This window comes from Salvia splendens, chromosome 7 (genome assembly GCF_004379255.2).
Source record: "Salvia splendens isolate huo1 chromosome 7, SspV2, whole genome shotgun sequence".
Taxonomy (NCBI): Eukaryota; Viridiplantae; Streptophyta; class Magnoliopsida; order Lamiales; family Lamiaceae; genus Salvia; species Salvia splendens.
The window spans coordinates 8298553-8369797 of NC_056038.1; the positions used below are offsets into that span (position 1 = coordinate 8298553).

At 40.9% G+C, this 71245-nt stretch overlaps 6 protein-coding genes across 8 annotated transcripts; 2 read left to right on the forward strand and 4 right to left on the reverse strand.

Moving 5' to 3' along the window:
* Positions 1-3923: 3923 nt before the first annotated feature.
* LOC121811462 (dof zinc finger protein DOF2.1-like) lies at positions 3924-5659 on the reverse strand. The gene is made up of 2 exons (XM_042212322.1): positions 5427-5659; positions 3924-5066 (listed from the first exon to the last, which is right to left on the reverse strand). Exons 1-2 carry the CDS (start codon positions 5457-5459, stop codon positions 4242-4244), a joined length of 858 nt encoding a protein of 285 aa, XP_042068256.1. The 5' UTR covers positions 5460-5659; the 3' UTR covers positions 3924-4241.
* A 6532-nt stretch (positions 5660-12191) lies between these two features.
* Positions 12192-20541, forward strand: LOC121810286 (arogenate dehydratase 2-like). 3 transcript variants are annotated; one of them, XM_042211075.1, is made up of 12 exons: positions 12192-12510; positions 12599-12666; positions 12771-12863; positions 13111-13311; positions 13388-13468; positions 13572-13667; positions 13757-13834; positions 13925-14014; positions 14099-14166; positions 19635-19716; positions 19834-19918; positions 20206-20541. In XM_042211075.1, exons 1-11 carry the CDS (start codon positions 12261-12263, stop codon positions 19891-19893), a joined length of 1167 nt encoding a protein of 388 aa, XP_042067009.1. In that variant the 5' UTR covers positions 12192-12260; the 3' UTR covers positions 19894-19918; positions 20206-20541. The 3 variants fall into 3 exon arrangements, 2 of the variants coding, with proteins under 2 accessions (XP_042067009.1, XP_042067008.1); XM_042211074.1 differs by having other exon boundaries at positions 19834-19908; XR_006052434.1 differs by lacking the exon at positions 20206-20541 and having other exon boundaries at positions 14099-14214; positions 19834-19864.
* Positions 20542-43805: 23264 nt separating this feature from the next.
* On the reverse strand, positions 43806-44454 carry LOC121810345 (protein NRT1/ PTR FAMILY 2.7-like). The gene is made up of 2 exons (XM_042211136.1): positions 43964-44454; positions 43806-43887 (listed from the first exon to the last, which is right to left on the reverse strand). The coding sequence occupies exons 1-2, from the start codon at positions 44452-44454 to the stop codon at positions 43806-43808; spliced, it is 573 nt and encodes a 190-aa protein (XP_042067070.1).
* A 40-nt stretch (positions 44455-44494) lies between these two features.
* Positions 44495-46098, forward strand: LOC121810346 (arogenate dehydratase 2-like). The gene is made up of 6 exons (XM_042211137.1): positions 44495-44578; positions 45305-45505; positions 45582-45662; positions 45766-45861; positions 45951-46028; positions 46090-46098. Exons 1-6 carry the CDS (start codon positions 44495-44497, stop codon positions 46096-46098), a joined length of 549 nt encoding a protein of 182 aa, XP_042067071.1.
* Positions 46099-55745: 9647 nt separating this feature from the next.
* Positions 55746-56879, reverse strand: LOC121810347. The gene has a single exon (XM_042211138.1). The coding sequence runs from the start codon at positions 56877-56879 to the stop codon at positions 55746-55748; it is 1134 nt and encodes a 377-aa protein (XP_042067072.1).
* A 6921-nt stretch (positions 56880-63800) lies between these two features.
* On the reverse strand, positions 63801-66098 carry LOC121810348 (interactor of constitutive active ROPs 3-like). The gene is made up of 2 exons (XM_042211140.1): positions 66084-66098; positions 63801-64814 (listed from the first exon to the last, which is right to left on the reverse strand). Exons 1-2 carry the CDS (start codon positions 66096-66098, stop codon positions 63801-63803), a joined length of 1029 nt encoding a protein of 342 aa, XP_042067074.1.
* Positions 66099-71245: the final 5147 nt, after the last annotated feature.

The window sequence follows — 71245 nt, forward strand, 5'->3', positions numbered from 1 at the left end:
AAATCCATATATATTCTTTTTTTTTTGAAGAAAAAATCCATATATATTCTAAAAATAAATTATTGGTACGCATTTTTTAAGCTTTTCGCTAATAATCTTATTTTAGTTTTCCATATATTTTAACTGATTTTTTTCAACGGCCCTTCTTAATGTATAGTTCTTTAATTTGCAGTATTTTTTTAAATCAATTTATTTAAATTTTTTATTGAATAACCTACACGATGTATTTAGGGCTGGCAAAATATACCGTAATACCGAAATACCGCACTTATCGTACCGAAAAATACCGAAAATACCGAATTTGCGGTATGCCGCAAGTTGCGGTACGGTATGATACCGTACCGATAGATTTCGGTACGGTAAAGGTATAGATTTTCCTATACCGCGGTATACCGCAATATACCGCATTTACACTATTTGCCAAAAATTTGATATATATGTTGTATTTAAAATTTATATAAAAAATAGTTGATATGCTAAAATTCCTAACCCTACTTTCATATTTTAGTTCAGCCGCCCCCAACCCCAAACACACATATGCAAAGATGCAAATGAAGTCCAATGTATAGATTTGATTATGGTGTAGTTTTAATCTTTTGGATATTATTTAAATAAGTGAAATTTTATTTTAAATATTTGGCTATAATAGAATTTTTTGGGTACAAAACACAAGTATTACGGTATGCCATACCTTATTTTGGTATATCGTACTCGGTATGCCATACCTTATTTCGGTATAATGTAAAAGTACGGTATACCGCAATACGATATGGTATACCGCATAGACGGTATGGTAACGGTATCGGAAATAATCATACCGAATTTTGCGGTATACCGCAATGAGGTATACCGAAAAATTCGGTAAGGTATAGGTATGACATTTTCTCATACCGCAATTTACGGTACGGTATGCGGTATGACATTTTGAGTGCGGTATACCGTACCGTGCCACCCCTAGATGTATTAGCGCTCTTTAAGCCCCTACGCTATTTTTGGCAAAACATATCTTTAAGCCCCTACTATGCTATATTTTTCATCAAATTCTCATACACTTTTTTTTAGTAGGTCCTCGTAATTTTTATTTTGTCGTATGGGTAACGATAGTGAACTTTTCCATTTCCATCAGTTACTATAAGTTTTATTTGAATCAAATTCCATCTCATATAATATAACCAAATAAAATCTTCTCTGCAATTATTCACCTATTTTCGTATTTTTCTCCAAAACAAAACAACCCAGTTTTTTAAATGCAATTGTTCATCGATTGTCAACACTTTATAGAATTAAATCCTAATGAATTTGGTTCATTTATTTTTTTTTTCTTCTTTTAATTTTGCTTCAGATTCTTTTCTTGGTTAATCTCCATATTGATTTGTCATAAAAAAAAAGTTTACGCCAAAAAATTTCAAATTGATAATGATATTAGGAATTCGTATATATTTCCAGCAAATATTATTTGGAATTTATTTGAACAATTAATGATTGACAATGTTATTATGAAATAGTAAACGAAAACTGTTAAATAAATAAATAAATAAGTGAACTATAAACCTACTACCCATAAAATAGGGTTTGTATCTTTTTAGTACTCAACATTTACAAAATCACATTTTCAGTCAAACAGTTTTATAAATCCCAAATTCAATCCCGATTTTCAATATTTTACCCTTCAGCCCTTAAGGGGTGTATTTATCCATTTAGCTTGATTTTAAGTGAGTTAGAGCACCAAACTTGTGATTTTTGAATGTTTCTATATTTCTGTTATGATTTTTTAAGGACTAAAAATCTTTGTGGTAATTATAAAATCTTTGTATACTATCTCAACACAAATTACTATTTAAATCTTTGTAGGGGTATCTAAAAACAAATTATTTAAATCTTTGTAGTATTATTTAAATTATTGCATTACAATCGGAAAATTAATATTGTATTTGTAATATTATTTAGAAAATATTGAATGGTTTACTTTTAAAGCATTTATTTTTAGTTTAATGCATGATTGCAATAATAATTTAATTTAGAGTAAAGGACATTTTTGATTCTAAACGTATGGCCGAAATACCAATTTGGTCCAAAACATTCACTTTTTGAAAAACGGGTCCATAACATATGAAATTCGTGTCATTTACGTCCATTTTTTACGGTCAACCGTCGATTAACACAATTTTGACCCGATTAAGCTAATTTTGACCCGATTAAGCTTATTAATTATTTTTTTAAAAAAAAATTGAAAATGCAAAATTGAATATGAAAACGTAAAATAAAAATCGAAGTATCGTGATTTCTCCCTTTCTTTCTTCTCTTTCTTTCTCAAGAACCCTAATTCAGCTCTTTCTCAGCAACACCACCATACGTCGTCCGACCCATCGGATATGGCCGAGTCAAGGTGCAGTAGGGGTTCCGGTGATGGCGGCGGCTCGCGAGATCTTCGATTTAGTTAGGTTTTTTGCAATTGCAAGAAGGTGGCGTCGCTTCGTATAGTCACCAACCAAGCAAAACCGACATGGGGGAAGCTTTACTTTATATGTGAGAGCAAGGAATGTTGTTTCTTCAAGTGGTGTGAGCCAATTCATGAAGTCGAAGGTTGTTCTTCGTCAACCTCAGTGGGTGGTTCCGATTTTGAGGGTTTAGCACTGAATTTATCCGAAATAAAGGATAAAATTGAGAAATTGGTGAATGTCGTGTCTTATTGTCTATGGTTTGTTGTTGTTGTAACAATTGTTTGTGTATTCAAGTGTTGATGGATTTGAATGCAAAATCCTTATTTTGAATGATGAATTTTGGATTTTTGATGTATTTTGAATCTGAATTGAATTTTGAATTGAATTTTGAATTGAATTTTGAATGATGAATTTTGGATTTTGAATCTGAATTGATTTTGAATGCAAGAAAACATACAACTTCATAAACGTCAAAGTAATCCATGATATTCATAATCAAGATCAAATCGATCCTGAAAAAATAATAATAAGCTTAATCGGGTCAAAATTAGCTTAATCGGGTCAAAATTGTGTTAATCGACGGTTGACATCAAAAATTGACGGCACCGTAAAAAATGGACGTAAATGACACGAATTTCATATGTTATTGACCCGATTTTCAAAAAGTGAATATTTTGGACCAAATTGGTATTTTGGTCATATGTTTAGGATAAAAAATGACCTTTACTTTTTATTTTAAGAAGAAAAAAATATTTATTTTAATAAAATATGACAGTTTGGATATCATTTAAGATGACATTATGTATATAGATGAGACAATAAAAAAAATAAAAATTTAAGATTTAATATTTGAATTTTAAACTTTATAGAATAAATTAAAATTTAATCAAATTTTATGATTTAAATGACTATCGATCCGTATTTTAATGATGCAAAGTATGTGCTAGCGTTCTCATTCGACGAAGAGCTGTATTATAGAGTATGAAATTAGCAGTAGAATGCAAATAAATAATTAATGGTTTATTCCCATAAGATAATCTATCCTGATATTTATAGAGACATGTTTTTCCCTAAGTCATTACATTACTGACAACATTATTCCATAGACTTTTGTTTCACGCCCAAATCTTCTGTTGGATTTGGTTTGTCCGAATCGCGCAAGACTCTAGCCTTAATTTGCTGAATTTCTATGTCATTGGGACTAGTGAACCACAATTATCATTTAATTAATCTCTAATCAACATTCCATTTTCCGGTTCCCATTTAATAATTCACTAAGATCTACCTCTAAACAATAAACCATCATTACATTATCTCTTGAAAGCAACATTGTTTACCATTATCTTCCAATCAAAAACACTTCCAATTTCAAGATCTTGTTTCACATTGTCAAATTCCATTTCCTCAAAAGAGGCAAACAGATCAGCCTGCGTTACTTCAACTGTTTCTATTGTATTTAGGGGATTAAATAACGACAATAAATAAAGAACAAGAAATGAAATTCCATTAGCTTGTCGTCAAACAAATAAATGTAGACAGTCAACAAAAAAAAGAAGACGATTCAAGTGAATCAATTCCCTCTTAGTACAATACAGATCACAAATCCACATCATTAAAATTAATTAAACTTTCCCCTTAAGTTAAACACTTGAGAAGTAAAACTCTATCCTTTTTTTCTTCTTTCCCCAAACCCTCGCTAGCAAAAACTATAACCCACTCAAATTCCCAATCTAAACAATTACAATTATTCTTGATGCAACAAGAATAATTGTAATTATTTAAGGGGCTTCCCCCGCCCTCTTATGTAAGAGGGCTATTGAGAAGCCCCTGCCAATTGGATGACCCGATCCCGTTCCAATTAAGTCTGGTCGCGGAATCGAGATCCGACCCATTGCCATCCCCGACACCCATATTTTGCCACGGGAAACCCCACAATATCCTCCCGTCCCCGTCCCTCCCTCCGCGCATCTCCTGCTTCACCGTCGCCACGGCCACGGCCGCAGACGCCGTCGTGGAGACCGCATACTCCCCATACGTAGGCATCCCCATGTTGTGGGCCCCACTACTCATCATCCCATTCTGATCATCATAGTACAAATTCTGAAGCCCATTCCCACCGCTCGGATTCTCAAGAAACCCACTACTTCTGATGGCATCAAACAGCCCAGAAGAGCTGCCGAGGGCTTGGGAGTGGCCCCAGGTGGAGAAATCATGATCCTCTAACCCTAAATGGGCGGAATTCTGCTGCTTCTGGAGAGTGGCGATGGCGAGATTGAGATCGTTGGAATCGTAGGGGAGAGGAGGCATGGATGGGATTGGGGTGGGGAGGGGGTGGTCCTGGGTTCGCTTGGAGGAGGAGGAGGAAGAGGAAGTGGAGGAGGATCTCTTGTTCTTGCGGCAGCCTCCGCCGACGGGGACGTTGCGGAGGGTGCCGCCTTTGGTCCAGTATCTTCGGCAGGATTTGCAGAAGTATCTGGGCTGCGAGAGGCTGTAGTTGTTGTAGTAGCAGAATTTGGTGTTGGCGGAGTCGCATCGAGGGCATTTTAGAGCCTGCATATCAGCTGGCCTTGCCTTCTTGTTTCCATCTTGCTGCTTGCACGCCACCATGCTTTCTAAACCCATTTCCTGATTACATTTTCCATCTAATTGAGTCAATATTAATCTCACCCAACTTCCGACATTCATAAATACTGTATCTCAATCAAGAAAACATATGTATTGCATTCTAATTCTAAAATTAGGGTTCCAATTTCAAGGAATTAAAAGAAGAAAATGAAGTCAGGTGACATTAGAATTATACAATCAGAAATTTCGAAAATTTTAAAGGCTTTTCGTTTAAAATCAAAGAAGGTGCTTTTTTTCCATCAAGTATGGAAGTTCATTTGCCATGAAGAGAAATCAGATACATTGAATTGATTGACTGATCAACATATACACATTACAAATCAGAAAGCATATTCATATTTGAAAGAAAATTAATTGCACCTGGAGATGGAGCTGTGTGCTTGAAGAATCCATCCCACCATGCAACACTTGTGTTTCTTCTTCTTCTTCTTCAAACCAAAGGCAAGCAAAAATAGGAAGAAATTGATGGAAGAGAAAGATGAGAGGGAATGTGTATAAATAGAAGAAGGTTGGGGGGGAAAAAAAGAGAGAAAGAAAAACGCAGACTAGTAGTACAAACTGCAGCAAGCCACACACATATATATATTCGGATTGAGAGAGCGAGGACAAAGTGGGCTGTCGTTAATAGTTTAGGGGAGAGAAGGAGAGTGAGAGTAATGATTACGAGATTGTGGTGGGGATGTGTGTCAGTAATATGTGGGTGTTGGCACGCAAGAGAGAAACGATAAAAAGCAGTCTACATTTCAATTCCGAATTGTGGGTCCCCAGCGGCGTGGGAAGGCAAACTACTTGGTGGACCCCACCCCCGTGGGCCCGGCCCGATGCTCTTCGGGCTCTCAATTTCCAATTCCAATTCCTCGCCGCGGCATGTCGGATTCAGACAACCGCTATACTACTCTATAACTAGTGCTACTACTCTAAGTACTTGTCTTGTACTCCCTCCGTCCCGTGCTACTCGCACGTTTGCTTTTCGGCTCGTCACAAAGTCCTTACACTTTTTATAATTTAAGTTAGAATTAATGCATTTAATTAATATGTTAGTTTAAGTTAAGAGCTCTTTTATTAAGTGATGTCTCATTACACCTAAAATTCTTTTTTAATTACACAAAAAATCAATCCCAAATTTACGGCCTAAAATGAAAAGTGCGAGTAGCATGGGACGGAGGGAGTATTAATCACCTCGAATTTCATTGTCTCTATTCAATTCCAATGTGCCCTATTTCTCTCTACCATATATTGAAAATTGATGCCATATTTATATAATTACGACATTGCAATTAAAATAATATTAACAATATTACACATGAGACCTAAACAAAAAAAAAACCAACAACAACATAGGATACTTTGTAAGTATGGCGGTGACTGATATCAGTAGGTTTGTACAGGTGTTGTGGAGGATATGGTATATGGATGCTTCGAGAAAAGAAAACATAGAATACCCCATCATTATATACATGATTGTATTTGTATTTGTATTTATATTATAGTCGTCATCATTAATATTAGGTCTAAACTGTGACAGTGCTAATAGACGTAATTAGTGATTTCAATCATTTTCCCTTATGTTCGATCGAATATGAATTGTTTCCAAACAAAGGTTGCTCCATATATCCGACACGTGCAACCTAGCTATGTTTTGAATGGACAAATCTGTACCTATTTTTGTACACCTCACATAGTTTATGTTATTTTATTTGTTTTCTATTTTCGGATAGACGTGAATCCTAATATATACACAACCAATATTACATGTGATGTGACCATCTATGTATATAGCACATGAGTATAAATTAATATATATGGTGTTGAATTAGGTTTTCCTAGTTGTTATAATTAATATGAAGCATATGTATTATGAGACTTTATACTAGTATATATACTAATTAATGAAAGTATTGTTACTTTTGAATTTTGTAATGCAAAGCTAGCTGATCAAGATTCTATACAGCTATGTACATAAATATTGATATTTGATTTGTCAAATCTTGTCACATGCATCTAAAAAGTAGATATAAATTGAATCTCCACACAGAAATCAACATGCTATTCGATCCATCACAAATCTTAATTTTACTTCACAAAAACATAGAAGGCCATTTTTCACCATTTGTGGGATGCCCTCTTTTACTATATATTTCCCCTTTTATTTACATTCTCCATTTCAAATGAAAAGTTTGTCTTAGTGAATGAGAGGAAAAGGGGTTTTGAAGCTAAGTAATTAACAACATCCACATAGATCAAATCCATTTCAAAATATTTATGCTGCATTAATAGAAGACCATACAAACTCTTTTTCCATTGAGTTTGTGTTTGATTCTTAATTCAACGACGAACCTACTCACTCTCACATGCGGGTAAATGAAGAATCATTCAACAACATTGATAATTAAGATTTAACTTTAGATTTAAAAAATCACATTTCTTGTCTTGATTTTTATGTCTATTCTTAATTTATCCACGTGCTCCCACGCGAGTAACTGATGAGTCATTTTACGAACATGTGTTATTCTTACATTCATTAAGAGCAGATGACTATTCTTTACTATGTTCAACTTCAATGAGATAAATTAACGGAAAGATAAAGATAAATAACTACAATATTTATCTTTTCTTCGCACAAACTCATTATCCATCATAAAATGTATATGCTATTCTTACAACTAACTTAACATGATCACTCAATTTTAATGAACTTAACTCATGACATCACATCCTTGTAACACATATGAGTAGTAATGTTCAAGTAACGAATGATTGGTTATTTTTCCTTATCCATTAAGATAACAAATAAGCAACACATGCATTCCACTTATATTACATAATCAACCAATCCAAATAAAAAGAAGAGTAGCAGGTGATCTAGCTACCACTTAGCCAGTCAGCAAAACACACACATATATATATTAATAGTACTCACTCCGTCTCTGAAAATTTGTCACCTATTTCCTTTTTCGTCCGTCCCTAAAAATTTGTCACCTTTCACTTTTACCATTTTTGGTAGTGGACCCCATATTCCACTAACTCATTCCCACTCACATTTTATTATAAAACTAATATATAAAAGTAGGACTCATATGCCACTAACTTTTTCAACCCACTTTCTATTACATTTCTTAAAACCCGTGCCGGGTCAAATGGTGATAAATTATGGAGGACGGAGGAAGTACTATACTATATTAATAGTATATAGTGGAGTACTATTATTAATATGTTTGTGTTTCCCAATGTACAGATAAATCTGAAGGGACCAAGATTCTTGGAATGTAGGAAAATCAATGCCAACCAACAAATATTCTAATATTGTCATCACCTGTCACTGCATTCTCTCTTGGGATCCCATGAAAACGGATTGTAGTTTGCTTCCCTCTCCATATTTTCAAAGGGCCAAATAATTGCTCCATTGAATAATTACTTATTATACTAAGTAAATGTCGATTTCTTTTTTCTAATGAATATGAACTCTACTTTTCCAAGTGGTTTGAAGTTCGAACTAACCCGACACATTCATATATGATATTTGTACTAAATTAGTATTAACATTCATTATTGGTCAAGAAAGCTATTATCATCGAAGAAAAAAGAAGATGTCTACATTTAGGAGGATAAGAAAGAAAACAGAGGAATTGAAAATATGAAAAGATGATAGGGTTTGGAATTAGATTGGTGAGATTAATCAAGAAACCCTACTTTTGGTGAAGAAATAATTTGTAGGGGGCTCACATGTACCACATGTAAGATAACGTGGGACCAGATGCAATCAGTATCAGTCAAATCAGTTGACCGGTCAAAATTTTGGTTTTTTCGGCCAAATAAAATAAAATAAAAAATAGTGGAGAGGCAAAGTGAAAGCTGAGATGGGAAACTGTGCCTTTGATAATACTATATGGCATGCTATATCACCGAAGAAAAGAATATGCTTTGGAAACTCTATAAAATCTTGAAGCTTCTGTATAATAGTACTAGAATTTTAATTGGATTGTTACACATGGATGGACCATGTATACCCCACTTTTTTGAAAACAAATTTCTACCAAACGTATAGTTATCTTCTTGTAGGGTGACCTTGTTAGGATTAAATTTATATTTCATGCCTAAGTTGTGACTACTTTTATACTCCATATACTCCTAGTAAAATACATATGAGCTTCCTCATAAGTGTTTTGATAATTGGTAGATTTAACAGTCTCGATACAATTACGTTAACAACTTTTATAGAAAAACATATGGACTACTATTACTTTTGAAGGGGAGTAATTAAATTATATATACTCGAGCTCAACCTAACCCGAAATTATCAGGTTCTTATATAAATCGTTGATTTGATAAGGACACAAATCTAATAAGGCTTGATCCTCTTATATTTCACTAATTTTGTCTGTTTCGTGCTAGGTTTTCGTGTTGTGTTGAAAATGGCTAGCCCTGCACAAAATTGAGAAGTGAAGTAAGAGCTTAGTCACCATAATTTTTTCTTGGAAATTGAAACGTTACATATTTTTTTTCAATAACCATAAAGTTGATAGTTTTTTCACTATAAAACTAAAATGATGAGATAGAATCTTGTTAAGTACATGCCAGCATTGGATTTCTTGTAGTAATATTAAGATATTTGTCATTGAGGTTGTTGAAATTTGAAATGGTGAGACAGTGATATTTTGTTTAAATGATGGTGTGTAATTAAAAATAAATTGAAGTGTGGCCAACCAACAAATTGAAAGTGAGAATTTCAACAACATACTGCATAAACATACACAAACAAATGCTACATGTTTTTTGTCTCCATGTGAAGTTAAGTTAACCCATATACACGCGCGGAGAAAGAAGTATTGCATTTCTAAATCAAATATGCATTTAAAATTGGGCTCGAATCAAGTTCATATATTCCTTTTCAAAATTACTCAAGATATGATGATGCTTATGCCCCAGCCCAAGCCCAAACACCAATATTATGGACAAAAAAAAACATCATATTTCTTTGTTTTAAACTAAACACCCTCCGATTCAAAAGAAAAAAGAAAAACTGTGTCTAGTAAAAATATTGAAGGGCTTTACACTTGAAACAGAAGCATATCAGAATTAACATTCCAAAATGAACGACTTCTTTTTTAATGAGTATTTTGCATCAGAACTAAGACATGTTATGTTTCGCGTCATAGGTTAACATGCATGAATCTCTTTACCATCACACACACACACACACACACACATGAGATGTGAATGAGTGAATCCATTCATATCTATTTTAATCTTATCATATATCATTTAACTCATAACCTGACACTCTCATTCAGTATAATGTATCCGTTTGCACGATATGGATCATAGGTGAAACTCATGCCCTACGAAAATAATTACTAGTAGAATTTAAGTAAGATGAAGTAACTAGAAGAAAATTTGTAAGTACTTTTTATACAGGTATGAAAGAAATGAGCAGGTTCCCAGTAGAGAATATTTAAGATATACTCCTATGATTTCTAATTATATATATCAAAATTTATTTATAAAAATAGTTTTTGAACTAAACTACTACTAATATTCCACATTGACCTATCTTGTTTATTTTTGTATTTGATGTGTGACGAAATAGAGCGATGATAGAGCCTTTTATAGGTAGTTTTCCCATGGGATGTTTTTGTATTTGATGGAACACTTCTTTTATGCTTTGTAGGGTTACTATATACTACTATATATATTGAGCTTCAAAACCGAAAACGAAATTAATGTCTAGCATGGTGAAAGACATGCTTTCCTAAAATCTAAAGCTCGTGGTATAAAACTCAACTTCCTCATTTTTTTCGTTTTTCACCTTTTCACTAATTTTTGGTTTATTTTTGTTTTTCAGTTTTTTTTACTACGCTACAAAAAAATTCATTAAAGATATTTTTTAATGCAATTAAAGATGCTAATTTATGTTATTAAATATATCACCAACGCTTTAAAAAGTGTCTTTATTTTTAGTAACCTAACTAAAATTAGAGGACACAAATGAAATCGTTCTTAAAAAGCAAAAAAATAAGCTAATTTATCCTTAACTTAGGAACGCTTTCTTTTGTGTCCTTAATTGTTGTTATTTTTTAAAAATTTTCGACGCAAGTAATTACGTTTCAATTTTTATATCCTTAAAAAACAAGTGTTTTGTAGTACTTCACTAGTTCGTGTGGGACTGAATAATTAATGAAATGGAAGAAACTAGAATTATTGAATACCTACCAAAACAATAACACTCCACAGAGCTATTTATTAATCGAAAATATACAAACATTAATGTGAGAGAGAACTTTTTTCAAAAATAAAAATGTGACATCTTATGTGGGACAAACTAATAAAGAAAATGTGACATCTATTATGGGACGGAGGGAGTACTATAATCAAATTTCAGTTCTAAAGTTAAACAATAACAGTAACTTGGACGATCTCCAATGATACACTAAAGCCTAAAATATAATAGACAATAAGTTTCAATGGTACTTCAAAATCAATCTCAAAATTTTGGTTTTTGAATAAAAAATACACCCTCCATCTCATTCCATTTTCGTCCGTCTCACAAAAATATGTGCATTCCATTTTTGGAAAGTTATTCCAATTTATTACCCTTATACATCAACTTATTTACAATTTATATCACCATTAAACACTAGTACTCATAATGTGGGTCCCACTATCCATTAACAATACTTTAACTATCATCTACATCCTCTCACTTACTTTATCAATTTTGTTTTAATTCCCGTGTCATATCAATTGCCCATATTTTTAAGGGACAAAAAGATTATATATTTTTAGGTTTATAATGAAAACAAAACCAAAATTTTATTTTGTGAGTAAAAGAGACATAAATAAAAAATATTCTTTTAAATTTAAGTTTACTTTAAGTAGAATTATTTAATGTGCATTACACTTAAATGAGTTTAAATTTAATGTAAATGCTTGGAGATAATACTATTATTATAATCAATCAAATTTACGTTTACTATTACTCTCTATTTTACTAACATTATCACTCTCTTAAACTTTATAATATATTTTTTTCTATTTTATCTAATTTTTTAAATTAATTTCGGGCCGATGGAAGGATAAATATAAATGAATAATTGTATTCTTGGACTTTTAAAATTTCGGAATTGACCGAAGCAAAACATATCGACGATTCTTCTGACACTATTTCTGATTTGTAAATTCTCCGCCGCGACGACAATGGCGGCCAACACATCCCGATCCCCAATCACCCCCCTTAATTCCGGAATTCATAACCCTACCTCTAACCGTAATCGATTCTTCTCCCTCAGACCTATTAAATCCCGTCGCAACTTCCATTTTCACGCCTCTAGCTCCAGTAGTGGCAGAAGTAGCAATGACAACAAAGCCCAAGCAATCGACCTGCAGAAGCTCGTCCAGGATTCCCCTTACGAGTTCAATTCCAGAGACTCTCTCCCATCACTTCCTCGTACATCTCATTATGTTCATCTTATTTGAACCCCGATGTTGTAGGATATAATTTCGATTGATTACTTTTGAATTGCTAATTGTTTCAGGGCCTTTGACCTCTGCTCAGCTGTCGCACTTGGCGGCGGAAGGGCCTCGTCTCCGCGTCGCTTATCAGGTTCTCCTCCTCCTCCTCCTTCTGAAATTATCTGCATGAAATTCCAATGAGAATTGACCATCGAGAGAGAATATGGTTCTGATTTCGGTTATGTATTTTCAAAGGGCGTTCGAGGTGCGTACAGCGAGTCTGCAGCCGAGAAGGCTTATCCGAATTGCGAGGCAGTACCATGTGAACAATTTGACACAGCTTTTCAAGTCAGTATCTTGGTGAATTTTAATTACTAGCATCAATTTTATGATGTGCCTTATTTGGTGAATTGTAATTTCTGTCAATTTCATGATGTGTCTTATTTTGTTGAATTGTAGTTGAATTATGACATTTCCATTCATCATATTATATATGCTTTTGATATTTACAAGTTTTTGAAGATATGGTGATGATAAACTGTCTTTGAATTTCTGTTGAATGCTGAAATCTTGTGTTTAACTACTGCTACTACAGGCAGTAGAGAGGTGGCTTGTTGATAGAGCGGTTTTGCCTATAGAAAATTCGTTGGGAGGCAGTATACACAGAAACTACGATCTTCTACTCCGACATAGGTTGCATATTGTTGGAGAAGTTAAAATTGCAGTCCGTCACTGCTTACTAGCTAATCCCGGGATCAAGATTGAAAATCTAACAAGGGTTCTAAGCCATCCGCAGGTATCTCAAGCCCAATGAAACCAGGTTATTGTTGCTGGAACACAAAGCTTACAATCTGTAACTCCTGATACTGCAGGCTCTTGCACAATGCGAGGACACCTTAACTAAGCTTGGCCTGGTTAGGGAAGCTGTGGATGATACTGCTGGTGCAGCAAAGGTAGTATGATTTCCCTTTTCTTGTTAACGTCTGATTGTAATTTAATTTTACGAGTAATTGCATTCTACTTTATTATGTGCCTAACTCCCCCCCCTCTCCCCAGCATGTTGCTTTCCATGAACTAAAAGATGCCGGGGCAGTTGCTAGCTTAACTGCTGCTAAGATCTATGGTCTTGATGTACTTGCTCAGGACATTCAGGTTTGTTTCTAGATATTATATTTACAAATGTGTTGCATAACTATTTTCTTACAGATTTGAGACTGTCATTTGTCTACCTTGTCTTTCAGGATGATACTGATAATGTGACTCGATTCCTTATGCTGGCTAGGGAGCCTATCATACCAGGCACCGATAAACCTTTCAAGGTTAGAATTCCTTTATTCAAAACAAATTTTCCATCACACATATTTTCCTCTAACCTACCAGCCTAATCATTCATTATTTACTTTTCGCAGACAAGTATAGTCTTCTCATTAGAGGAAGGTCCTGGGATGCTTTTCAAGGCACTAGCCGTATTTGCTATGAGGAATATCAATCTCACCAAGGTTAGTTTGTCTTTGGCCTTTTCGAATATCTTCAATACTTTGTTGTGTATGCCTCTACTGCAACTTATCTTTTTCTGATACTAGATTGAAAGCCGTCCACTGCCAAAGCGGACTCTACAAACATCAGATGACAATTCCATTGGCTTTCCTAAGTAAGTGCTTTGCAGTACAGGCGTGATTCCGGGCTAATATTTTTTCAGGTTATTTGATGAAAAATTAAATTCATCGAAAGTTCTGCTGCTATTATCCTAAATCATCCAATTACTATTTTCAGAGTTCAATTGATAATATTCCCTGTTGGAATTTTAGTGTTTTAACACTTTAATTCTGGTGAATTAAATCGGTTGATTCAGTTAAACATTTCCTAACCTAATCTAAATTGGTGGCAACTGCTTTGGCAGTTTAAGCAGTTAGTTTAAGTAGTTTAACTGTTTTGGCAGTTTTGAAACAGTTGGTAACTGTTTTGGATCAGTTAATTAACTGCTTGTCATGATTAAATAGGGGAAAAGATCAGAAACATAGTGTAGTGAATCTAAGAACTTAGTCTTATCCGATCATTGATTTTGATACACTCAAAATACTTGATCTGAAAGTGTTTGCACGATTCTAAGTTATCCAAGTCATTCTATAAGGATTTCCTAATCCTATCTAATCAATATATAATTCCCTTACAAAGATCAAGTAATTTGAAAATGACTGGACATGATTCTGTCCGAGATATGACTGCAAAATTCACAAAATTGGAGAAGTTTGAAGAAGTGGATTTTCGAAGATGGAGAAAGAAGATGCACTTCTTGCTTACCACCCTGAAGGTTGTTCATGTTCTCACTACCACCATGCCTGAATCTGTAGAGGATGAATCTCTAGAACAGACCAGAAGAAGGCAGAAATGGGAGAATGATGACTATGTGTGCAGAGGGCACATACTTAATGGTATGACAGATTCTCTTTTCGATATTTATCAAAATGTTGAATCATCCAAAGAACTTTGGGATTCTCTAGAGTCTAAATATATGGCAGAGGATGCCTCTAGCAAGAAATTTCTTGTTAGTAATTTCAATAATTATAAGATGTTAGACTCTAGGCCAGTAATGGAACAATACAATGAATTGCTAAGGATTCTTGGACAATTTCAACAACACCAGATGCATATGGATGAATCCATTTCAGTTTCTAGTGTCATTGATAAATTACCCCCCTCTTGGAAAGACTTCAAACACACTCTAAAGCATCAAAAGGAAGAACTTTCTTTGGTGCAACTTGGTTCTCATCTCCGGATAGAAGAGTCTTTAAGGACTCAGGAAATGGAAAAGAAAGGAAAAGAGTGTTGTTGTTTCATCTTCTGTGAACATGATAGAAAATGGAAAGAAGTATAAAGGGAAAAGGAAAATGAACCAAGAAGAATCATCTGCCAACAAGAAACCAAAGTATGTCTGCTGGAAGTGTGGGAAACCTGGCCACTTCAAGAAAGATTGTAGATCTGGAAAGAAGGGGTTCAAGACTGGAACAAGTACCAGTGGTTCCAATCCTGGAACTGGTGGATCTAAGGATCCTAATGTACAAGGTATGAATATACTTAATTCTAACATTTCTATTCAGAATTATGTTTCTGAAATACCAAGTTCATTCTATGAACAGGATGATGAACTCACTTGGTGGGTGGATTCTGGGGCTACAAACCATGTATGCAAGGATAAAAGATGGTTTACATCTTTGCAGATGATCTCTGATGGATCAGTGATCAGGATGGGGAATAGTTCTAGTGAATCAGTAGAAGGAATAGGAAATGTTAGGCTTGTTTTTACTTCTGGAAAACAATTGTTGTTATTAGATGTATTGTATGTTCCCACTATTAGGAAAAATCTAATGAGTGGTACTGTAATAAATAACCTAGGCTACAAACAAGTAATTGAAGCAAATAAATATGTTTTATCTAAACATGGTGTGTTTGTTGGTTTTGGTTATTTATGTAATGGAATGTTAAGATTAAACATTGAATCACCATTTGAGGATAAATCTGTTTATATGATCACCACTAACGAAAAATCAACTTCAAATTTGTGGCATGAGAGGTTAGGACATGTTCATTATAAAAGACTTATTGAAAAGTCTAAAAGTAGCCTAATCCCTGCCTTTAATGTTAGCAAAGATAAATGTAAAACATGTATGTTAACAAAGATAACAAGGCAACCATTTAGTGATGTTGTGAGAGAATCAAAACTGCTGGAGTTGATTCACAGTGACCTCTGTGACTTTCATTCAACCCCATCAATTGGAAATAGGAAGTATGTCATTACTTTTATTGATGACTCAACTAGATTTTGTTATGTATATTTGCTGAATTCTAAGGATGAAGCCTTAGAGAAATTTAAAGTGTACAAAACAGAAGTTGAGGTACAAAAGGGTGAATGTATAAAAGTCTTTAGGTCAGATAGGGGATGTGAGTATTATGACCCTCATTATTTTGAATCAGTAGGAATAATTCACAAGACTACTGCCCCTTATACACCACAGCAGAATGGTATATCAGAGAGAAAGAATAGAGTTTTGAAAGAAATGGTTAACTCTATGCTCTCATATTCAGGACTAAATGAGGGATTTTGGGGAGAAGCTATGTTAACTGCTTGTTACCTTCTGAATAGAGTCCCAAATAAGAAAAGTAAAACAACACCTTATGAGTTGTGGTTTGGAAAATCTCCAAACTTGAATTATCTTAAGGTATGGGGCTGCAGAGCAGTGGTAAGACTTAATGATCCTAAAAGAAGGACATTGGGTGAAAAAGGAATTGATTGCATTTTCATTGGATATGCAAGTCATTCCAAGGCTTATAGGTTTTATGTTCTAGAACCTAATAAATCTGTTTCTGTGAACTCTGTAATAGAGTCAAGGGATGTAATCTTTGATGAGAATAGATTCACATCTATCTCAAGACCTAAGGATTTGGTCTCAAATTCTGAAAACCGATTGGTAAGCTCTGAACAACAATCAGAGGAACCCTCAACCCAACATTGGGTTAGAAGGAGTGTTAGGCCGAGGACTCATAGTAACCTGGATGAGGGATTTCAAATTCATCTCATTGAAGGATCAAGGGATGAGTTGCAATTCCAATACCTCTACTGTTTTATTATTGAAGAGGATCCTAAGACTTACAAAGAAGCCATGTCATCTAGGGATGTCTCATTTTGGAAAGAGGCTATAGATGATGAAATGAATTCTATACTCCAAAATAACTGATTTACCCCCTGGTTGCAAAACATTGGGGTGTAAATGGATCTTTAAAAGAAAGATGAAAGTTGATGGATCTATAGACAAGTTCAAAGCTAGGCTTGTTATTCAAGGATTTAGACAAAAAGAGGGCATAGACTATTTTGATACCTATGCACCTGTGGCTAGAATATCCACTATCAGATTGCTAGTGGCTATGGCTTCTATTCATAAACTCCTCATTCACCAAATGGATGTCAAGACAGCCTTCTTGAATGGTGATTTGGATGAGGAAATTTATATGAAACAGCCTGAGGGATACACTTTACCAGGAAATGAACACAAGGTGTGCAAGTTGATCAAGTCATTATATGGTTTGAAACAAGCACCCAAGCAGTGGCATCAAAAGTTTGATGACATCATTTTATCAAATGGTTTTCTTCTAAATCAGGCTGATAAGTGTGTTTATTCAAAGTTTGATAAATATGGTAAAGGAGTTATTATTTGTCTTTATGTGGATGATATGCTTATATTTGGTACTAGTCAAGACCAAATAGATAAAACAAATGAGTTCTTATCATCTAAGTTTTCTATGAAAGACTTAAGTGAGGCTGAAGTCATATTGGGGATTAGGATCAAAAGAGAAGCACCTAACACGATTTGTATTACACAATCTCATTACATTGAGAAAGTATTGAAGAAATTCAATTATGGAAATTGTACTTCTGTAAGTACTCCCATAGATCCTAATGAAAAGCTCTTGCCTAATAAAGGCAAGGCAGTTTCCCAATTGGAATACTCTAAAGCAATTGGATGCCTGATGTATGCTATGATCAGCACTAGGCCTGATATAGCATTTGCTGTTGGAAGGTTGAGCAGGTTTACTCATAATCCAAGCATACATCACTGGCAGGCAGTGAGGAGGCTACTTAAATATCTCAAGGGAACCATGAACTATGGTTTGTGTTATTCTGATTTTCCTTCAATTTTGGAAGGATATTCGGATGCAAGTTGGATAACCAATTTAGAGGATCATTCCTCTACTAGTGGTTGGATATACTTGTTGGGAGGTGGGGCCATCTCATGGGCTTCAAAGAAGCAGACTTGTATCACAAGTTCTACAATGGAATCAGAATTTGTGGCACTTGCTGCAGCTGGAAAGGAGGCAGAATGGCTTAGGAATTTGATATATGAAATTCCTTTATGGCCTAAGCCTATATCACCTATCTCAATGAGATGTGATAGTGCTGCAACTTTGGCTAAAGTGTATAGCCAAGTTTACAATGGGAAGTCTAGACATTTAGGTGTCAGACATAGCATGGTTAGGGAGCTGATCACTCATGGGGTCATTTCAGTTGAATTTGTTGGGACACAACAAAATCTGGCAGACCATCTAACCAAAGGCTTGGCAAGAGATTTAGTTATCAAATCTGCTAAAAGGGTGGGGCTTAAGTCTATTTAATCTTATCTGTTTGGGATACCCAATTCCCTTCTAACTTGATGTTAGATGTGGAATTCAATGTGGAAAGCCTAAACATGTGGGATTGACACATATTCAAACCATCCGAGGTATGTGTATTATACTGTCAGTTTAAAAGAGGTTGAAGCTTTGCTTCTTAATAGTTTTTTGACAAATTGTTTTGGCAGGACAAGATAAAAAGCTACCTATATAAACATGGAATCCAAGTTGTTTCAATAAAACTCTGGACTTAGTTTTATAAATGTTTATTGAAGGATATGGACACTAGACTTGTTATTAAGGTGTCAGGTTTAGATTGATTAGTTGGAAAGTTATGTGTATCTTAAGACTGATATTCAAAGAAATTGTAAGAGTTCAAGTCTTAGACCACTCTTATAATTCGAATATTTGTACATTAATATACTAAAATGGAAATTCAATCCTTGTGATATTTTCATTTATGCATAATTTTGTTTTCTGTTTTGTCTATTTGATCATGTTTATATATATACACTAAAATAGGGGAGGAATGTTGGAATTTTAGTGTTTTAACACTTTAATTCTGGTGAATTAAATCGGTTGATTCAGTTAAACATTTCCTAACCTAATCTAAATTGGTGGCAACTGCTTTGGCAGTTTAAGCAGTTAGTTTAAGTAGTTTAACTGTTTTGGCAGTTTTGAAACAGTTGGTAACTGTTTTGGATCAGTTAATTAACTGCTTGTCATGATTAAATAGGGGAAAAGATCAGAAACATAGTGTAGTGAATCTAAGAACTTAGTCTTATCCGATCATTGATTTTGATACACTCAAAATACTTGATCTGAAAGTGTTTGCACGATTCTAAGTTATCCAAGTCATTCTATAAGGATTTCCTAATCCTATCTAATCAATATATAATTCCCTTACATTCCCTAGATTAATTGTGTGTAATCAGATGGTCTCATTCTTGCATGCAGATGCTTTCCCTATCTTTTCTATGTTGATTTTGAAGCATCCATGGCAGATGAAAGAGCTCAAAATGCTCTAGGTCATCTTAAGGTCTGTGCTTCCCCCAATTGCCTGCAATTTTCCCCCTTTTTCGGTGCTACACCCCAATGCCTAGGTTTCAGTGATTTTCTTATGTACTATAAACCTTACGATGTTTAATCTTGGCAGGAGTTCGCAACATTTATAAGGGTTCTTGGCGGTTACCCTGCAGACAATGGCCTTCCATAGCTACCTTGTATTTTTGTAAGGCATTGTATGCTTTTCAACTGCTTTACATTTGATTTTGAGTGAATAACTTTAGTCTATTTGAGTGAGTTCTTAGCTAACTGATAAAACTTTTAAAGTACAAACTAAGACTAATTTTACTTCCTAATGAAAAGCTGCAGTTGTTTTATCTGGTGAAGCATATTTGCTGTGATCGACGTAGATTGAAAACAGTAACTAAATATAGTCGAAGAAAAGCAAGACTTGAAAACAAAACCTAATTGGTTTTCTAACTTCTTAAATAGTATGTTTCATGCTTTACAATGAATGATGCAGGAGTTCAAGATTGGAGGGTGACAACAATTTATATTTTTCGGCCGTGCTCCCAAATACAGTTTTGAAGTACCCGAGATGCTAGAGAAAGAGCAAATAATGCCGCACTTTGCACAAGTTGCAGCTTTACGGATGCACTTTTATCTTTGATGTAAGTACGCGGTTTGGTTTGTTCCCCCACCCCCCCAAATTTTCTCCTTCCGGGCTGTAGTTTTTGTACACTAGAGAGTTATTCAACAAATTGCACCACACTTACATGTTAATCTGTATGTTTTTTTGAAGTTTGTTAGCCATCTATTTCTTCATTTTTTACAACTTTTTGGTTAATAAAAAGTAAAATGATGTCCAGTTATCGCTTTATTGTATGTGAATTTGTTAGGGTGGAAATCATTTTTTTATGTTTAAGGAGTAAATTTGAGAATTAATATGTTTTAAGGAGTAAATTTTTTCTCTTCTTTTGATACACCCATCTCTTAGTAGTGGATTCCATCAAGTCTTCAAAAAAATACTACTCCTAGTTTTAGCCTATTTTTTTTTCTTTCTAGTATTATGTACACAATTTTAGGACATCCAAATAAGAAATAATGTTGCAGTAGCCCTTATTGTCTAATGTAACACCCCACATGAGTGTATTTATTCATCCGGCATCTACAAGAGAACAAATCGAGTATTTAAAAAGTTCGAGATTTCTACTTCCATACATTCAATTTTTATTTTATTTTATGTGCTCAGACATTGGAATTCCGATAAAATCTTGATTTCATACCGTCAGTTTGGACTTTGATGGTTCCGCGAATTTTTGATGTTAGTAAATGCTGGTAGAGAATGAAGATTACGACACAAAGGATTTACGTGGTTCGATTTACTGAAGTAAATCTACGTCCACGGGAAGAAGGGAGGGCAAGATTGTATTGCTTGATCTGGGATTACAGCTTACAACACAGACTTGCTATATGGTATTTTATCTCTAGAGAGCTTAACCTTTTTCTATCTGATCTAAGTTCTATTTATACATTGAACTAGGATCGTGGTTTGCAGCCCCACTAACAAGATCGTGGGTGAGCAATAACTGCTCAATAACTGCTTCGTACCACTAAATAGATCGTGGGTATAGTGGAGGTCGTGGAGGCCTTTCATGAGTCCACTAACTCCTAGTTCGGTCGAATGCTGAGACCGAACTGCTGGACTTCACCGATCAGCTCTTGCCGATCTGAGAGGAGAGCTTGACTGGTCGGCTTTTACCGAGCTGTAGGCTGAGTCCGAACTCTTTGGTCGTGCCGAACTCTTTGGTGCCGAACAGATACTCTTTCTTGGGCTCTGGGCTGATGGGCCATCACTGTTATTGGGCTTGCCATTAGGGTTTAGTTCGTACCCCATCACTACCCCCCCCGAAAAGCGAAGTGAATCACTTCGGCGAGGTGAGTCACTTCGGCATTCTGGATAACGGTAAGGGGGAGGCTGACGTCAGGGGACGTGCCTTGCGCGTGCCTGCATTAAATGCGACAGTAAAATCCGGCCGTTGAATCCTGAAAAGGTGGAATTCGAAACAGCGCAACGATCTCGAAATCTTTTCCGAATCTGATAAATATGCTCTTTCTTCCTCATTTGAACACTTTTGCTGTTGCGTCTTCTATACTCTCTCTTTCTCGAGAAATTTTCTTCCGCTTTCAAGAGCTTCTTCAGACTTTCTTCACCTTCAAAAAGTAAGAAAAATGTCTTCTTCTTCTTCTTCGGAGTCGGGTAGCGTTAGGAGAGGCGGTAAGGGGTCTTCTGGCCGGAAAGAGTCCGGGGAGAAGACCGTAGAGTATTTCCATAGTATTTTGAGTAAGGATACTGTGGTATCCCTACCCGAAAAATACTTTTTTCCTGGGGGGAGGGCGGTGGTACCTGACGGTGATCATAGGGCTGACTCCCCGCCGGAGGGGTACGCCACCGTGTACGAGGTCTGCTTAGAATGCGGGCTTCGTTTCCCCCTCCCTTCTGCCTTTATAGATTTACTAGATTTTTTTCAGCTTCCTTTAGGCCAAGTGACTCCGAACTCTTGGAGGCACTTGTCGGCCTTCGCTGCCGAACTCCGTAGGTTAGGAAGGGATTTGTCTTTGAAGGCGATCCTTAAATTCTTTCAATTTAAGAGGAAGGGGTCTTGGTTTTACTTGATCCCTTTACAGCTCTTTAGGGCCTTTTGTAAAACGAAGTGGCCGAAGTGGCAAAATCGCTTCTTCTACTATGATAGGACCGCGGCTCCTAGTTTTCCCTGGAGAGGGCCGGAGTCCGTTATCCGTCATCCTCGGCCTGAACCGTTGGACGAGCTCGATGGCGAGCTCAACAAGATTCCCATAGTTAGGAAACAATACACGGAGTCTGAGCTCGTCAAGGGCGACGTCGTGTTCGACATCTCGTCTTCGGACGAAGAGGCCGAGGGTGAGGATTTCTCTTTATCTTTATGCTCTACTGCTTTAACGAAGAAAATCTGACTTTGCTTTCTTGCTTTTTGGCAGTGTACATGCTGAATAAGGCTAGCCGCAAATCTTCGGAGTCCAAGGAGCCGGAGAGGCCGAAAACCACCAGCTCGGCGTCTGATGCCGAGAGGACTCCGAAAAGGCAAAAAACCTCTTCGGATCCGAAGAAGCCGGAGTCGACTTCGGCAAAGGGGAAGGGGAAGGCCCAGAAGCCCCCGAGAGCGCCAGAGAAAGATGTGGTCTTGGCGCCTCCTTCGGAACATATCTGTGAGCCGTTTTTATGGCCCACGGACTTCGCCGAGGTGAATTCTCTTCTTGATTTTCTGGCCTTGCTTTTTTCCTGTATTTTTTGTGGCCCCTTTGTTGACTTTTTTCTTTATTCATTTTCAGAGGAACGATATGCTCTCCAAGCTCGTCGCCGTCGAACTCTCCAAAGCGTCCAATGACTATGCTGAGATGCAGAGGAAGTTGGCGGCTGCTTGTCATCGGGCCGAACAGGCTGAGGCTAACTTTGAGAAGGCCAGAGCTGCTAGGATTTCGGCCCAGGATGAAGCTCAGTTTGCCAAAAACCAGCTCGTCATCCAGCGGGAGCAGACGAAACGGAGGGATGCTGCTGCCGTGGTTGCCCAAGGGGAGGCTCTCCGTGTTTACACGGAGAAACTCTTTTTGAGCAGCCAGTTCTCGGCCTTTGTCGGTAGTCTGGTAAGGCTAATTGCCGATAAGGGCGAGCAGGGGGCCGACGTCGTGCTGCCTCTGTACAGCCGAGAGATAGCAGCTCGGCTTCAGAATCTGCCGCTCCTTGAGGAGCTCGCTTCATCCTCGGTCCTGCTTTCTGCAGACCGAGTCCGGAGTTGTCGAGCTGATCGGGACGAGAACCTGGAGGCTATCTTTGCCTCCGTGGGACCCGTTTCACCCGCTTCGACTTACAACGGAGAGGGTGAGGCCGAGCCGCTGGAGCTGGAGGCCGAAGTCGAGCGGGCCGGGCATCCGGAGAAGGAAGCCGATCAGGAGGCGGAGGCGAGGCCGAGGCTGAGGTAGCTCAGGAGAAAGAAGCTGAACCAGACCAAGGAGCCGGAGACGAAGCTGGCGGAGTATGATTTCGTCTCCCTTCTCTTAGTCTAGTTTCTTCCTTGTAAAATGGCCTTGAAGCCCTCCTAGTGTAAAAATTTTCCTTGTGAATGAAAAATTCTCTACACTTGTCTTCGTATAGCTTTTCGTACTCGCCTTTATTCCTGTTGTATTTTACTATCTGCTCGGTACAGTTGCCGAACTAATATAGCTGCTTTGTACTCAAGGAGATGGAGATACTTCACTGGAAACGGCTGTACTCTTCGGCTTTAGACGAAGCTGAGAAAAGAGCTATAGCCGATCAGACGAAGAATGACGAGCTTCTTGCTCGTTTAGTGAAGCTGGAGGCCGATAATAAGGACTTAGAGTCCGATAAGAAGGATCTGGAGGCCGAGCTGAATACGACCATTGCTGAGAGGACTGCGTACGAGGATTACATCCGTGTGCGCGGGGGAGTGACCATATCAGATGTTCAGAGTCGAGTTGACGAACTGTGGGAGGAATATCATGTACTCCGGAGGAACAATGCGCTGGAGAGCTCGGCTTGCCAACAAGTTGTGAAATCATTGCGGCGCTGGGCTTCTCGGTACAACATTGTTCTTTCTCGGCGCCCCTCCATAGAAAGATTCCTTCGGCATATCGTGCCAACAGATGCTCGCACTCCAGATCAAGCCTCTGGTTCCCTTGTTCAAAATCCTACTCCCAGTCAACAACGAACTCCGGAACAGCCGGAAACGTCAAGACGAGAACGGGCTCAGGAGCAACCGGAATCGTCAAGACAGGGACGGACTGAAATTTGCCGAGGAGTTGTGACTATGAGCGAGCAAGATCAGCAGATGCTTATTGCAGAGACTCTTCATCGCCGAGGTGTTAGGACTTCTCGGGCTCGGGGAAGAGGCGTTGGGTCGAGGATAGCATCTCGTCGACCTGCTTATTCTTCATCTGCTCGGAACAACCGAACTCGGCTTCCAGAGGATTTTGCAGATAGGTGGCTTAACTTCAGCAACCCTGGACAGTAGAATAGTCCTTTGTAATAGCGTAACGCCATTTTGTAGGGTAGCGGAGTTGTATGCCGAACAAGATTTGAAAAATGAAATTTTGTTTTCGCTTCTAACACTGTATTTACAGCTTAGCGAGAAAATTTCATCGTACTTGTCCTCGGTCTTATGAAGTAAACTTCTTTGACCGGACTTGGTCCTTGGTCTTCTGAAGTAAACTTCTTTGACCGGACTTGGTCCTTGGTCTGATGAAATAAACATCTTTGACCGGACTCGTCTTTGGTCTGATGAAATAAACATCTTTGACCGGACTCGTCTTTGGTCTGATGAAATAAACATCTTTGACCGGACTCGTCTTTGGTCTGATGAAATAAATATCTATGACCGGACTCGTCTTTGGTCTGATGAAATAAACATCTTTGACCGGGCTCGTCTTTGGTCTGATGAAATAAACATCTATGACCGGACTCGTCTTTGGTCTGATGAAATAAACATCTTTGACCGGGCTCGTCTTTGGTCTGATGAAATAAACATCTTTGACCGGACTTGGTTTGTGTTCTAATTTGGCGATTTTTGTCGCCGGGATCGAACTTTCCCTTGTCCTAATTCGGCGAGTTTTATCGCGTGGATCGGACTTTCCCAGTTAACCGAAGTGGTCTTATGCAGTAAACCTCTTTGACTAGACATGGTCGTCCCCGGTCTTATGAGGTAAACTTATTTGACCGAACTTGGTCGTCCTAATTCGGCGAGGTTTATCGCGTGGATCGGACTTTCCCTTATTGCAGTTCGTTTCAGACGAAGTGCTTATTAAGCTGAATTGCGGTCTTGTATCCTCCTTGGAAGCTTGGACTCACAATCGTTGGCTTATTGCAGTTCGTTTCAGACGGACTGCTTGTTAAGCTGAATTGTGGTCTTATATCCTCCTTAGAAGCTTGGACTCACAATAGTCTTTAATAATCGATCTAAAAAGGGGATCAGTCTTTAAAGAACGATATACCTTGATACCATTTGTAAGAGACGACAAGCACATAGAGACAAAACACATAGAGAAAAAATGAAAAAGATGAAAGAAAAAAACTTTAAACTTTTTATAAAACGACCAGCAAAAGGTACAAGTAAAAAACAAACAAATAAAAACATGTACCCCTATGACCGAACTAGACACAAGACAGACTGACCGGACCTTGTCTCTTACAAGTGGAACTTCTTGAGGTTGGAGACGTGCCATGTTCGGGGTACTTGTTCTCCTGACATGTGAGTCAATTTATAAGACCCTTTGCCGAGGACTTCTGACACCCGATACGGACCCTCCCATGTGGGTTCGAGTTTGCCCAGCTTTTCTGCTCGGCTTACTTCGTTGTTTCTCAAGACGAGATCTCCCACTTGAAATTGAAGCTTTTTCACCCTTTGGTTATAATACCGGGCTACTTGCTCCTTATACTTGGCTGCTTTTATGCACGCCAATTCTCTTCTTTCTTCGGCGAGATCTAGTTCTGCTCTCAGTCCGTCGTCATTCATTTCTGAGGAGAAATTTAGAGTTCGGGGGCTGGGTACGCCGATCTCCACCGGAATTACGGCTTCAGTGCCATACACCAGACTATACGGAGTTTCACCGTTGGAGGTTTTGGGCGTAGTTCGGTAGGACCATAGGACTTGAGGGAGATTTTCTACCCATTGTCCTTTGGCTTGTTCTAACCGAGCTTTTAACCCTTTCACCAGAATCCGGTTCGTTACTTCCGTTTGTCCGTTTGCTTGGGGATGGGAGACCGAAGTGAACCGCTGTTGAATGTTCAGCTCTTGGCACCAATTCTTGAACGTCTTGTCGGTGAACTGAGTCCCATTATCCGAGATGAGGATGTGGGGTATGCCAAATCGGCACACTATGTTCTTCCAGACGAAGTCCAATGCCTTTGAGCTCGTTATCGTAGCTAATGGTTCAGCCTCCACCCACTTCGTGAAGTAGTCCACGGCAACGATAAGGAATTTCATTTGCCGAGGAGCTTGAGGAAGTGGTCCCACTATGTCTATGCCCCATTGCATGAACGGCCAAGGGCTTTGCATAGTGTATAGATCGGTCTGCGGCATCCTTGGGACATTTGCATGAATTTGGCACTTCGTACACTTCTTGACGAGCTGCACTGCCTCTTGTACCATGGTTGGCCAATAATATCCCCACCTCAGAACTTTTTTAGCTAAAGCTCTGGCTCCAATGTGGCTACCGCACGATCCTTCATGAACTTCTCTGAGGATGTAGTCCGTCTCTTCTGGTCCTACGCACCGCAATAACGGCTGGAGGTAAGACTTTCTAAAGAGGACTCCTTCATGAAGTTCGTACCGAAGTGCTCGGCACGTGATCTTCCGAGCTTCTCTCTTATCCTCGGGCAATTGTCCTTGATCCAGATACTGCAAGATCGGCGTCATCCAGTTCGGCGAGCTGGATACTGAATGTACCTCGGCTTCATCAATGCTTCGATGCATTAATTCTTCCGCCTTTGAGCTCGGATCTGAGGCCAACTTGCTTAAGGTATCTGCTCGGCTATTTTCCGCTCTGGGAATACGGATTATCCGAAAATAGGAGAAACTTCGGCTGGTGCTTTGCGCTTTGTCCAAATACTTCTTCATTCTCTCGTCACGGGCTTCACTTGTACCCAACATGTGATTTACTATGACTTGTGAATCACAATGGACTTTGAGAGATTTGACGAGCAGACTTTGCGCTAACTGGAGTCCGGCCAGGAGGGCTTCGTACTCGGCTTCATTATTAGTAGTGGGGAATAGGAACCGAAGTGAGTAGGTTACCTCGTGTCCGTCGGGAGCGACAAGTAGAATACCAGCTCCACTTCCCATCTTGTTTGAAGCTCCATCTACGAATCCGCTCCAGCAGTCCGGCGGCTCTACTTCGGATTCCAAGGGCTGTGCTAGTTCGGCATTGGCGGAATTCTTCTGTTCGGCAATAACAGGAATTGCTTGATCGAACTTTGCTTCTGCAAGAAAATCTGCCAAGGCTTGTCCCTTGATGGCTTTCCGAGGTAGATATTCAATTGTGTGCTCTCCCAACTCTATAGCCCACTTGGCGATTCTGCCTGATGCTTCTGGTTTGGTCAACACTTGCCGAAGTGGCAGATCAGTTAAGACGCATACCTTGTGAGCATAGAAGTATGGCCGCAGTCTCCTTGCTGCATTTACTAATGCCAGAGCAATCTTTTCCAGTGGTTGATACCTGGTTTCTGGACCTCTTAATGCTCGGCTTGTAAAATAGATGGGAAGCTGCTTTAGGCCTTCTTCTCGTACAAGCACCGCGCTGATGGTTTGATCCGATGCCGCTAAGTATAAGAATATTACTTCGGCTTCGGTTGGAGCAGAGAGAATAGGAAGCTCGGCTAGATAACTTTTGAGCTCGTCAAAGGCCTTTTTCTGCTCGGCTCCCCACTCGAACTTTGGTGCCTTTTTCAACACCTTGAAGAACGGCAGTTGCTTTTCGGCTGCTTGGGAAAGGAATCGATTCAGTGCGGCTAGACATCCGGTTAGCCTTTGCACGTCATGTATGGACTTCGGCATTGCCATGTTCTGAACGATTTGAACTTTTGAGGGGTTTGCCTTGAGTCCGTCCTTTGAAACCCAACAACCCAGAAACTTTCCCGAATCTACCAAAAAGGTACACTTTTGGGGATTAAGTTTGAGGTTGGCTTTCTTGAGCACGTTGAGAGTGGACTTGAGGTTGTGCTCGTACTCCGAAGTGCTTTTGCTTTTGACGACTATATCGTCAACATACACTTCGACCTCCTTTCCAATCAGGTGCCGAAAAAGCTTGTCTACCATCCTTTGATAAGTGGCTCCGGCATTCTTTAAACCGAATGGCATCTTTTTATAAGCGAAAATGCCGAAATCAGTAATGAAGGCCGTTTTTGAAGCGTCAATCTCATCCATTAAAACTTGATGGTATCCTTTGTACAGATCAAGAAAACAAAAAATTTCAAAGCCTATCAAAGCTTCTACTTTTTTATCTATGTTCGGAAGGGGATAGCAATCTTTGGGACAGTGCTTATTTAGATCGGTGAAATCTATGCACATCCGCCATCCTCCTTCCTTTTTCTTGATCATGACAGGATTGGCCACCCACGAAGGATACTTCACTTCGAATAACACATCCGCCTTCAATAATTGACGGACTTCGTTATGGATGACTTGACTTCGTTCTGCCGCAAAGAGTCTTTGCTTCTGTTTTATCGGCCGGACTGAAGGATCAATATTTAACCGATGAGTGATTACCTCGGGGGGCACTCCGGTCATGTCCAACGGAGACCATGCAAAGACGTCTTTATACTCCTTGAGAAGCTGGATGGTTTTTTCCCGAAGTAGGGGCGTTCCCGCGAAGCCGATCTTAACCGTTCTGGATGGATCGTCTTCGTACAGCTGAACTGTCATCGAGTTCGGCTCCGGTGTGACTTCGGTCATCGCCTCTGACTCCGGCTGCTGTGATTGCTATGCTTGGTGGTGCCGATCTGACTGCTCGGCACTTCTGAGCGCAATTTGCAGACATTCCTTTGCTCTCTTTTGGTCACCTCGGATGACCGCTATCCCTCCTTTAGTAGGGATCTTGATGGTGAGGTGATAGGTGGAGCAAACGGCCCGAACTGTGTTGAGCCAGTCTCTTCCCAGGATGACGTTGTACGGGGACCGAGCTTTCACCACGAAAAACTCAATCATCGTACTGGAGCTAGTAGGCGCTTTCCCCACCGTGATCGGAAGGCTGATAATACCTTCAGGGCGGGTGTCCTCCTGGGTGAAGCTCTTCAGGGGAAGCGGAGCCGGACTGAGCCGAGCTGGGTCCACTTCTAGTTTGTCGAAGCACTCTTTAAAAAGAATGCTAACCGACGCTCCTGTATCCACAAACACCCTGCGGATCAGTTTGTTTGCCACTCCGGCTTGGATGACAATGGCGTCTTGGTGAGGAGAGATGGCCGGGACGGGATCAGCAGCCGAGAATGTAATCACTTCGTCCTGCTTCAGCCTTTTATGCGTTGGCTCCTCTCGATTGGAGCCTCTGCGTTCTGACTTTAGGGACGACTTGGTCTTCCCGGCAGGGAGCGCGTCAATAGTCTGGATTACTCCATCATATTGCGGCTCGTCATCGTCTTCGGGATCCGGCTGCCTTTTCGGATCCTGAGGAGCGCAGTTCGCACCACTCTGCTTTTTATTCTTCTTTGGCTGCTTGCTTCGGTATTTTTTCAATGTCCCTGCCTTCACAAGAACATCGATACCTGCAGCCAAGTTTCTGCACTCCTCAGTATCGTGACCGTGGTCTTGATGGTAGGAGCAGTAGCTATCCTGTGGTCGGCGCGCGGCTGATTTCGTCATCCGCTTTGGCTTTTCGAATAGGTCAGAGTGCAGTTCGAAAATTTCCGCTCTCGGCTTGTTCAGCGGTACGAACTGAGCGGGCGGCTTCTCGGGATTGAGACGAGGTCCCAATCTGTCTTGCAACCGGAGCCCTTTGAATTCTTTCAAATGGAGTCCGGCGAGGATGTCCCTGATCGCTATGATCGGGCTTCCTTCTGTCTCCTCGGGTCGATGAGCTGTCTAACGACCGTTTGCGACGGTCTGCCTCATCGGCCCGGGAGTACTGGTCCGCAATGTCCCACATTTCCTGAGCTGTCTGCGGACCGCACTCAACGAGCTTCCTGTAGAGAGCTCCGGGCAGGATTCCATTTTGGAATGCCGAAATGACAAGCAGATCGTTGAGATCGTCTACTTGCAGGCATTCCTTGTGGAATCTTGTCATAAAGTCGCTGATTTTTTCGTCGCGACCTTGACGAATGGAAAGCAGCTGAGCCGAAGTGATTCGGGCTTCCGCTTTCTGAAAGAACCTCCTGTGGAAGGCATCCATTAGATCTCGGTAAGATCTGATGCTGCCCTGGGGGAGGCTATCGAACCACCTTCTCGCGTTCCCGATGAGCAGCTCGGGAAACAGCTTGCACATGTGGACCTCGTTGAGACCCTGGTTCGCCATGTTATATTGATAGCGCCCCAAGAAATCGTGAGGGTCCACGAGCCCGTCGTAAGTCATCGACGGAGTTCGGTAGTTCTGTGGTAGGGGAGTTCGGGTGATGTCGTCCGAGAACGGAGTCTTCAGTGCTCCGTACACGGCGAATCCGATATCTCGTCGGTATGGAGGAGATTGAGTTCTCCTGTGATTCCGGTACCGAGGAGGAACTGGAACATGTGGGGGACGGGGATTCTTTCTCCTGGGAGATGCGACACTACTGCGGTAGTGACTTTCTTGTGCGGAGGGAGAAGGAGAATCCGCCGTTTTCGTCTCCGGCTGCTTTTGGCTTTTTCGCAGGAAGGTTAAGAATTCCTCCTGCTTCGCCTCCAAAAAACTGCTTGACAGCCTCATTCAAATCGGGCTGCTGGGAAGACTCAGTGGGACGATTTTTGGAGCGGCTTGTTCCTTCGCCATGAGAACTGGTGGTGGATTTATCCCTAGGCTGTTTTCCAGACCTGTGGGATGGATTGGCTTCCTCCTGGTTCTCACGGGCAGGAATACGGGTACTCTGCGATCTGGTATGCATTTTTTGGGTGGAAAAAATGGATCAAAAATTCGCTTTATCACAAATTTTGTTCTCTGATTCCCACAGACGACGCCAGTGATGGTTCCGCGAATTTTTGATGTTAGTAAATGCTGGTAGAGAATGAAGATTACGACACAAAGGATTTACGTGGTTCGATTTACTGAAGTAAATCTACGTCCACGGGAAGAAGGGAGGGCAAGATTGTATTGCTTGATCTGGGATTACAGCTTACAACACAGACTTGCTATATGGTATTTTATCTCTAGAGAGCTTAACCTTTTTCTATCTGATCTAAGTTCTATTTATACATTGAACTAGGATCGTGGTTTGCAGCCCCACTAACAAGATCGTGGGTGAGCAATAACTGCTCAATAACTGCTTCGTACCACTAAATAGATCGTGGGTATAGTGGAGGTCGTGGAGGCCTTTCATGAGTCCACTAACTCCTAGTTCGGTCGAATGCTGAGACCGAACTGCTGGACTTCACCGATCAGCTCTTGCCGATCTGAGAGGAGAGCTTGACTGGTCGGCTTTTACCGAGCTGTAGGCTGAGTCCGAACTCTTTGGTCGTGCCGAACTCTTTGGTGCCGAACAGATACTCTTTCTTGGGCTCTGGGCTGATGGGCCATCACTGTTATTGGGCTTGCCATTAGGGTTTAGTTCGTACCCCATCAGACTTGGAGCTATGCGTGCAGATAATAATATTTTATTTCGCTCAGAAATTATGGAATATCGTGTATGACTCTATAATCTTTAATGAAACATACTCTCCTCTCTCACATTTTTTTTTCTTTATAAAGACGTTGTCGGTGCTTCAATTTAATGGGCATTATTGAACGACTGTTGATTTAAGAAAAATTCAAACTTTACCCGTTCAGACAAATTAACATATTACACAAGATCTAAAGTATCCTTGATCCGTATATTTAAAATCTTCATTCCAATACTCTTCTTATTTGGGGTTTTGTTACTTTCAGCGCTTGTATTCTTATCCCTTTGTGACAATAGCTTTCCTTTGTCTTAAGAGAAAGAAGAATTAACCGAAAACAGTTCCGGAAGATAGCTAACTACTGCTGCGCCACGTGACGTTTTCGTCGTCGTTTTTGGTTCAGCCTCTGCAGCAATGCTGCTCGAATGCGCATGAGATGAGAAGAGTGACGGTGCCTGTTTTGTTTATATACCAAATTTCAATTAATTGGAAAATAAATCAATTTTTTTAATATAATTTCTGCGCCGTATGATTAAAATGGTATGATAAGCTCGAAACTCGAACCACACGACAATCGTGCTCACGGAATTGCAACAGAATCATACGGTTAATAATTAGGAAAGTCATTTGATAACAGTGCATTATTTTTATTTATTCGATTTTAGGAAATTACTACCATTTTTATGTCGAGATCGAATGAGTGCAACACAGGTTACCAAGGTTTAATCATTTTTAAAACTACAATATCTACAGACTACAATCATACTACTACTATGGAGTATTATCTTCACCGTCCACCCACATTACAGAGTTATTTTAGTACTAGGAAAATTAAAAAAAATCAAACTATAAAATAAAAAGAAGAATTAAGGAATCATTTATTGGGACAGTGGTGGAGTGGGAATAATAGGTCAGCTAAAATGACAATCTTTCTTGAATTATTTATCTATACAAATGAACGATATATATTTATTTGTATTCATTATACATGAACGATAGATAACATGTATGCAATATAAATTAATATTACTAGTAATGTGAATGTTACTATATTAGAGTATAAGACAAGAGTGGGCAAAATTATCCACCTAATAAGACAGATAAAGTTTTAATATTTTCAATCTAAAAGGAAGTTGAAAGCAATTTGTTCACTAGACAAAATTGTAACATTTGGCATCCACATTATATAACTATTTAATTATTTTTCCAGAGATATAGTACTAGTAACCATAAAAATTTCCTCCCGCTTTCAAGAATTTCTTCAGAATTTCTTCAAACTTTCAAAGAGTAAGAACTATGTCTTCTTCTTCTTCTTCTGAGTCAGGTAGCGGTAGGAAAGGGGATAAGGGGTCTTCTAGCCGGAAAGAATCCGGGGAGAAGACCGTAGAGTATTTTCACAGCATCTTGAGTAAGGATACTGTGATATCCCTACACGAAAAATATTTTTTTCCTGGGGGGAAGGTTGCGATTCCCGACGACCTTCATAGGGCTGACTCGCCGCCGGAGGGTTACGCCACCGTTTACGAAGCCGGCTTGGAATGCGGGCTTCGTTTTCCTCTTCCCCCTGCCTTTGTAGAGCTGCTAGATTTTTTTCAACTCCCTTTAGGTCAGGTGACTCCGAACTCTTGGAGGCACTTATCGGCCTTTGCTGCCGAACTGCGTAGGCTAGACAAGGATCTGTCTCTGAGGGCAATCCTTAATTTTTTCCAGTTTAAGAGAAAAGGATCTTGGTTTTACTTGATCCCTTTACAGCCTTTTAGGGCCTTCTGCAAAACCAAGTGGCCAAAGTGGCAACATCGCTTCTTTTTTTATAATAGGACAGCGGCTCCGGGCTTTCCCTGGAGAGGGCCGAAGTCCGTAATTCCTCATCCTCGGTTAGAACCGTTGGACGAGCTCGAGGCCGAGCTCAATAAGATTCCTATGATTAGGAAGCAGTACCTGGAGTCTGAGCTCGTCAAGGGCGACTTCGTGTTCGACTCCTCGTCTTCGGACGAAGAGACTGAGGGTGAGGAATTCTTTTTTATGCATTACTGCCTTGACGACGAAAACTAACCTTGTTTTCTTGCTTTTTGGCAGTGTACATGCTGAATAAGATTAGCCGCAAATCCTCCGAATCTAAGGAACCGGAGAGGCCAAAAACCACCAGCTCGGCGTCTGATGCCGAGAAGAATCCGAAGAGGCAAAAGACCTCTTCGGATCCAAAGAAGCCGGAGTCGACTTCGGCAAGTAGGAAGGGGAAGACCCAGAAGCCCCCAAGAGCGCCAGAGAAAGACGTGGTCTTGGCGCCTCCTTCGGAACATATCTGTGAGCCCTTTTTATGGCCCACGGACTTCGCCGAGGTGAATTCTCTTCTTGATTTTCTGGCCTTGCTTTTTTCCTGTATTTTTTGTGGCCCCTCGGTTGACTTTTTCCTTTTTCCATTTTCAGAGGAACGATATGCTCTCCAAGCTCGTCGCCGTTGAACTCTCCAAAGCGTCCAACGATTATGCTGAGATGCAGAGGAAGTTGGCGGCTGCTTGTCACCGGGCCGAGCAGGCTGAGGCAAACTTTGAGAAAGCCAGAGCTGCTAGGATTTCGGCCCAGGATGAAGCTCAGTTTGCCAAAAACCAGCTCGTCATCCAGCGAGAGCAGACGAAACGGAGGGATGCTGCCGCCGTGGTTGCCCAAGGAGAGGCTCTCCGTGCTTTCGCGGAGAAACTCTTTCTGAGCAACCAATTTTCGGCCTTTGTCGGTGATCTGCTGAAACTGATGACCGATAAAGCCGAGCAGGGTCCCGAAGTCATCCTGCCGCTGTACGGCCGAGAGATAGCAGCTCGGCTTCAGAGTCTGCCGGTGCTTGAGGAGCTTGCTTCGTCCTCGGTCCTGCTTTCTGCAGACCAAGTTCGTAGTTGCCGAGCTGACCGCGATGAGAACATGGAGGCTATCTTTGCCTCCATAGGGTCAGTTTCACCCGCTCCAATTTTCCATGGAGAGGGTGAGACCGAGCAGCATGAGCGGCAGACCGGCGATGAGCAGGCCGAGCAGGAGGCGCAGCAGATCGGCTACGGTGGCGCCGAGCAGGCTGGGGAGAGCAGGGAGGCTGAGGCTGAAGCTGAAGCAGACAAGGAGAAGGAAGCTGAACCTCACCGAGAAGGCGGAGACGAAGCTGGCGGAGTATGATTTCGTCTCCCTTCTCTTAGTTTAGTTTCTTCTTTCTTGTAAAACGGCCTTGAAGCCCTTGTGTAGAAAATTTTTTTTCTTATGAATGAAAAAATTCTTCTTTCTGCTCTTGTGTCTTCGTATAGCCTTTCGTACTCTCTTTTACTCCTGTTGTGGTTTACTACCTGCTCAGCAAACTGAAATGCCGAACTGACATAGGCTGCTTTGTATTCTTAACTCTTTAAGGAGCTGGAGGTACTTCACTGGAAGCAGCTGTACTCTTCCGCTTTAGACGAAGCTGAGAAAAAAGCCATAGCTGACCAGATGAAGAATGACGAACTCTTGGCTTGTTTAGTGAAGCTGGAGGCCGACAATAAGGACTTAGAGTCCGAAAAGAAAGATCTGGAGGCCGAGCTGAACACTGCCGTCGCTGAGAGGAGTGCATATGAGGATTTCATCAGCAGGCGCGGGGGAATGACCATCTCTGAAGTTCAGGAACGAGTTGACGAACTGTGGGAGGAATATCACATACTCCGGAGGAACAATGCGCTGGAGAGCTCGGCTTGCCAACAAGTTGTGAAATCATTGCGGCGATGGGCTTCTTGGTACGACATCGTTCTTTCCCGGCGTCCTTCAATCGAGAGATTCCTTAGGCATTTCCCGCCAACAGATGCTCATACTCCAGCTCAAACCTCTGATCCACTTGCTCAAAATCCTACTCCAAATCAGCAACGAACTCAGGAGCAACCGGAAACGTCAAGACGAGAACGGACTCAGGAGCAACCGGAAACGTCAAGACAAGGACGGACTGAAGTTCGTAGGGGAGCTGTGATTATGAGTGAGCAAGATCAACAAATGCTTCGTGAAGAGACTCTTCGCCGCCGAGGTGCCAGTACTTCCCGGACTCAAGGAAGAGGCGGTAGGTCGATCAGAGCATCTCGTCGACCTGCTTATTCTTCAGCTGCCCGGAACGCCCGAACTCGGCTTCACGAGGATTTTGTGAATAGATGGCTCAACTTTAGCAACCAGGGACAGTAGAATAGTCCTTTGTAATAGCGTAACGCCTTCTCGTAGGGCAGCGGAGTTGTATGCCGAACAAGTTTTAATAAATGAAATCTTCATTTCGCTTCTATCACTGCGTATTTACAGCTCAGCGAAAAAATTTCATCGTGCTCGTCCTCGGTCTTATGAAGTAAACTTCTTTGACCGGACTCGTCCTCAGTCTTATGAAGTAAGCTCCTTTGACCGGACTCGTCTTTGGTCTTATGAAGTAAACTTCTTTGACCGGACTTGGTCCTCGGTCTTATGAAATAAACTTCTTTGACCGGACTCGTCTTTGGTCTTATGAAGTAAATTTCTTTGACCGGACTCGTCTTTGGTCTTATGAAGTAAATTTCTTTGACCGGACTAAGCTTGTGTCCTAATTTGGCGAGTTTTATCGCTCGGATCGGACTTTCCCTTGTCCTAATTTGGGGATCGGACTTTCCCTTGTCCTAATTCGGCGAGTTTTATCGCGTGGATCGGACTTTCCCTTGTCCTAGTTCGGCGAGTTTTATCGCGTGGATCGGACTTTCCCTTTGTTGCAGTTCGTTTCAGACGAACTGCTTGTTTCTTAAGCTGAATTGTGGTCTTGTATCCTCCTTAGAAGCTTGGACTCACAATCGTTGGCTTATATATGTTCTAAAAAGGGGATCAGCCTTCGAAGAACAAGATACCTCAGTAACATTTGTAAGAGACGACACGCATATAGACAGACAAAACGCACATAGACGAACAAAACGCACATAGACGAACAAAACTCACATAGACAAACATAAAAAACAAGTAAAAAACAAAGAAAGCACATACCCCTAGGACCGAACTAGACACAAGACTGACTGACCGGACTGTCTCTTACAAATGGAACTTCTTGAGGTTGGAAATGTACCATGTTCGGGGTACTTGTTCTCCTGACATGTGAGTCAATTTGTAAGACCCTTTGCCGAGGACTTCTGACACCCGATATGGACCTTCCCATGTGGGTTCGAGTTTGCCCAGCTTTTCTGCTCGGCTTACTTCGTTGTTTCTCAAGACGAGATCTCCCACTTGAAATTGCAGCTTTTTCACCCTTTGGTTATAATACCGGGCTACTTGCTCCTTGTACTTGGCTGCTTTTATGCAGGCCAATTCTCTTCTTTCTTCGGCCAGATCTAGTTCGGCTCTCAGTCCGTCATCATTCATTTCTGCTGAGAAATTAAGAGTTCGGGGACTGGGTATGCCGATCTCAACCGGAATCACGGCTTCAGTGCCGTACACCAGACTGTACGGAGTTTCACCGTTGGAGGTTTTGGGTGTAGTTCGGTAGGACCATAGGACTTGAGGGAGATTTTCTACCCATTGTCCTTTGGCTTGTTCTAACCGAGCTTTTAACCCTTTCACCAAGATACGGTTTGTTACTTCCGTTTGTCCGTTTGCTTGTGGGTGGGAGACCGAAGTGAACCGCTGTTGAATATTCAGCTCTTGGCACCAATTCTTGAATGTCTTGTCGGTGAACTGAGTCCCATTATCCGAAATGAGGATGTGGGGTATGCCAAATCGGCACACTATGTTCTTCCAGACGAAATCCAATGCCTTCGAGCTCGTTATCGTAGCTAATGGTTCAGCCTCCACCCACTTCGTGAAGTAATCCACGGCAACGATAAGGAATTTCATTTGCCGAGGAGCTTGTGGTAGTGGTCCTACTATGTCTATGCCCCATTGCATAAAAGGCCAAGGGCTTTGCATAGCACATAGATCGGTCTGCGGCATCCTTGGGATATTTGCATGAATTTGGCACTTCGTACATGTCTTGACGAGCTGCACTGCTTCTTGTACCAAAGTTGGCCAATAATATCCCCATCTCAGAACTTTTTTAGCTAAAGCTCTAGCTCCGATGTGGCTACCGCAAGATCCTTCATGAACTTCTCTAAGGATGTAGTCCGTCTCTTCTGGTCCTACACATCGCAATAACGGTTGAAGGTAGGACTTTCTGTATAGGACTCCTTCATGAAGTTCATACCGAAGTGCTCGGCATGTGATTTTCCGAGCTTCTCTCTTATCCTCGGGCAGTTGTCCTTGATCTAGATACTGTAAGATCGGCGTCATCCAGTTCGGCGAGCTGGTTACTGAATGTACCTCAGCTTCATCAATGCTTCGGTGTAGTAATTCCTCCACCTTTGAGCTCGGATATGAGGCCAACTTACTTAAAGTATCTGCTCGGCTGTTTTCCGCTCTGGGAATGCGGATTATCCGAAAATAAGAGAAACTTCGGCTAATGCTTTGCGCTTTGTCCAAGTATTTTTTCATCCTCTCATCTCGGGCTTCACTTGTACCCAGCATGTGATTCACTATGACTTGTGAATCACAATGGATTTTGAGAGATTTGACAAATAGACTTTGCGCTAATTGAAGTCCGGCAAGGAGGGCTTCGTATTCGGCTTCGTTATTAGTAGTTGGGAATAAGAACCGAAGTGAATAAGTTACCTCGTGTCCGTCGGGAGCGATAAGTAGAATACCAGCTCCACTTCTCGTCTTATTCGAAGCTCCATCTACGAATCCACTCCAGCAGTCCGGCGGTTCTACTTCGGATTCTTGGGGCTGTGTTAGTTCGTCATTGGCAGGATTTTTCTGTTCGGCAATAACAGGGATTGCTTGATCGAACTTTGCTTCTGCAAGAAAATCTGCCAAGGCTTGTCCCTTGATGGCTTTCCGAGGTAGATATTCTATTGAGTGTTCTCCCAACTCTATGGCCCATTTGGCGATTCTGCCTGATGCTTCTGGCTTGGTCAAAACTTGCCGAAGTGGCAGATCGGTTAAGACGCATACCTTGTGAGCATAGAAGTATGGCCGCAGTCTCCTTGCTGCATTTACTAACGCCAGAGCAATTTTTTCCAGAGGTTGATACCTTGTTTCTGGACCTCTTAATGCTCGGCTTGTAAAGTAGATGGGAAGCTGCTTTAGGCCTTCTTCTCGTACAAGCACCGCGCTAATGGTTTGATCTGATGCCGCTAAGTATAAGAATATCACTTCGGCATCTGTTGGAGCAGAGAGAATTGGAAGCTTGGCTAAATAACTTTTGAGCTCGTCAAAAGCCTTTTTCTGCTCGGCTCCCCACTCAAACTTTGGTGCCTTTTTCAACACTTTGAAGAACGGTAGTTGCTTTTCGGCTGCTTGGGAAAGGAATCTATTCAGTGCGGCTAGACATCCAGTTAGCCTTTGCACATCATGTATGGACTTCGGCATCGCCATGTTCTGAACAACTTGAACTTTTGAGGGATTTGCCTTGAGTCCGTCCTTTGAAACCCAACAACCCAGAAACTTTCCCGAATCTACCAAAAAGGTACATTTTTGGGGATTGAGTTTGAGGTTGGCTTTTTTGAGCACGTCGAGGGTGGATTTGAGGTTGTTTTCGTACTCCGAAGTGCTTCTGCTTTTGACGACTATGTCGTCGACATACACTTCAACCTCTTTTCCTATCAAATGCCGAAAAAGCTTATCTACCATCCTTTGATATGTGGCTCCGGCATTCTTTAAACCGAATGGCATCTTTTTATAAGCAAAGATGCCGAAGTCAGTAATGAAAGCCGTTTTTGAAGCATCATTCTCATCCATTAGAACTTGGTGGTAGCCTTTGTATAAATCAAGAAAACAGAAAATTTCGAAGCCGATCAAAGCTTCTACTTTTTTATCTATGTTCGGAAGGGGATAGCAATCTTTAGGACAGTGCTTGTTTAGATCGGTAAAATCTATGCACATCCGCCATCCTCCTTCTTTTTTCTTGATCATCACAGGATTGGCCACCCAAGAAGGATATTTCACCTCGAATAATACATCCGCTTTCAATAATTGGCGGACTTCGTCATGGATGACTTGATTTCTTTCTGCCGCAAAGAGTCTTTGCTTCTGTTTTATTGGCCGGACTGAAGGATCAATATTTAATCGATGAGTGATTACCTCAGGGGGCACTCCGGTCATGTCCAACGGAGACCATGCAAAGACATCTTTGTACTCCTTGAGGAGCTGGATGGTCTTTTCCCGGAGTAGGGGCGTTCCCGCGAAACCGATCTTGACCGTTCTGGATGAATCATCTTCGTATAACTGAACGGTCATTGAGTTCGACTCTGGTATGAATTCGGTCATTTCGCTTGCCTCTGACTCCGGCTGCTGTGATTGCTATGCTTGATGATGCCGATCTGATCGCTCGGCACTTTTAAGCGCAATCTGCAGACACTCTTTTGCTCTCTTTTGATCACCTCGGATGACCGCTATCCCACCTTTAGTGGGAATCTTGATGGTGAGGTGATAAGTAGAGCAAACGGCCCGAACTGCGTTGAGCCAGTCTCTTCCCAAGATGATGTTGTACGGGGACCGAGCTTTTACCACAAAGAACTCGATCATCGTACTGGAGCTTGTAGGCGCTTTTCCCACCGTGATCGGAAGGCTGATAATACCTTCAGGGCGGGTGTCCTCCTGGGCGAAACTTTTCAGAGGAAGTGGAGCCGGACTGAGCCGAGCTGGATCCACTTCTAATTTATCGAAACATTCTTTAAAAAGAATGCTGACTGACGCTCCGGTATCCACAAACACTCTGTGGATCAGTTTGTTTGCCACTCCGGCTTGGATGACAATAGCGTCTTGATGAGGAGAGATGGCCGGGACGGGATCTGCATCTGAAAATGTAATCACTTCGTCCTGCTTCAGCCTTTTATGCGTTGGCTCCTCTCGATCGAAGCCTCTGCGCTCTGTCTTCAGGGACGATTTAGTCTTCCCGGCAGGGAGAGCATCAATAGTCAGGATTACTCCATCATATTGCAGCTCGTCATCGTCTTCGGGGTCCTGTTGCTTTTTCAGATCCTGAGGAGCGCAGTTTGCACCTCTCTGCTTTTTGTTCTTTTTCGGCTGCTTGCTTTGGTATTTTTTTAACGTTCCTGCTTTCACAAGAGCGTCAATACCTGCAGCCAAATGTCGGCACTCCTCGGTATCGTGACCGTGGTCTTGATGGAAGGAGCAATATTGATCCTGAGGTCGACGCGCGGCCGATTTCGTCATCCGCTTTGGTTTTTCGAACATATCGGAATGCAGTTCGAAAATTTCCGCTCTCGACTTGTTCAATGGTACGAACTGAGCGGGCGGCTTCTCAGGATTGAGACGTGGCCCCAATCGGTCTTGCACCGGAGTCCTTTGAATCCTTTCAAAAGGAGTTCGGCGAGGATGTCCCTGATCGCCAAAAGGAGTTCGGCGAGGATGTCCCTGATCGCTATGATCGGGCTTCCTCCTGTCTCCTCGGGATGAGCTGTCTAAAGACCGTTTGCGACGGTCTGCCTCATCGGCACGAGAGAATTGGTCCGCAATGTCCCACATCTCTTGAGCTGTTTGCGGACTGCATTCCACGAGCTTTCTGTAGAGAGCTCCGGGCAGGATTCCATTTTGGAATGCCGAAATGACAAGTAGATCATTGAGATCATCTACTTGTAGGCATTCCTGGTGGAATCTCGTCATAAAGTCGCTGATCTTTTCGTCGCGACCTTGACGTATAGAAAGCAGCTGAGCCGAAGTGATTCGGGCTTCCGCTTTCTGAAAGAACCTCCTGTGGAAAGCATCCATTAGATCTCGGTAAGATCTAATGCTGCCTTGGGGGAGGCTATCGAACCACCTTCTTGCGTTCCCGATAAGCAGCTCGGGAAACAGCTTGCACATATGGACCTCATTGAGACCCTGGTTCGCCATGTTATACTGATAGCGTCCCAAGAAATCATGAGGATCCACTAACCCGTCATAAGTCATCGACGGAGTTCGGTAGTTCTGTGGCAAGGGAGTTCGAGTGATATCGTCCGAGAACGGAGTCTTCAATGCTCCGTACATGGCGAACCCGACATCTCTTCGGTATGGAGGAGATGGAGATCTCCTGTGATTCCGGTACCGAGGAGGAACAGGAACATGTCGGGGTTGAGGATTCTTCTTCCTGGAAGACACGGCACTACTGCGGTAGTGACTTTCATGTCTGGATGAGGAAGGAGAATCCACCGTTTTCGTCTTCGGCTCTTGGCTCTTTTGCAGGAAGGCTAAGAACTCATCCTGCTTCTCAGCCAAGAACAGCTTGACAGCCTCATTCAAATCAGGCTGCTGGGAAGACTCGGTGTGTGGACCTTTTGAGCGGCTTGTTCCTTCATCGTGAAAACTGGAAGTAGATGTCTCCCGAGGCTGTTTTCCGGACCTGCGGGCTGGACTAGCTTCCTCATGGTTTTCACGAACGGTATTACGGGTAGTATGTGATCTGGTATGCATTTTTTTGGGGTGGAAAAAGGGTCAAAAATTCGCTTTATCACAAATTTGGTTCTCTGGTTCCCACAGACGGCGCCAGTGATGGTTGAGCGAATTTTTGATGGTAGTAAATGCAGGTAATGAATATAGATCACGACACAAAGAATTACGTGGTTCGATTTACTGAGGTAAATCTACGTCCACGGGGAGAAAGGAGGGCAAGATTGTATTGCTTGATCTGGTTTACAGCTTACAAATACTTGCTTGATCTGGTTTACAGCTTACAAATACAGACTTGCTATATGATCTTTTATGTCTAGAGAGCTCCCTTTTCTTCTGATCTAAGTTCTATTTATACATTGAACTAAGATCGTGGCTTGCATCACCAATAACTAGGTCGTGGCTTACATCACCACTAACTAGGTCGTGGCTTACATCACCACTAAGTATGTCGTGGATGTCGTGGAGGTCATGAGATCCTGCATGGGTCCACCACTAAATAGATCGTGTAGTGGAGATCGTGGAGGTTCTGCATGGGTCCACTATCTCCCAGTTCGGTCGAATACTGAGACCGAACTGCTGAACTATTGCCGAGCAGCTTTTGCCGATCTGAGAGTAGAGCTTGATTGGTCGGCTTTTACCGAGCTGTAGGCTAGGGCCGAACTCTTTGGTAATGCCGAACTGATACTCTTCCTTGGGCTTTGGGCTGATGGGCCGTCACTGCTATTGGGCTTGTTTAGTACGTACCCCATCAAATGGTTTAAGAATTAAGTTTATCTGAAAGAGACATGAAAAAGAACCTATGATGAAAGGGAAGGTGATCCATCCACCACGAGCACGGCGCAGAGGTGCTTCACTCTTCATCATCACTCAATTTCCACTCTAAGTTGTTTATTTTTATTTTCTCCTCTGTTCAATGGTGAAACTTGAAGAGATATAGGTAGTGTGTGCTTTTATTATTCATTCATGGCATAACAAACTTGAATGAAGTTGGGAATTCTTGGTAACAGAAGGCAACTTGTCTGGCAAAATGGAACCCTTCTGACACTCCAACAACAACGACATAAGAACCACTGTGAGATTATGCGATCTCGCTTCACTCAAGTCTCTTCGACTCCACAAGCGCGGCAACAATGCTGCTGACTATAGTGATGACGTGACCAATCCCAATGCATTGCGAATGTATTGGACCCGGAGCGGGAATACAAGGCGAACACACATGGATTGAAGCAACTGGGATTTTGAAATGAGAGTTGAGAAGATTGTCCATGGTTTTACCTAGTATGATCATGAAACTCATCAGCACTGCTATAGGTATACACAGTATCAAACCACTAATCCATATTGGCACAATCTTGATTAGCCTTTTCAGATCTTCAACTTGTTACACTGTGCATAATTTCCATGGATTCACTATATTTGAACTAGACTCTTCTTCACTTTTTACCGCTGCACGGTTCAAGAGCCTGCAATTTTAACAAAATATAGTTTAAACTATGAAGCTAGTATTAATTATAGCATATCAAGTGATAATAAACTTACTTGAAAAACGGCGTGGGAGAGTTTAAACCATCTCCATCATGATGATAATCTCCAGTTTGTGGGGAGAGAGATATCTTCCTTTTCTTGATGGTTGCAACAATGACACAAGCCAAGCTCTTGAAAGGGCTGCCAGTGGGCTTGACAAAGCGATAAAACTTTGTGCCACAGAGGAAGACCACCAAGCCAATCAGATTGGCCATGGTGAAGGTGGTGAAGCCCCAGCCCCAGCCTAGGTGTTCCTCCACGTATACCATGACCGTTAAGCTCACGGAGTTTGCCAAGTAGAGTGTGAAAAGGTACCAATTGAAGAATATCCCTTGATGTTTTGTGGTGTCTAGCTGATTTGCTCCCATGGATGCAAGAGTGAAGTGTGTGGCTCCGTCCCCTACAGAGAGAAGAGCCAAGCTGAGGTACAGAAGGCCGGCTTGAGGCGTCGGATGCTTGCAGAAAATGGAACCCTTTTCACAACTAGGAGGCCTCAAATGGCTCATTGTTGCAAATAGTAGCAACAGAACTACCTCCAGCAAAGAGATGAAGGAGGAGAAGCAGATGACAGAAAAACAGTCAGCAAATGATTTAGCAATGATTGCAGCAAAGATATGGATGAAAGCCAAGGTTCCATTGGCATAGTTGGTGATTTTAGTAGCAGATGCATCTTCAATTTTTTTTTAAAAAAAATAATTAATAAGCTTAATCGGGTCAAAATTAGCTTAATCGGGTCAAAATTGTGTTAATCGACGGTTGACCGTAAAAAATGGACGTAAATGACACGAATTTCATATGTTATGGACCCGTTTTTCAAAAAGTGAATGTTTTGGACCAAATTGGTATTTCGGCCATACGTTTAGAATAAAAAATGTCCTTTACTCTAAATTAAATTATTATTGCAATCATGCATTAAACTAAAAATAAATGCTTTAAAAGTAAACCATTCAATATTTTCTAAATAATATTACAAATACAATATTAATTTTCCGATTGTAATGCAATAATTTAAATAATACTACAAAGATTTAAATAATTTGTTTTTAGATACCCCTACAAAGATTTAAATAGTAATTTGTGTTGAGATAGTATACAAAGATTTTATAATTACCACAAAGATTTTTAGTCCTTAAAAAATCATAACAGAAATATAGAAACATTCAAAAATCACAAGTTTGGTGCTCTAACTCACTTAAAATCAAGCTAAATGGATAAATACACCCCTTAAGGGCTGAAGGGTAAAATATTGAAAATCGGGATTGAATTTGGGAGAGTTTTACATGAAAGGGTATAAGTGAACGGAATGCTGAATGCTGTTGAATGCTGAAATCTTGTGTTTAACTACTGCTACTACAGGCAGTAGAGAGGTGGCTTGTTGATAGAGCGGTTTTGCCTATAGAAAATTCGTTGGGAGGCAGTATACACAGAAACTACGATCTTCTACTCCGACATAGGTTGCATATTGTTGGAGAAGTTAAAATTGCAGTCCGTCACTGCTTACTAGCTAATCCCGGGATCAAGATTGAAAATCTAACAAGGGTTCTAAGCCATCCGCAGGTATCTCAAGCCCAATGAAACCAGGTTATTGTTGCTGGAACACAAAGCTTACAATCTGTAACTCCTGATACTGCAGGCTCTTGCACAATGCGAGGACACCTTAACTAAGCTTGGCCTGGTTAGGGAAGCTGTGGATGATACTGCTGGTGCAGCAAAGGTAGTATGATTTCCCTTTTCTTGTTAACGTCTGATTGTAATTTAATTTTACGAGTAATTGCATTCTACTTTATTATGTGCCTAACTCCCCCCCCTCTCCCCAGCATGTTGCTTTCCATGAACTAAAAGATGCCGGGGCAGTTGCTAGCTTAACTGCTGCTAAGATCTATGGTCTTGATGTACTTGCTCAGGACATTCAGGTTTGTTTCTAGATATTATATTTACAAATGTGTTGCATAACTATTTTCTTACAGATTTGAGACTGTCATTTGTCTACCTTGTCTTTCAGGATGATACTGATAATGTGACTCGATTCCTTATGCTGGCTAGGGAGCCTATCATACCAGGCACCGATAAACCTTTCAAGGTTAGAATTCCTTTATTCAAAACAAATTTTCCATCACACATATTTTCCTCTAACCTACCAGCCTAATTGATGGAGTACGGACTAAACAAGCCCAATAGCAGTGACAGCCCATCAGCCCGAAGCCCAAGGAAGAGTATCAGTTCGGCATTACCAAAGAGTTCGGCCCCAGCCTACAGCTCGGTAAAAGCCGACCAATCAGTTCGGCATTACCAAAGAGTTCGGCCCCAGCCTACAGCTCGGTAAAAGCCGACCAATCAAGCTCTACTCTCAGATCGGCAAAAGCTGCTCGGCAATAGTTCAGCAGTTCGGTCTCAGTATTCGACCGAACTGGGAGATAGTGGACCCATGCAGGATCTCATGACCACTACACGATCTATTTAGTGGTGTCAAATCATGCAGGATCTCATGCGGGATAAGCGGACCAAACAAAGAGGTAGTGGACCCATGCAGGATCTCCATGACCTCCACGACATCCACAACCATCATTAGTGGTGATGCAAGCCACGATCTTAGTTCAATGTATAAATAGAACTTAGATCAGATAGAAAAGGGTTAAGTTCTCTAGAGATAAAATATCAAATAGCAAGTCTGTATTGTAAGCTGTAGAAAACAGATCAAGCAATACAACTCTGCCCTCTTTTCTTCCCGTGGACGTAGATTTACCTCAGTAAATCGAACCACGTAAATCTCTGTGTCGTGATCTGTATTTTCCAGCATTCATCACCATCAAAAATTCGCCCAACCATCACTGGCGCCGTCTGTGGGAAACAGAGAACCAAATTTGTGATAAAGCGAATTTTTGACCCTTTTTCCACCCCAAAAAAATGCATACCAGATCACATACTACCCGTAATACCGTTCGTGAAAACCATGAGGAAGCTAGTCCAGCCCGCAGGTCCGGAAAACAGCCTCGGGAAACATCTACTTCCAGTTTTCACGATGAAGGAACAAGCCGCTCAAAAGGTCCACACACCGAGTCTTCCCAGCAGCCTGATTTGAATGAGGCTGTCAAGCTGTTCTTGGCTGAGAAGCAGGATGAGTTTTTAGCCTTCCTGCAAAAGAGCCAAGAACCGAAGACGAAAACGATGGATTCTCCTTCCTCATCCAGACATGAAAGTCACTACCGCAGTAGTGCCGTGTCTTCCAGAAAGAAGAATCCTCAACCCCGACATGTTCCTGTTCCTCCTCGGTACCGGAATCACAGGAGATCTCCATCTCCTCCATACCGAAGAGATGTCGGGTTCGCCATGTACGGAGCATTGAAGACTCCGTTCTCGGACGATATCACCCGAACTCCCCTTCCACAGAACTACCGAACTCCGTCGATGACTTATGACGGGTTGGTGGATCCTCATGACTTCCTGGGACGCTATCAGTATAATATGGCGAACCAAGGTCTCAATGAGGTCCATATGTGCAAGCTGTTCCCCGAGCTGCTTATCGGGAACGCGAGAAGGTGGTTCGATAGCCTCCCCCAAGACAGCATTAGATCTTACCGAGATCTAATGGATGCTTTCCACAGGAGGTTCTTTCAGAAAGCGGAAGCCCGAAGCACTTCGGCTCAGCTGCTTTCTATACGTCAAGGTCGCGACGAAAAGATCAGCGACTTCATGACGAGATTCCACAAGGAATGCCTACAAGTAGATGATCTTAACGATCTACTTGTCATTTCGGCATTCCAAAATGGAATCCTGCCCGGAGCTCTCTACAGAAAGCTCGTGGAGTGCGGTCCGCAAACAGCTCAAGAAATGTGGGACATTGCGGACCAGTTTTCTCGTGCCGATGAGGCAGACCGTCGAAAACGGTCTTTAGACAGCTCATCTAGAGAAGACAAAAAGAAGCCCGGTCATAGCGATCAGAGGCATCCTCGCCGAACACCTTCCCCACTAAAGGAGGGATAGCGGTCATCCGAGGTGATCAAAAAAGAGCAAGACTGCAGATTGCGCTTAAAAGTGCCGAGCAATCAGATCGGCACCATCAAGCATAGCAATCAAAGCAGCCGGAGTCAGAGGCAGGCGAAATGACCGAAGTCACACCGGAGCCGAACTCGATGGTGTACGGCACTGAAGCCGTGATTCCGGTTGAGATCGGCATACCCAGTCCCTGAACTCTTAATTTCTCAGCAGAACTGAATGAGGACGGACTGAGAGCCGAACTAGATCTGGCCGAAGAAAGAAGAGAATTGGCCTGCATAAAAGCAGCCAAGTACAAGGAGCAAGTAGCCCGGTATTATAACCAAAGGGTGAAAAAGCTGCAATTTCAAGTGGGAGATCTCGTCTTGAGAAACAACGAAGTAAGCCGAGCAGAAAAGCTGGGCAAACTCGAACCCACATGGGAAGGTCCATATCGGGTGTCAGAAGTCCTCGGCAAAGGGTCTTACAAATTGACTCACGTGTCAGGAGCACAAGTACCCCGAACATGGTACGTTTCCAACCTCAAAAAGTTCCATTTGTAAGAGACAGTCCGGTCTGTCAGTCTTGTGTCTAGTTCGGTCCTAAGGCTATGTGCGTTTTTGTCTCTATGTGCTTTTTATTTGTCTATATGCGTTTTGTCTGTCTATGTGCGTGTCGTCTCTTACAAATGTTACTGAGGTATCTTGTTCTTCGAAGGCTGATCCCCTTCTTAGAACATATACAAGCCAACGATTGTGAGTCAAAGCTTCTAAAGAGGATACAAGACCACAATTCAGCTTAAACAAGCAGTTCGTCTGAAACGAACTGCAATAAGCCAACGATTGTGAAGTCCAAGCTTCTAAAGAGGATACAAGACCACAATTCAGCTTAAACAAGCAGTTCGTCTGAAACGAACTGCAATAAGCCAACGATTGTGAAGTCCAAGCTTCTAAAGAGGATGCAAGACCACAATTCAGCTTAAGAATCAAGCACTTCGTCTGAAACGAACTGCAACAAAAGTCCGATTCACGCGATAAAACTTGCCTGAATTAGGACAAGGGAAAGTCCGATCCACGCGATAAAACTCGCCGAATTAGGACAAGGGAAAGTCCGATCCAAGCGATAAAACTCACCAAATTAGGACACAAGCTTAGTCCGGTCAAAGATGTTTATTTCATCAGACCAAAGACGAGTCCGGTCAAAGATGTTTATTTCATCAGACCAAAGACGAGTCCGGTCAAAGATGTTTATTTCATCAGACCAAAGACGAGTCCGGTCAAAGATGTTTATTTCATCAGACCAAGGACCGAGTCCGGTCAAAGAAGTTTACTTCATAAGACCAAGGACCAAGTCCGGTCAAAGAAGTTTACTTCATAAGACCGAGGACAAGTACGATGAAATTTTTTCGCTAAGCTGTAAATACACAGTGTTAGAAGCGAAAACAAAATTTCATTTTTCAAATCTTGTTCGGCATACAACTCCGCTACCCTACAAAATGGCGTTACGCTATTACAAAGGACTATTCTACTGTCCAGGGTTGCTAAAGTTGAGCCATCTATTCACAAAATCCTCGTGAAGCTGAGTTCGGGCGTTCCGGGCAGCTGCAGAATAAGCAGGTCGACGAGATGCTCTAATCGACCTGCCACCTCTTCTCTGAGCCTGGGAAGCCCTAGCACCTCGGCGGCGAAGAGTCTCTTCACGAAGCATTTGCCGATCTTGCTCACTCATAACCACAGCTCCTCTACGAACTTCAGTCCGTCCTCGACTTGACGTCTCTGGTTGTCCCTGAGTTCGTTGCTGACTTGGAGTAGGGTTTTGAGCAAGTGAATCAGAGGTTTGAGCTGGAGTACTAGCATCTGTTGGCGGGAAATGCCTGAGGAATCTCTCAATTGAGGGACGCCGGGAAAGAACTATGTCGTACCGAGAAGCCCAGCGCCGCAATGATTTCACGACTTGTTGGCAAGCCGAGCTCTCCAGCGCATTGTTCCTCCGGAGTACATGATATTCCTCCCACAGTTCGTCAACTCGTTCCTGAACTTCAGAGATGGTCATTCCCCCACGCCTGCAGATGAAATCCTCATACGCAGTCCTCTCAGCGACGGCAGTGTTCAGCTCGGCCTCCAGATCCTTCTTTTCGGACTCTAAGTCCTTATTATCGGCCTCCAGCTTCATTGAACGAGCCAAGAGTTCGTCATTCTTCATCTGGTCAGCTATAGCTCTTTTCTCAGCTTCGTCTAAAGCCGAAGAGTACAGCCGCTTCCAGTGAAGTACCTCCAGCTCCTTGAGAGTTAAGAATACAAAGCAGCTACGTCAGTTCGGCATTTCAGCTTACCGAGCAGGTAGTAAACCACAACAGGAGTAAGAGAGTACGAAAAGCTATACGAAGACACAAGGGTAGACAAAAGAATTTTTTCATACATAAGGAAAAAAAATTTTTTTTTTTTTTTTTTACACAAGGAGGGCTTCAAGGCCATCTTACAAGAAGGAAGAAACTAAACTAGGAGAAGGGAGACGAAATCATACTCCGCCAGCTTCGTCTCCGGCTCCTCGGTGAGGTTCAGCTTCCTTCTCCTTGTCTGCCTCAGCTTCAGCCTCGGCCTCCTTGCTCCCCCCAGCCTGCTCGGCGCCCCCATAGCCGATCTGCTGCGCCTCCTGCTCGGCCTGCTCATCACCGACCAGCTGCTCAAGCTGCTCGGTCTCACCCTCTCCGTGGAAAATTGGAGCGGGTGAAACTGACCCTATGGAGGCAAAGATAGCCTCCATATTCTCATCGCGGTCAGCTCGGCAACTACGAACTTGGTCCGCAGAAAGCAGGACCGAGGACGAAGCAAGCTCCTCAAGCACCGGCAGACTCTGGAGCCGAGCTGCTATCTCCCGGCCGTACAGCGGCAGGACGACTTCAGACCCCTGCTCGGCTTTATCGGTCATCAGTTTCAGAAGATCACCGACAAAGGCCGAGTCGCATTTAATGCAGTCACGCGCAAGGCACGTCCTCTAACGTCAGCCTCCCCCGTACCTTTATCCAGAATGCCGAAGTGACTCACTTCGCCGAAGTGATTCACTTCGCTTTTCGGGGGGGGTAGTGATGGAGTACGGACTAAACAAGCCCAATAGCAGTGACAGCCCATCAGCCCGAAGCCCAAGGAAGAGTATCAGTTCGGCATTACCAAAGAGTTCGGCCCCAGCCTACAGCTCGGTAAAAGCCGACCAATCAGTTCGGCATTACCAAAGAGTTCAGCCCCAGCCTACAGCTCGGTAAAAGCCGACCAATCAAGCTCTACTCTCAGATCGGCAAAAGCTGCTCGGCAATAGTTCAGCAGTTCGGTCTCAGTATTCGACCGAACTGGGAGATAGTGGACCCATGCAGGATCTCATGACCACTACACGATCTATTTAGTGGTGTCAAATCATGCAGGATCTCATGCGGGATAAGCGGACCAAACAAAGAGGTAGTGGACCCATGCAGGATCTCCATGACCTCCACGACATCCACAACCATCATTAGTGGTGATGCAAGCCACGATCTTAGTTCAATGTATAAATAGAACTTAGATCAGATAGAAAAGGGTTAAGTTCTCTAGAGATAAAATATCAAATAGCAAGTCTGTATTGTAAGCTGTAGAAAACAGATCAAGCAATACAACTCTGCCCTCTTTTCTTCCCGTGGACGTAGATTTACCTCAGTAAATCGAACCACGTAAATCTCTGTGTCGTGATCTGTATTTTCCAGCATTCATCACCATCAAAAATTCGCCCAACCATCACTAATCATTCATTATTTACTTTTCGAATGTGTAATTAACTTGATTCTATTGGCCCTAGTGGTCACGGGGTTTGAGCCCTAATCAACTTTATTTTTAAAAAATTACAATGTGTAATTTGTTACGCAAAAAATCACATTAATAATTTGAATGATTTTAGAATATAGTATTTCAAATAAAATATATAAGCATATCACATATCAGTCTTTTTTTCTAGTGCGTGGCTAGCTGAACTCAATCTATGTCTTGTTATCAATTGCGAATAGTTAGGAGGTAGACACGTATTTTTTTTTCAAACGAATTTTCCATAAAATTTTGTAATGATTGGGGTACTTACAAATTAGAATATCAATCCCCGTTATATAAAATGTTAATTTTGAGAAAGGTGAATGATGGGATTTGATCCCTATACGTTCACCTCTCTGCTTATATAGTGATTAGATCTTTTTTTAGTATATAGATATGAGATCTTCACTACTTGAATGTTAGTTATTGATTATTAATTTAATTAATCATTATATAAGTTGATATTTTGAAGAATCAATTCTATGAAAATTGACCAATATTTTTGGTGGTACAATAAAATAAGTAATGGACTGAAATTGGCACGACTGCAATAATGGTCAGGAAATGTCGCGTTCCAAATGTCATGCTGATGAGAATACGTGAATAATTTTGGGGATTAGCTTTTGAATATGATATGCTTGAGATATGCATGAGTCATTGACTTTGAGTATACACACATATTCATTCTGATATCATGATTACATCAATATGGATTATTGATCTCTCTTTTATGTAATTTGTAAAAAATCCAATATACTCAAATATAGCAATTTATCATTTTACGGGTGATAAAATCATAGGTAGGATTTAAGATTCGACAACTACCTTCAACTAATAAGGCATTGAATCACTATTTATATTTTGATGACCTCTAGCATTACTGTTTTGATTTAATTTTTTTTTTACCTATATCTCTTAGTCTATGAAACTTAAATGAATATATATGTTTAATTGTTCATACAAATTTTAAATATTATCTTCGTATGTGTATATTAATTTTAGTTCTATAACAATATATTTTATACTATTATAACTATATAAAACCCAATTTGTTATAAATAATTCAAGTTTTAAAATATTTATTTATAAGAGGAAAAAAGTCAATTTACCGGTAAGATTGAGCACTTCTTATTCTTCAAATATCAAACAAAACATATGTAACTAAACACTCTCATTATAGTCGCGACACACCATCTAAAAATAAATAAATAAAATACTAAGTTTAGCTCATTGAAAAGATACACAGATTGCAATTTATTAGCTATTATCACTTAGAAATTACTTTATATAGTACCTAATATAATAATTTTCAATAATTACAATGAATCAAACGCATGATTTCCAATATTAGTTTCTTTTCTGTTCACATAATTAGATTGCCTAAACTCTGTCCCATTTGCGAAGTCACCAAACTTCGTTTATCTGAGTCACTTATTCCATCCAAATTTATTAAATGGATAAAACAGAGAATAAAAACTGAAAAAGATATGGTGCTACTTTTATAAATAAATGTAGCTGAACAACTTTAGTTTCAATAACTATTGTAATATGAAAAGGATAAAATACTTTTATTTATTTATTTGGGACCCCGACGGTAGTTGGAGCCATTATTTTTTAAAATATTTTAAATATCAAAATAAAAACTAGTTATTTCTATTTAAAAAATTAAAATTAAGTACATAGCAATTATATATGCTTCAACGAAAACGAATATGACAAACATTTTCTCCTAATGTTACGCAAACCATCTTTTTTGTTTGTCGCACTTTTTAGCATGTAGTGCCTATAAATTGGACTTTCATATTGAATATGAATTACAATTGATCAAAGAATTTAAAATTGCTCTATACCAAAAATAAAGATCATTTCCTAATTATTTTGTTAAAGATATAGTACGAGTTTAATGTCAGTCAACCACAGCATTGTAGTAATTCAATATCCAACGATGTTAGTTTGCTTATTTCCGAATTGTCCATTCTTCATGACGTTATTGACTTGCTAACCCAACATCTAAGCCTATGTTATTCAAAAATTAATTGGCCCTTTTTAGTTGGGCTGCGCAAATGGGCCAAGAATATTTAATAAATGATTATACGAATTGTTTAATGATTTGTATTAATTTAACTTTATTTTTGTGAAGATTGCATGTTTTTTATAGGATTGATTTATCAATACATGGAATGCTAAATTTATGAAATCACATAATATAGGAATGAACGATAATCCGTTGATTTGTGTTCCTTGATGAACTCCTTGATTATAGTGATTTGATTCTTTCCAACACGAGTTGCTCATTATAATTACATGTCTTTTGGGGAATGTGACCCACAATGACTTTTTACAACATGATGGCAAGATATGAAAATAACAATTAAAACTGGTTATCATATTATCGTGTATTTTGCCAAAAAAGATGAAAGATGAGATAATTATGAAAATTACAAACTTAATTATTTATAATTCTTTTTTTTTAAACAGGGGACAAAGTGACAAACCAAATAGTACTATATTTAAGAGTAAAGGCCAAAATTGATCCTGAACATATGGTCATTTTATGTTTTTGGTCATAAACATTATCTTTTGGATTTTGTGGTCGTGAACATATGGAAATTTGATCATTTTGGTCATCCGTCAACATTTCCGTTAAAACTAACGGTCAACGGGTTTAATCCCGATTTTGACCAAATTAAACTTTTAATTCTGATTTTTTACTCCCTAATTAATTCTCTAATTATTTTTGGGAAAAATAAATCGGTGCGGGCTTACCCAAAGAGGACAATATCAAACTAATGTTGCCGACGCCAACAATCCTGACAAGTTTTTTGTCTTAGCATTATTCTATTAAAAAAAATTGCCTTACTTTAATATATTGGATATAAGAAGAGAATTTAAAGTAATAATACGTAAATAGATAGAGTATCACATTATACGATTATCTATGTAATGTATATAAAATTTTGTAAAATAGGTATAATTTTGTTTTATATTAATGAGAAGACAAGAAAATCCAAATAAAAATGGATACATTATATAAAATATAAGGGAGAAATAAATGAGAGAAGTCAAATTTAATAAATAGAACAAAGAAGAGAGGGAAACCATAGACAGAGACGAGAGAGATATAAATAATGAAGTACCAAAATAGTCATTAGGAGAAAAAAAAATGGAAAATAGTGGAACAATACATCAAATGTGATTATGACCAGATACCCTTCGTGATATTTAATTTTATTATGTATTGAAAATATGCAAACACAATTGTTTAGAGGCTTTTTTATGATTCAATGCACTTAAGAATTAATCAAATTCATATAATTATATGTTTTTGCCTTCTGTGTGTTGATATTTATAACCTGATTGGCAATTATTGCTTTAAAATCAATGTCAATTTTAAATTTGATTGTGATTTAAAATCAATGTCAATGCTAGGATCAGTAGTTTTATTTATTTATTTTTTTTTTTGCATGCTTTGCCAAAAAACATGGTGCCTCAGTAATTCAATTCTCTTTCACTTTGTCCATAAGAAATGGATTCAAAAGCATAGCGGGGTTTGCCTTTTTTTTTTTTTTTAGGTTAATTAGGGGTCTAATTAATCTATATATATTAATTAATGACGAAGTGGAGAAACTAATTAAGAAAACACTATCAATATCGCCAATTGCTACTTCGCCAACTAATATTGATAGCGCACCCATTTGGTTTACTGACGCTTACTTGATTCTATATTTTATTTCGTTTTATTATACTTAACTTGGTGTTTTGGGCCTTAAACATCATATACGATTAAAAATTCACTGATTACTTGTACATATATATAGATTATCTTCCAATATTTATTTATTCATATTGAAGATTCGTATGCTCTCAATACTAGAATTTGAAAGAATCGAATTGTTTTTCATTGATTAATTAGAATGTGTAGGAAAAGATAAAAACAAAATAAAATCATTCATATATAAATAGTGTATAGAAACATCATAAAAGTGCATGAATAATAGCTAGTGATGCGTTGGAGTGAACCAAAAGGCTGGAGCAATCCTGGATATATAAGAGAGTTGAGAGGGATAATAGATGGAAGATATTTTTCTATCCAAGTAATTAAAGATGCCAAAATCATGGTCATTGTGAGTAATGGCTCCATCTTGGGTCATAGTGTAATTTAGTTGGGAGTAGTCTTCGACGAAATAAATAGAATCAGGGTTCAAGTTGAATTCTGCGGCGGGCAGCGCGAACGAGTGGTTGCCTCCAACAAACATTGCCAAACCATCCAATGAACCCTCCATGTAGCTGAGTTTCCCTTTCTTGGCATCAATTTCATACACGTCGAAACTAATGGTTTTATGTGGGAAGCCGAGATTAGTGCACAAGGATTTCAGGTGCGATCCGTCGCGCTGCACATGTCCCAAGACATGACGCATCACTAGAAATAGCCGGTCGGAATGCTCGTCCATCACCAGATACAAGGGTTGTCTGTCGTCATCCTTGTCCACATCAATTAATGACGGAACCTTCCACACAAAGGAGGGAGATTCGAGGTCCCAGCACTCGAGCACTCCCTCATACTTGTCCTCGTCCCCGTCCCCCCACGTTATGCAGAAGAGGAGACTCTGGCGAGTAGAGTAGACGATTTGCTTGGGGTCGCAGACTGCAAGGTCAACGGGGAGCCAGTTGGTGGTGGTGTGGGCCGGGAAGCAGACCGCAAGGGGCTTGTAGCTCCAGTCAGAGGTCATGATGGCACGGCAGTCGTGGGCATCGGGAGAGGAGGTTAGGATGATACTGGCGGGATCGTACGGAGATTTGAGGAAGGTGTGAATATCGGGAAGCTTTATGTGGCGACCGGTGATGGGATTGGAGAGGAAAGTCTGTCGATTGAACATATTGAATGAAGCCATCCACCCATGGGTACATCCCATATGTATCACCCGCCCTTGTGCCCACGCTGGCGCCGCCGTCTCCTTCTTTATGCTCACCACTTTCTTCTCCGCAAGGCTGTACAACTTAGTACTACTCCTATCACCATATGATGGTAGCATCAGCCATGGCTCCCTATTGCTAGTGCTGCTGCTCATCATCCTATTCCTTTTCCTACCAAATTGCATAATAATTGAAGCCCTCATATTCATTAGCGGCATCTCTCATTAGTAGTATGTATCCCTAGCTCAGAGTATATATAGTTTTATTATTTTGATAACTTATGGCCTAAGACAAAAATTAGTAATAATAATTATATTATATTATATTATATTATATGAGATTAATTAATTTAAATTCAAGATTCATTCCATACTTATTTTTGGTAATTCTATAAACTTATAAATTAAACAAAAGATCGACTTTAAAAGTAAAGAAATACTAAGCCAAAATATACAAAAACTATATATATTTTTTATTTGTTGATATCTTGTGGCCCAAGGAAACTTAGTAGTGTAGTAAGTAGCCCTCCTTAATAGAGGCATTTCTTTTTGGTACGGAGTTTAAGAATAGTGTGTTAAATGTATGGTGGAAAAAGTAACAAAGAGTAAAATAAGAGAGAATAAAGTAAAAAGAAGAATTACTCTTTGCTAAAAATAGAATTGACTCAATTAACTTGGAATTTTCCAAAATAGACTAATGATTCTATTAATATTGAACGGAGGGTAATAATTATACTCCATATTTGCGTTCCAAAGTTACAACTGGAGTAATTAAGAAGGAAGATTTGAGACGATCGATATATACTGTACTTTATATACTAATCCCTATAAATATATATATATATACTCTAATTAAGTTCTCTTTCCATATATAATATACTACTCCTCTAATTAAGTTCTCTTTCTTAGCGCTGGCTATAAATATATGGAGTAGTAGCTAATTCTAAACCCTAAATCTTGATCTAACTATCGCAATGAAAATATTATTGGTTGCGAGAATGAGATTTGGGCGTAGGATGATGAGCACTAGCAGCATGCCAAATCCATGGCTGATGCTGCCGCCCACATTCGACAGAAGGCGCGGCGGCATGGTGTACAACTTCTACAGCCCCGCGGAGCAGGAGGTGTTGCTGATCAACAAGTACGGGCCGGGACGGGACCCTCCCGAGTTCCCGGACGACAACGCAAAGGTGGTGGGGTCCTCCCACGGGTGGCTAGCCTTAATGAACCAGCGCAACAACGAGCTGTTCCTCTCCAACCCCATCACCCGCCGCCACATCAAGCTCCCCTCAATCCAGTCCCTCCCCAACCCCGAGCTCAACCTCGAACCTGGCACCGGCCGGGCCGTCGTCTCCAGGCTAATCCTCTCCACACCCCCCGACCACCAGTCCTGCCGCGCCATGGTGTCGTTCGGCCCGTACCACCGCCTCGCCTACTGCCGCCCCGGCCACAGCCACGAGTGGGTCCCCTTCGGCAACCTATTCATGTTAGGATACGACGACCTCTACTATCCAAAGGATTACGATGATTTCGTGTTTTCATCCAAAAGCAACCTCTGCACTTGCTTGACCAGCTCGGTGTTCGACGATTGGGGGTTGGAGGATTGGGACCTAACAAACTTGGATTCTCCCAAATTAGCTTGCATTCAGAGAGGCGCTGAACCTTCACCCTCTGATGATGAACACACCATCAAAACTTATAACCACCTCGTCTACGTCTACGAGGAGGACACGGACACGGACACGGACAAGCTCCTCCTATTACGGCGTTCTATCAACCGAGGCAACGACAAAACCGTCTCTTTCACTGCACATTCACTTACAAGGCACGAGAACGGATGCATCGACCCCACCTGTTCCTTGAGGGATCACACCATCTTTGTTGGAACCAACCACTCCTTTGCCATCTCTCATTTCAACCCCAATACTATTTACTTCACCCACCACAAAGACCATGATCAAGAAGCCCCACCGGATGTCGGAATATACGATTGCGCCGCCCGCACTGTCTCAGATTGCTACTATCCCTTGCATCACACCGCCAAGCTTACTTTTCGTATCCGTAAAGAGTATCAAGGCCAACCAGATATCGCCGATTGCCTATTCGCCAATATTGCTAATTATATTACTAATATTGATACCGCACCCATTTGGTTTACTCCAACGCTTACTTGATTTATTATTTTTTTTCTAATTGTCTCAGGTATGCCATCTACTTTTGGAGCTCCAATAGCATCAGTTATTTGCACTTGCAAACACAGTGTTGCTATTTTTTATTGCCTTTCTCAGTGGCTATTTGAATTTTCGTGCTACTGTTACGCATTTAATTTTACGTTCAGGTTTCCGTGATACAACAAACTAAGCAGAAGATATTATTGTTTTGTCGGATTCTGAAGTTCATGAAGTCTATAATCAAACTAGCTATCTATAATCAAAATACTTTACATTGGTTTATATTCTTGAACATGCCCCAGAATTTGGTGATTTTAGAAGGAAATTGCTCGTGTTTGAATAATTTAGAGATTGATAAATTTGTGTATAATTCAAGACCTTTGAATTTTGATGCCTTCAATTGGAGAAAAAATGAAACTTGAAGATGAGTTTCATGCTACAAATCGCAACACCATGATTTATATGCAAGGGAAAAAATGATACAGCAATGTTTAAGGACACCTGCACAAGAGCCGTGATCCTTAAAAAGCGTTAACATGATTCATGCTGGTAATAGTAACAATGCTTCACAAATAAGTTTCTGTATATTCGACATTGATTATTTTTAAAATTCACATTTAAGTTTGCTCCTCAATTGTTTAAAAGGCGATCGTCTTCTATGGTCTAAGCTAAGTGGGAAATCACATTTACTTCAGATCGACTTTAGAGTTTCAGAGAATCTGCAGTAAAAGAGGGAATCGTTGCTTGTTCATTTTGTAGCTACAGAGAACAAAAAATAATCAAGCATGTTATAAATCACATTATCAGGGTTATACATTGAAAAACAAAGATCAGTTGTAGTTCTTTGTAAAATGACAGATTCAATAGTTGCACATTATGTCAAGCGTATGAGGTTTATGATCCTATTACCAAGCCTATATAAGGCAGAAATAGAAAATCTACTGTAATCAGTTCAGAAAACTGAAAGATGCAATAGTACCCCGTACAAACGAACATCAGTGGAATGTGCAAATGCTTTCATGAAGGGTGAGGTCCATGAGTCAGTCATAGCCTGTAAGGGTAGCGAAAAAAGTTAAAAGCTAGTAACTATTATGTCAAGAAAATGCGCCATAAATCAAGAACGTATCCATGCAGGTAACTGCTTGCCCCATCTCTACACCCAAAAGATGGTAACCTCATAAATGAAGATGATCTGATACTTACTAAAGACTCCTTAGCACTGTCTGTTTCAGCAGTATCTGATGTCAACACATTCGTATCATTAGTTTTCTAGGTTAGGGGCAGCTTAGCCGTATTTGATGAGGGGCAAATTTGCTTCGTCTTCTTTGGAGGTCACGGGAAGTGTAAGCATTCGTAAAGTAGACTTTGAGGGAAAGAAACTTGAGTTGAGTGACTATTCGCTTTTGAACCTGCACCCAAGTCTCAAAATCTACAATCAAAACTCAACCTTAACCACTCAAAAATCATATAATCCAAATTTTAACTTAAAATTTAAAGTTGTATAACTTGCCTTCCCACGATGTGTCGCATATTCATTCATGTCAGTAAGTATAAGTATACTCGTACTCATCTCATCTTTACTGCCCTAATTCACACATGAACTTGTGGATTAGCATCAAATGCAATAAATTGAGCAGAGCAACATCGATAATTACTCACATTCGAGCTCGTAATTGCTTTTAACAGCCGATCAAATTACACAATCAATTATACGAAAATGTCAATCGGAACAGATTCAACATACAGGGATAAAATTCAAAAATTCCGTGGCGATTTGATTTGTATGATCGATCCAAATTAGTTCCGAAACCATTAAAATGCAATAAATTTTGAGCCGGCCTTATAGACGTGACGTCGTCCTGGAATCGTAGGGAAGTCCATCGACAATGGAAAACTTCCCCTCTCTAAAAAGCAAGCTGAGAGAATTTTCCTCGATCTCAGCATATTCTTCTTCATTTGGAAATTGGAAGAACCATTGTGCTGAATCTCTGTGTTTGCAGAATCTCAATCTAATTGGATCAAAACAATTTGGGCTCCGAATCTCAGATGCGTTTTCATTTTCAAACTAAAGTCCAAGCTTTCTTTTCTATTGGTAATCCAATTAAAGCCCACAATAATAGAGAATTTTAACAAAACGCATAAAAAAATTTCATTGTATTAAGTAAATGATCACTTAAAACATTGTATTAAGCACCCATCGAGGATTGTAAAAGAAAAGGTTTGAGTCATTAGACAGACAGGTCATGATGCCCCATAGCTTGATTTTCATTGTTTGTAAGCAATTCTGTAACACCAACAGAGATTTTCTTGGACATTTGCAAATGCATTGGGTTTATTGCATCTATTCTTTAGCTTGAATTTTTTTATATACGTTATAACTTATTCAACGATAAGCTTTTCTTTCTTAGAAGCTACGTATGTTCCTCACCTTTTTTTTATATACTATTGATTCCATAGTATTGTCCGCATGATCCTCTTGATTCCATAGATTTTGCATTATCTCATTCTTGTTCGGAAATAAACACACAAACACAATACGATGTGTATCTCTATATCTAGGGGCGATGATGCTAAGCTAGATGAAACAAGGAATGGTGAGTATATGAATGGAGTGTTAGTAAAAAATTGGTCTCATTCATAGAAATAAAGAAATTTCCTAAAATTGAGTGTTTCTTTAGGAAACTGCTCAAAGAGAAAGAAATTTCTATTTTTTTTTGGAAATAGGGCGAGTATATGAATGGCACGTAATACATAAATCGGGTATGGGCCGCCAGTGTTAGCCCATGTCGTCTCCTGCACACTCTATTTTTCATATATGTCAAATCTCATATATTCAAGAAAAAATATTTTAGTTAAAATGTGCGACTGATAAGAAAATTTTCAAATATTTATACGAAATATAGTTGTTGTATTAGCTCAAATCTAATGCTGCTTATTATAACAATTTGATGGATATATACTCTATGAAATTACTTAAGAAATTAAAAATAAAACTAATACTTCAATATTCATCATGTCATGAGTTTGTTGCAAATTTTGTTATAATCTAAGAACTAGTAGTAGTAGTACATTTTCATAGTTAATACTCCTATTAGAATTGTCAATTCCACTTTTACTATAAATAACAATGTCATAGTAGTTCTTACTCTATAGTCTATATTCATAGCATGGTATACAGCAGCTTGTTGTTTGAGACATACTGTACTACATCATTAACCTTATGATTCATCCACATCTTATAAAATCATTAATCACAATTCTACCATACTCTTCATTCATCATATCATTATCAAAGAAAAGAATACATAGAGTTCTCCTCAAGCAGCTAACCACACACTCTTGCCTTGAGATCAATGGCAAAATTATTATTCCATGAGTACAAATAGTCTAATATTAATACAAATCTCATTTTCTGGGTAGTAGGTTTATAGTTCACTCTTTAGTTTTATTTAACAGTTTCATGAACTATTTCATAATAACATTGTCAACCATTAATTGTTCAAATGAATTCCAAATAATATTTTGCTGGAAATATATACAAATTCCTAATATCATTATCAATGTGAAATTTTTTTGTCGTAATCTTTTTTTCCTATGAAAAATCAATGTGGAGATTAACCAAGAAAAGAATCTGAAGCAAAATTAAAAGAAGAAAAAAAAATGAACCAAATTCATTAGGATTTAATTCTATATAAGTGTTGACAATCGATGAACAATTGCATTTAAAACTGGGTTGTTTTGTTTTGGAGAAAAATACGAAAATAGGTGAATAATTGCAAAGAAGATTTTATTTGGTTTATATGTGATGGAATTTGATTCAAATAAAACTATATAGTAACATGTTATTTGGTTAATGGAAAAGTTCACTATCGCGACAAAATAAAAATTACGAGGACCTACTAAAAAACAGTGTATGAGAATTTAATGAAAAAAATAGCATAGGGACTTAAAGATATGTTTTGCCTAATATAGATATAGTAGATAGCTACTGGCTAGTAAAGAGCACTAATACATCATGTAGGTTATTCAATAAAAAATTTAAATCATGTAGATTGTATGACAATTTATTGTATATGCAGATTTTAAATTCTGACGATTTAATATTTGGGAAGCTAATCATACACTTATATAAACACATTTTGTTGAGAAATTGATTTTAAAAAATACTGCAAATTAAAGAACTATACATTAGAAGGGCCGTTGAAAAAAATCAGTTAAAATATATGGAAAACTAAAATAAGATAATTAGCGAAAAGCTTAAAAATGCGTACCAATAATTTATTTTTAAAATATATGGATTTGGATTAATAAGAAAATTACTATAATGCCATTTGCTATGAAACAGATTCGAATACAATGTTTCCCCAATCCATAATACTAATGGGCCTAATGTTATTTTTTGAAAGCCCAGTAAGAATTGCTTTGATTTTTTTGTTGGGTATTTCTATACACTTGTTCTGCTAAAATAGAAAATAAACCATAGTAGTATACATTATGGATTTGTTTTTGGGGTCATGGTATTCTCAATTTTAGAGACTCCAAATTTGTAATCTCAAAACATCTTTAACTAAAAATCTTAGAAAGTTTGAGACAAATGGACTATGGAAGTAAAAGATACTATCACATAAAATTAGGCCTAAACTCTGGGTAATATTTCATTAGTTTTTTCTCTATCTTTGCCTCTCAGAATACTCTATGCAACATATGACCAAATAAACAGTTATGGAACTCGTGATCATAATTGGAATTAGAAGATTGAACATTTTAGATGGTCTCACTCACAAAAGAATATAGATGTAATAAAAAGTGAGATGACAGCTAGTACTATGTTAATTGCACTGAAATAAACATCATTGAGTTCATGTTAATTCATATCTTCAACCAAATACCCCTAAGAAGAAGAGTTCTAATAAAGAAAATACAGAGGTCATCCATCACCTCACAACAATACTCATCAACTCTACCCTTCTTATTTCTGAGGCTTCTTCCATAGCACACCAAACTTCCTCAGCACATTCACATTCTTCTTCTTGAACATTTCATTATCAAGATCATCCGCGTTGGACGAGGGGATGTTCCTCATCTTGTTGTCCATTGACCCCGTCCTCTCCACTGCGTGCCCGTTGTTCCCAACCGCTAGCATGGACGCAGCCACCTCCGCTGCCTTCCTCCACTGATCCGACTGCACCTTCAGCTTCCGCAGCTCTGCCTCCATCTCCGCGTTGGCTGCTTGCGCTGCCTCCAGCTGCTCAGCAACGCGAGCTGCCTTCCTGTTGCTCCTGTCCACCTCCTCCGTCATGGACCCCACCTTCACCAGCGCCTCCCTCTCTGCTACTCTCGCTGCCTCTAGCTCTGACATAGCCTCGCTCCTCGTGCTATTGTAAGCCTCCATTTCTTTCCTCAATGCTCTGTTTTCCTCTGATATGTTATGGTATTGTGCTTTAATAGTCTCATTTTCTGCTCTCAGCTCGTGCTCCCTGTGGCCGGATAACGCGTTCTCCAACTGCATTATGAGGGCGTCGTTCTCCTCAAAGATGCTCTGCAGCTCAGTCTCCTTATCCATGAGGTTTGACCTCAGCTCCTCGATTTCATAGCTGCATTTTCGAAGCTCTGCCTCCAACTGAGCCTCTCTCTGCCCTGATGTGGACTTGATCTGTTCCACAATCTCACAAGCGTGCTTTACTTGCTCTGCGCTCTGAGCTTGATCCTCGTTCCGCCTCATCTCAGCAACAGCTAGAGCAGATCTCAACTGCTCCACTTCAAGCTTCGCAGAGGCGAATTCTGCTTCAATTGATGATACCTTTGCCTTCTCGTCTTCAACTTCACCATTGAGTTTCCCAACAAGCTCTTCTAGAAGCTCTACACGAGCCTTCGACTGTTCCAGCTCACTGGCTGCAGCCTCGTAGACTCCCGTGGCTTTACAACCATCCGACCTGAGCGTCTCCACCATCTTCTTGACTGTTCCATCTTCTTGACTTAGACTCTTATGTTGGTTTTTTCCAATTTAGGTAAGAATGCATTTGAGGGAAACTAGTGTTTCAAACTGAACTTGTTGACTGGAGGAACAATAAAATTAACTCAGGCTTCTACTACGCTCATTCAGATAGCACGCAGCCTACTCCAATCTATCCGAGCAGCCAAGTCTAGGATACGTTATGTGGGGGGAAGGCTACGATACAACCAGTGCTTGGATCCAGAAAGGAACCTGCAGGTCCATTTCTTGGATCGAGATCTCTTCCCATACCGGGGTCTATGGGAGGAGGAGGACACGAAGAAGGCCTAGCCTGCGATAAACGGGAGAGAGAGGAAGCTCGAAAGGCAGGTGTTGTCTGGCCTGTGGGAGTATGAATGACATCAACACTAGAATGTGTTTGCAAAGTTATTTCTAAGCATCATTAGAGCTCATTCCTATGTTAACACTTAGTTCTTGACCTTGGACTTTTAGGATAAAGCTAAAAAGCTTAGGAAAGAAACTAAGAAAAACATACACAGTAAGTTTTAGAGCATTAGATACCTAACCCCACACACACCAAGAGAAAGCAGGAGGCGAGAGAGGAGACGGCGTCTCATTCACAGAGTGTGGAAGGATATACTATCTCATGAGGCAGACCATTGAGATATGTTCATACTCTGGCTGCTGGTTGCTTCCACCTTCCCTTTTTTTGTTACAGTCACAAGTCACAAGAGGTATGCATATTCTGGTGGGAGAAGCAGATTTCGTGCTAAAACTGTCGTTCATCTTCCTTAGTTGCAGGCATTTCTAGTTCAAGATGCTTATTGTTTGGGAAATGTGAAGGGAGTGTATATATATCTAATCAAAGTCCTAGAGAGAAGCTATCTCTGTTTGATGAGGTGAAAGATCGTATAAAGAGAAGGCAGACAAATCAAAAGGAGGAGAGTCGGTTGACGAATCGTTGCAGAAAATGAAACACAGAAACCATGACGAATTCGACTATTCAGCTTCCTCTGACTTGGCTAGCTTAGAGTGGAAGAAAATGAAGATCCCTGATTTCTCTATGAGTAAACAACATACATATTATACATAGTTGAAAATTTCAGTGCACATTTTAACAAAGCAATAGAGCAGTAAGTAGTGGGATAAACAACAGCATATAAAACAGTAACAAACATCCCATAAGCAGCAGATCCAAACAAACATAGCAACAAACAATCCATAAGAAGATCCAAACAAACATAGCAAATATTCAAAAGGGTGGCAATGTTATTGTGATCCAAACCACCAATCTAGTACCTGTTTCTTCTTCATCTACTCCTCCTTGCCGTCCTTCTCATCATCGCTTTCGTCGTGATCGCCGAGATAGGTGTCTTCGTCGTAATCATTCTCCTCCAAGTAGAACTCAATCATTTTCTTTCTTCCCTTCATGAGGAGTTGTTGTTGTTCCAGAGTAAGGTGCTTCTTCATCTCAGCCTTGGTTAAAAATTTTATCCAATATAATTGGTCATGAGCTTCTTTGCGTCTGCTCTTCATCCAGTAGGCCTTCTTTTCATCCTTACCCCGACGCCTGATCACCTCGTCGAGAAGGGCCAGAGGGAACTTACTGAGACTCATCGGACAAGGCTCAAAGCTTCGGCAAGGAAGCCCCTCCTCGATGTAGTTTCCGCAAGCTCGGCAGGTTCTACCCGAAACAACCTTGTGACATTTCCTCCAATGTTCTTGCACGGCTTCATGGCTTCTCATCCCATTTCCCTTGCACCATCTCTGCCCCCTGTTGCATTTGTAGAGATGGATTCTTGCTTTTTCATTTTTGGCTGACATTCTGGCATACATTCTCACAGCCCCAAGCTTAGAGAGCTTAGAGAGAAAGAAAGTGTTGGATTTGAATCAGTCGTTGGTCAAGAATAATGCTCCAAGTCTGTTGGAGTCTGTTGGAGTCAAGAAGTTGTTTGAGATTTTTATGCTATGTTTCCTTATTTTCCTGTTTCAGTTGTACAGACGACTTTGTCTTCCTTGTTAGGCTATTTAAAGCCATTTCCTACTGCTATTAAACTCATCGAAGCTTATTCAGCTTTTGTTAAGTATTGTTTGATCTCAGAACCAACAAATCTGGCATCAGAGCCAGCAATATAAAGTGAGAGAAAGTGTGCAAACACAGCGAGTGAAATGGGAGAATCGAGCAATTTTGCACAACCGAGCATACCAAAATTCGATGGGGATTACGATCATTGGAGTCTTCTCATGGAGAATCTTCTCAGATCAAAGGAGTACTTCGATGTGGTGAAAGATGGAGTTGAAGAACCTGTCAATGAAGAAGTGCTGACCGAAGCACAGAAGAAGACTCTTGCTGATGCAAGATTAAAAGATCTGAAGGCTAAGAATTATTTGTTCAGTGCTATTGACAAATCAATTCTTAAGACAATTACCTTGAAAGAAACCTCAAAGCAGCTGTGGGATTCAATGAAGACTAAGTAGCTGTGGGATACAATGAGCTTCATCCTGGGCCGAGATCCTAGCAGCTCTGGCCTTCTCAAAATTGGCCTCAGCCTGTTCGGCCCGCTGACAAGCAGCCGCCAACTTCCTCTGCATCTCGGCATAATCATGAGACGCTTTGGAGAGCTCGACGGCGACGAGCTTGGAGAGCATATCGTTCCTCTGAAAATAGAAAAAAGAAAAAGTCAACAGAGGGGCCACAAAATTACAGGAAGGAAGCAAAGCCAAAGAATCAAGAAGACAATTTACCTCGGCGAAGTCCGTGGGCCATGCAAAAGGCTCACAGACATATTGCGAAGGGGGCCCCATGACGAGGTCTCTCTCCGGCACTCTTGGGGGCTTCTGGGCCTTCCCCTTCCCCTTTGCCGAAGAGGACTCCGGCTTCTTTGGACCCGAAGAGGTCTTTTGCCTCTTCGGAGCCCTCTCGACATCAGACGCCGAGCTGGTAGCTTTCGGCCTCTCCGGCTCTTTGGACTCCGAGGATTTGCGGCTCATCTTGTTCAATATGTTCACTGCCGAAAAGCAAGGAAACAAGGTTAGTTTTCGCCGCTAAAGCAGTAAAGCATAAAAAAGAAATCCTCACCCTCAGTCTCTTCGTCCGAAGACGAGATATCGAACACGATGTCGCCCTTGACGAGCTCAGATTCCGAGTACTGCTTCCTAATTATAGGAATCTTATTGAGCTCGCCCTCGAGCTCGGCCAACGGTTCTAACCGAGGATGGGGAATCACGGACTTCGGCCCTCTCCAGGGAAAGCCCGGAGCCGCTGTCCTATTATAAAAAAAGAAACGGCTTTGCCATTTCGGCCACTTGGTTTTGCAAAAGGCCCTAAAAGGCTGTAAAGGGATCAAGTAAAACCAAGATCCCTTCCTTTTAAATTGGAAAAAATTAAGGATTGCCCTCAAAGACAGATCCTTATCTAACCTACGCAGTTCGGCAGCAAAGGCCGATAAGTGCCTCCAAGAATTCGGAGTCACCTGACCTAGAGGGAGTTGGAAAAAATCAAGCAACTCTACAAAAGGTGGGGGAAGAGGGAAACGAAGCCCGCATTCTAAGCAGGCTTCGTAGACGGTGGCATAACCCTCCGGCGGCTCGTTAGCCCTATGATCGTCGTCGGGAACCACCGCCTCCCCCTTGGGAAGGAGAAATTTCTCACTTAGGGATATCACAGTATCCTTACTCAAGATACTGTGAAAATGCTCTACGGTCTTCTCCCCGGATTCCTTCCGGCTAGAAGACCCCCTACCCCCTTTCCTACCGCTACCCGACTCAGAAGAAGAAGAAGAAGACATAGTTCTTACTCTTTAAAAGTCTGAAGAAATTTTGCAGAAATTCTTGAAAGCGGAAGAAAATTTTTTCGCAAAAGAAACAAGAGTGCAGAAGAAGCAATAGCAAAGGTGTTCAAATGATGAGGAAGGGACATATTTATCAGATTCGGAGAAGATTTCAAAATCATCGCACCGTTTCGAATCCCACCTTTTCAGGATTCAACGGCCGGATTTTACTGTCGCATTTAATGCAGTCACGCGCGAGGCACGTCCCCTGACGTCAGCCTCCCCCGTACCTTTATCAGAATGCCGAAGTGACTCACTTCGCCGAAGTGATTCACTTCGCTTTTCGGGGGGGGTAGTGATGGGGTACGTACTAAACAAGCCCAATAGCAGTGACGGCCCATCAGCCCAAAGTCCAAGGAAGAGTATCAGTTCGGCATTACCAAAGAGTTCGGCCCCAGCCTACAGCTCGGTAAAAGCCGACCAATCAAGCTCTTCTCTCAGACCGGCTAAAGCTGCTCGGCAACAGTTCAGCAGTTCGGTCTCAGCATTCGACCGAACTGGAAGATAGTCAACTTATGCAAGATCTCATGCAGATAGTGGACCAAACACAGAGATAGTGGACTCATGCAGAATCTCATGCAGATAGTGGACTCATGCAGAATCTCATGCAGATAGTGGACCCATGCAGGATCTCCATGACCTCCACGACATCCACAACTATCATTAGTGGTGATGCAAGCCACGATCTTAGTTCAATGTATAAATAGAACTTAGATCAGACAGAAAAAGGTTAAGTTCTCTAGAGATCAAACATCCTATAGCAAGTCTGTATTGTTAGCTGTAGAAAACAGATCAAGCAATACAACTCTGCCCTCTTTTCTTCCCGTGGACGTAGATTTACCTCAGTAAATCGAACCACGTAAATCTCTGTGTCGTAATTTATTTTTACGAGCATTTATCATCATCAAAAATTCGCCAAACCATCACTGGCGCCGTCTGTGGGAACAGAGAACCAAATTTGTGATAAAGCGAATTTTTGACCCTTTTCTCACCCCAAAAAAATGCATACCAGATCACATACTACTCGTAATACCGTTCGTGAAAACCATGAGGAAGCTAGTCCAGCCCGCAGGTCCGGAAAACAGCCTCGGGAGACATCTACTTCCAGTTTTCACGATGAAGGAACGAGCCACTCAAAAGATCCACACACCGAGTCTTCCCAGCAGCCTGATTTGAATGAGGCTGTCAAGCTGTTCTTGGCTGAAAAGCAGGATGAGTTCTTAGCCTTCCTGCAAAAGAGCCAACAGTCGAAGACGAAAACGGCGGATTCTCCCTCCTCCTCCAGACATGAAAGTCACTACCGCAGTAGTGCCGTGTCTTCCAGGAAGAAGAATCCTCCACCCCGACATGTTCCTGTTCCTCCTCGGAACCGGAATCACAGGAGATCTCCATCTCCTCCCTACCGAAGAGATGTCGGGTTCGCCATGTACGGAGCACTGAAGACTCTGTTCTCGGACGATATCACCCGAACTCCCCTTCCACAGAACTACCGAACTCCGTCGATGACTTATGACGGGTTGGTGGATCCTCATGACTTCCTGGGACGCTATCAGTATAACATGGCGAACCAGGGTCTCAACGAGGTCCACATGTGCAAGCTGTTCCCCGAGCTGCTTATCGGGAACGCAAGGAGGTGGTTCGATAGCCTCCCCCAAGGCAGCGTTAGATCTTACCGAGATCTAATGGATGCTTTCCACAGGAGGTTCTTTCAGAAAGCGGAAGCCCGAATCACTTCGGCTCAGCTGCTTTCTATACGTCAAGGTCGCGACGAAAAGATCAGCGACTTCATGACGAGATTCCACAAGGAATGCCTACAAGTAGATGATCTCAACGATCTACTTGTCATTTCGGCATTCCAAAATGGAATTCTGCCCGGAGCTCTCTACAGAAAGCTCGTGGAATGCAGTCCGCAAACAGCTCAAGAGATGTGGGACATTGCGGACCAGTTCTCCCGTGCCGATGAGGCAGACCGTCGCAAACGGTCGTTAGACAGCTCATCCCGGGGAGACAGGAGGAAGCCCGATCATAGCGATCAGGGACATCCTCGCCGAACTCCTTTTGGCGATCAGGGACCTCCTCGCCGAACTCCTTTCGAAAGGATTCAAAGGGCTCCGGTGCAAGATCGATTGGGGCCACGTATCAATCCTGAGAAGCCGCCCGCTCAGTTCGTACCACTGAATAAGTCAAAAGCGGAAATTTTCGAACTACATTCCGATATGTTCGAAAGGCCAAAGCGGATGACGAAATCAGCCGCGCGCCGACCTCAGGATCAATATTGCTCCTTCCATCAAGACCACGGTCATGATACCGAGGAGTGCCGACATTTGGCTGCAGGTATTGATGCTCTTGTGAAAGCAGGGACATTAAAAAAATACCAAAGCAAGCAGCCGAAGAAGAACAAAAAGCAGAGAGGTGCGAACTGCGCTCCTCAGGATCTGAAAAAGCAACAGGACCCTGAAGACGATGACGAGCCGCAATATGATGGAGTAATCCTGACTATTGATGCTCTCCCTGCCGGGAAGACTAAGTCATCTCTGAAGTCAGAGCGCAGAGGCTTCAACCAAGAGGAGCCAACGCATAAAAGGCTGAAGCAGGACGAAGTGATTACATTTTCAGATGCAGATCCCGTCC

Excerpts from the sequence above, each read along its gene's own strand:
- LOC121811462 (XM_042212322.1), bottom strand. The coding sequence starts at position 5,459 with ATGGATTCTTCAAGCACACAGCTCCATCTCCAG. Across the intron at positions 5,067-5,426 it reads GCACACAGCTCCATCTCCAG|GAAATGGGTTTAGAAAGCAT; the intron begins GTGCAATTAATT and ends AAATGTAATCAG.
- LOC121810347 (XM_042211138.1), bottom strand. The coding sequence starts at position 56,879 with ATGCCGCTAATGAATATGAGGGCTTCAATTATTATGCAATTTGGTAGG.
- LOC121810286 (XM_042211075.1), top strand. The coding sequence starts at position 12,261 with ATGGCGGCCAACACATCCCGATCCCCAATCACCCCCCTTAATTCCGGA. Across the intron at positions 13,835-13,924 it reads GCACCGATAAACCTTTCAAG|ACAAGTATAGTCTTCTCATT; the intron begins GTTAGAATTCCT and ends TACTTTTCGCAG. Across the intron at positions 14,167-19,634 it reads AATTCCATTGGCTTTCCTAA|ATGCTTTCCCTATCTTTTCT; the intron begins GTAAGTGCTTTG and ends TCTTGCATGCAG.
- LOC121810346 (XM_042211137.1), top strand. The coding sequence starts at position 44,495 with ATGAAGGAGGAGAAGCAGATGACAGAAAAACAGTCAGCAAATGATTTA. Across the intron at positions 45,506-45,581 it reads GGGTTCTAAGCCATCCGCAG|GCTCTTGCACAATGCGAGGA; the intron begins GTATCTCAAGCC and ends CTGATACTGCAG. Across the intron at positions 45,862-45,950 it reads TACTTGCTCAGGACATTCAG|GATGATACTGATAATGTGAC; the intron begins GTTTGTTTCTAG and ends CTTGTCTTTCAG.
- LOC121810345 (XM_042211136.1), bottom strand. The coding sequence starts at position 44,454 with ATGAGCCATTTGAGGCCTCCTAGTTGTGAAAAGGGTTCCATTTTCTGC. Across the intron at positions 43,888-43,963 it reads TCTCCCACGCCGTTTTTCAA|GCTCTTGAACCGTGCAGCGG; the intron begins GTAAGTTTATTA and ends TTAAAATTGCAG.